This window comes from Urocitellus parryii, chromosome 9 (genome assembly GCF_045843805.1).
Source record: "Urocitellus parryii isolate mUroPar1 chromosome 9, mUroPar1.hap1, whole genome shotgun sequence".
Classification (NCBI taxonomy): domain Eukaryota; kingdom Metazoa; phylum Chordata; class Mammalia; order Rodentia; family Sciuridae; genus Urocitellus; species Urocitellus parryii.
In genome coordinates, this window is record NC_135539.1 from 110,486,894 (window position 1) to 110,547,841 (window position 60,948).

At 43.0% G+C, this 60,948-nt stretch overlaps 1 protein-coding gene and 1 long non-coding RNA gene across 3 annotated transcripts; one reads left to right on the top strand and one right to left on the bottom strand.

Moving 5' to 3' along the window:
• Positions 1-20,857: 20,857 nt before the first annotated feature.
• Positions 20,858-43,576, top strand: Cd34 (CD34 molecule). Of its 2 annotated transcripts, none has more exons than XM_026387412.2 (8): positions 20,858-21,286; positions 30,531-30,707; positions 31,305-31,552; positions 32,914-32,994; positions 40,673-40,823; positions 41,040-41,092; positions 41,414-41,578; positions 42,119-42,268. In XM_026387412.2, the coding sequence occupies exons 1-8, from the start codon at positions 21,208-21,210 to the stop codon at positions 42,131-42,133; spliced, it is 969 nt and encodes a 322-aa protein (XP_026243197.2). In that variant the 5' UTR covers positions 20,858-21,207; the 3' UTR covers positions 42,134-42,268. The 2 variants fall into 2 exon arrangements, with proteins under 2 accessions (XP_026243197.2, XP_026243196.2); XM_026387411.2 differs by lacking the exon at positions 42,119-42,268 and adding an exon at positions 42,275-43,576 and having other exon boundaries at positions 20,859-21,286.
• A 3,444-nt stretch (positions 43,577-47,020) lies between these two features.
• Positions 47,021-57,765, bottom strand: LOC113181850 (uncharacterized). The gene is made up of 5 exons (XR_003300637.1): positions 57,617-57,765; positions 56,881-57,010; positions 50,719-50,882; positions 49,932-50,047; positions 47,021-47,166 (listed from the first exon to the last, which is right to left on the bottom strand). It is a non-coding gene; the product is annotated as an uncharacterized LOC113181850 (long non-coding RNA).
• Between the last annotated feature and the right edge of the window lie 3,183 nt (positions 57,766-60,948).

The window sequence follows — 60,948 nt, forward strand, 5'->3', positions numbered from 1 at the left end:
TTAATGACTTACTTATTAGGATTACAATCACTTGCACATAACAGAAACCCCTCAATTATCAAAAGGGACCATCATTTCTCCCTCATGCAGAGAACATTCAAAGATAAACAGCAGCAGTGATATGGTGGCTCTATGGTATCATCAGTAACTCTGGCTTCTCTCTGCTTTGTCCTCAGTGCTAAGCTTCAACTTCACAGTCCAATGTGAACATTATAATTCAGCCATTGCATTGCCACAGAAATCTCTGCCATCCCAGATGCTCCATTGCAATGTGACCTTTTCCTTCTCCCACGAGAATGGTTATTTCTTCATCCCCTTGAATATGGAAAGATCCTATTACTGCTTTGACCAACAGAATATGGCAGGAATATCACTATGCCATTTATAGGCAGCCACACTTCCTACCTTTTTACAGCCAGTCTCAATGTAAGTGTGCTGAGACCACCATGTTCTGAGAAGCCCCCACTATACAAAAAGACCCTGAGAGAAGGGAGACCATAAGAAGAGAAGCCAAGAGCACAGATGCCATATCAATAAAAATGCCATCTTGGAAGTGGATGTTCAGCCTAAGATACCCCAGTGACACTGTGGATCAGATGAAACACCTGGTCAAATCCTTCCTGAATTCCTGACCTTTGAAATTGTGAGCAAGGTAAAAATGTTTGCTTTGAGTCACTAAGTTTGTGTTTTCTTTCACAGCAATACATCACCTAAACACTTCCCTTTCAAGGAATCTTCCCAGACATCATATACAAGACGTGGCTTCAATTTTTTTGCACAAATTTTTGTAGTCATGTGGCTACAGCTAACTCTAAGGGGGTCTGGGGACTAAAGTCTTTTCCCTGGGCTACACTATTCTCAATTAAAGATTGGGTTCTATTACCGAGAAGGAGGGAAAGAACACACCAGAGGATTGAAAATAGTAATATCTGACAAAAATTATATCTAAACCAGTGATTCTTAAAATGGACCAACAGCATCACCAGGGATCAGCATCACCAGGGATGATTTTTATTTGAGAAATAAAAATTCTCAAATCCCACCCCAAATTACAGAATCAGAAATGCTTGGGATGGAGCCCAGCAATCTATGATTGCTCTGGGTAATTCTGACATACCCTGAAGTTTGTGAACCAAACAAACTTAGTTTAGTTTTGGTCTAAACTTAGAGAAAATTATTCTTCCTGGACAAATGTCAGGAGTATTTCCTTTAAAATCAGGAACCAGAGCAAAAAAAGACTTCCTGTTCTGGCCAGTGCAGCAAGAAAAGAAAAAGAAGAAATGTGAAGGAGATAAAACTTATTTTCACAATTGATATGACTGTTTATATCAAAAAGTAATCTAAGCTCAATGTTGCTAAATGTAAAAACAATGTACAAATATTGATTTATTACTTACACAATACAACAAATTATTTAAATATCATTGGTAACAATAAGAATTAGTTACTCAGGAATGAACCCAAAAGTATGATTTTGTATGGAAAGTTATTAAAATTTATTGAGGCATAAAAAAGAATTCATTTTTGATGTTCATGGAAAGATAGACAATATTATAAAACTCTCAAGTATCCTCAATTAGATCTTTATATTTACCATTATTATAATAAAAATATTCAGAGTGCTTTTTCTGAGTACAGATTCCAAACTTTATTTGGAAGTCTTAAAATTCAATAATAGTCAAGTTTTTTTTTTTTTAAGGAAAAAGTAGAAAAGTATTGCCCCTACATCTATATACCAAAATCTACGTGGAAATTACAGTAATTAAAATAAATATTGGCACATAATAGAAACTTAATTGAAGGGGATAGACTAGAACACTCAGAAATATGTTCATATAAATGGAAAATCTAGGATTGAAATGATAAATATTGATATGGAAAAGACAACTAAATTAGAGCTGGCTCAGTTAGCATAGTGTAAAATAATAATACAGAATCCCATCTGGACAATATCAATATTAATTCCAAATGGAAAATGTGAAAAAGCAAAACTTAGGTCTTTGGTAAAATTATAGTAAGATTTCTTTAAGACTATTACATAGGGAAGATCGTTCTGTAGAGGGAGTATAGGGGATTGAACCCAGAGGTGTTTAACCATTGAGCCACTTCCCCAGGCACCCCACCCCCCACCAACACACATTTTTTTAAAATCTTGATACAGGGTCTCACTAAGTTGCTCAGGGCCTCACTAAGTTACCTGAACTTCCAATTCTCCTGCCTCAGCCTCTGGAGTCTCTGAGATTATGGTCATGCACCAGGCACCCAGCAGAACTTTTTTATGCAAGATAAAAAGGCACAAATCATAAAGGAAAAGATTTATGATAAATTTAACTACATTACAATTTAAAACTTCTATATAACAAAAAAATCTTTTTAAAAAAAGACAAGTGACAGGATGGAAGAAGATTATAACATATTATAAAAAAAATCTGAAGATTTAAAAATCTCAAAAATTCAATGATTCTATACATGGGATGTATTTTTATAATAAAAATAAAGAAATAAAATTAAATATATAGGTTAAGTCCTTTGGGTATAGACCAAGGAGAGCGATAGCTGGGTCAAATAGTGGTTCCATTCTCAATTTTCTAAGAGATCTCCATACTGCTTTCCATATTGGCTGCACCAATTTGCAGTCCCACCAACAGTGTATGAGTGAACCTTTTTCCCCACATCCTTTCCAGCACTTACTGTTGTTTGTATGCGTAATAGCTGCCATTCTGACTGAAGTGAGATGGAATCTTAGAGTGGTTTTGATTTGCATTTCTCTAATTGCTAGTGATAATCAACATTTTTTCATGTATTTGTTGATTGATTGTACATCATCTTTTGAGAAGTGTCTCTTCAGGTTCTTGGCCCATTTATTGATTGGATTATTTGTTTTTTGGTTTTTTTTTTTTTTTTTTGGTGTTTAGCTTTTTGAGTTCTTTGTATACCCTAGAGATTAGTGCTCTATCTGATGTGTGAAGAGTAAAGATTTACTTCCAAGATGTAGGCTCTCTATTCACCTCACACATTGTTTCTTTTTGCTGAGAAGAAACTATTTAGTTTGAGTCCATCCCATTTATTAATTCTTGATTTTAATTTTGGCACCATAGGAGTCTTATTAAGGAAGTTGGGGCCTAATCCCACATGATGAAGATTAGGGCCTACATTTTCTTCTATTAGGCACAGGGTCTCTGGTTATATTCTTAAGTCCTTAATCCATTTTGAGTTGAGTTTTGTGCCTGGTGAGAGAGAGGGATTTAATTTTATTTTGTTGCCTATGGATTTCCAGTCTATACCCAAAAGACTTAAAAACAGCATACTGTAGGGACACAGCCACATCAATGTTTATAGCAGCACAATTTACAATAGCTAAACTGTGGCACCAACCTAGATGCCCTTCAATAGATGAATGGATAAAAAAGAAATGTGGCATATATACACAATGAATTATTATTCAGCAATAAAAGAGAATAAAATCATGACATTTGCAGGTAAATGGATGGAGTTAGAGAAGATAATGCTAAGTGAAGTAAGCTAATCCCCAAAAAACAAATGCTGAATGTTTTCTTTGATATAAGGAGGCTGATTCATAGTGGGATAGGGAGCGGGAGCATGGGAGGAATAGATGAACTCTAGATAGGACAGAGGGGTTAGGGGGGAAGGGAGGGGACATGAGGTTAGAAATGATAGTGGAATGTGATAATCATTATTATCCATATTATCCAAAGTACAGGTATGAAGGCACAAGTTGATGTGAATATACTATGTAGACAACCAGAGATATGAAAAACTGTGTTCTTTATGTGTAATAAGAATTGTAATGCATTCTACTGCCATACTTAAATAAAAAAGGTTATATATATATATATATATATATATATATATATATATATATATATATGATAAGATAAGCTGCAACTCAAGGAGGAATCAGTAAATAGGAAAATAGAAATGAAGAAATTTCTAAAATGCAGCTCAGATATTCAAATATCTATTCAAGAGAAATATATATTGTTAAGAAAACTGAGAGATTACACTGAGAAATTTTGATAAGCATTTACTCAGAGATCCATAAAGAAAGAACAGAGCATATAAAGCAGAGGAAATATTTAAGAGATAGGAGCTGAAACTTTTCCATAATCAATAAATAGAAATATCACACTGAGGAACAAATTTGTCAATTTAGCTCTACCAAAGTTGAGCATTTTCATCTCTCACCAACCTGGCAATTATATCCCTCAGTATGTATTCACCATAAATAGTTTATTACACATGTATACAAGGAAACAAGCTCAGAAATGTTCATGTGTCAGTGTTTATAATTGGAAAAAACTAAAAATATCAATAGAGGATAAATTACAATATGTCTATCCACATAACATAATACCATACATCACTAAAATTAATCAACTATAGTTGCCTATGTCAACACACATAAATCTCACAAAACTATTGAGGAATAAAACCAAATCACACAATGCAACTTGCAATGCCATTTATGTAGTTCCATTTATTTAAAATATGCAAATATGTAAAACAATGTCTGTCACTTAAAGATATGTACAAATGGGGCTGGGGTTGTGGCTCAGTGGTATGGCACTTGTCTGGCATATGTGAGGCACTGGATTCTATCCTCAGCACCACATAATAATGAATAAATAAAAATAGAGGTATTTTATACATCTACAACAAAAATATTTTTTAAAAAGATATGTACAAATGTATAATAAGTATAAAAAATGCTCAGGAATAATAAGCACCAAGGGAAGTGATTACATTTGGAGGAAGAGGGAAAGGGAAGAATAAAGATCAGAAACGGGGAACACAGGAGTCTTGTATTGGCAACCTTGTGTTTTTAAAGTGAGCACAGGGTTCATAAGTTCCTTACATTGCTCTTTATAGCCTTTTTTATGCCCGAGATATTACATTTTTAAGCAGCTAAAAGACCTTTGATATATAAATAAGAATGTCCAAGAATTGAGGCCATTTTAACTAAAATGTTATGATAATTGTTTCTGGAGACATTTAAAGACTCATCAATTACAGTTAAGCCATCTGTCATTCTTTTTTGGGCGGCGGGGCGTTGGCGGGATAACAAGAATTGAACTCAGGAGCACTCAACCACTGAGCCACATCCCCAGCCCTATTTTTGTATTTTATTTAGATACGGGGTTGCTTAGTTGCTTAGTGCCTTGCTTTTGCTGAGGCTGGCTTTGAACTTGTGATCCTCCTGCTTCAGTCTCCCCAACCCACTGGGATTACAGCCTTGCACCACCTGTTATTCTTGACTCAATCTTTATTTCTCTCCTGGAATATAATGAATTTCCTCTAGACTAGTGATTTTACAGATCTCAAGTGACATGAATTTTCTTTTTCTCTTCACTTTCATCTTCTCCTCAGCTTATAAACAAACTCAAGTCTCTGCTATTCTTAATTTATAAATAAGGAACTTCTGCCCTTCACTTCTCGTGTAACCTACATTTCCTATCCCTTCCACTTATTTTGCAAACCACAATAATCTGGCTCCTGTCTACCTTACACAAAGAGCACATCCTAAAGTATCCACAATCCCACTGAAAGTCCAATTTGAAGAAATTTTTTCAGCTTCATGGACATCTGCTATGCCTGACATTGTTGATCACTCCCTTCTTGAAGCAATTCCATCTCTTGGTTTTTGTGATAACTCTTCATGTTCTTTCCATACCTTTCTATTCCTCTTCTGAATTCTTCATAGCCTCCGAGTTGTCATTTTTGTAATGAATTAGTTATAATACATGTGGTGTGTTTCCAAAGCCTATTTTACCCCATGTGTCAGTTTATCTGTCCTGGCTTCAAAACCCACCACCTTAATTACTGTATCTCTACAACAGATTTTGATATATAAAAACATAAGGTCTCCAACTTTGTTTCTTTTCAAGATTGTTTTGGCTGTTATTTGCCTTCAAATTTAAATACAACTATTGCTGTTTGTTTGTTTATTTATTATTTATTTATTATTCAGTACTGGGGATTGAACCCAGGGGTGCTGAACCACTGGGCTACAACCCCAGCCCTTTTTTATATTTTATTTAGAGACAGGGTCTCTCTGAGTTACTTAGAGCCTTGCTAAGTTGCTAAGGCTGGCTTTGAATTCTCTATCTTCCTGCCTTAGCCTCCCTAGCCACTGGGATTATAGGCGTATGCCACCATACCAGGTGATATTGCTGTTTTAAAAGTCTTTTTTTTTCTACAGATGTGCCCCCAAAATTCTTGGAAATTTTTGAGATTCTAAAATGTGAGACTATCTAGTTATTCTTACTCATTTTAAAATTTAGTGTGTAGGTCTTTCAAAAATCTTTCTGTCTGCCCGGTCTAAGTTGCTTCAGTTCCCTTCGTGCATGTTCTTATAATTACTTGTGCACATTTTCCTCAAAAGACCATTTTGGAAATAATAGTAAAAACAACTATTGCTTATGTCCTATAATCATTTTATTTAAAGTCCCCCACAGTCTCTCTGCAGTAGGTATTATCATACCATTCACTTCATTAGAAAACTGAAATATAGAAAAATAAACTTATTTGCCTGAGATCACAAAACTAGTAAATTTTAAAACTGAAAATCAAAATCAGGTTTGTTCAATTCCAAAGCCTGATTTTTTTTCCCCACCATTTACTCTTTCTCTTCTAATGATGTCATAATTAATCACAGAACTTCAAGATCTGATGTTTACTTTAAAAACAATAGATAATTAATTCTCTAATAAATAATACGTAATATTTGTAAAGTTTTAAGATAAACAAACTTTAATTTTGAAACCTCAGATCTATATATTCTCATGCCAAAAAAGAATTGCTTATGAAAGAATTATTTATTCCTGAATGACACATCTCTCCAGAAATTTATTGGCATAAAATAGGAAACATTTCATTCTATTCATGATTTGGGGGGGGGGGTCAGGCCATAGCATGAAGGGCTTGTATTGGCTTCCCCCTGTTGGGTTTCACCTGGGTAAACTGAGTAGCTGGGATGAATTGAGCAACTGGGAGGTGAAATCATGTGGAGGCCCTTTCGTCTCTATGCCTGCATCCTGAGCTGAGATGACTGACAGCGGAGCTGTCAACCAGGGCATCTAAATGGGACCTCTCCATAAGGCATGTGGCAGCTGGGTTCCCAAAGAAGGAGCACATCAGGAGATCAAGCATTCCAAGGGAAAACAGGAAGAATCACAGGGCCTTTTCAGATCTAGTCTCAGAAATTACATAGCAGCACTGTTACAGTGTCACACTTGAGTGGTTGAAGCAGTCACAAGCTGTCTCAGGTTGAAGACAAAGGGACCTCGAGTCTGCCTCTTAGGGGTGTCAACTAATTAGGGGCCATGTTTTTGAATCATCAAAGCTTACAGAAATATCTAAAGATATTCGTCATGTTCTTCCTGTTGGTACTTTACTGTTGGTACTTCCTGAGTCTGGGAGTGATGCCCTTCCGGAGCGTTGGGACAGTTCAGCAGGAGTCCCCCACTCTTCTGGCCAGGGGTTTCAAGGGTGGTAAATTTGCCATTGAACTGTAGGACATTAGAAGCCCTTTCTAAATCTTTCATTCTCCTCTTCTGGTATTATCCCAATGTCATGGACAGTAGAAAGGACTGGCCCCATGTGGTACCCAAAAGCTCTGACAGGGAGTATTTCCCCGACTTAAGAAATTTTCTTTTAAATTATGTTAATAAGTAATACACGGGGAGACGTTTAAATGAAGATACATGAACATGTTCATATTACATCTGGATCGTAAGAGGGTACATTTATTGAGCACTTAAGTTATCATTTGTCAGCTCTGTGCTCAGCACTTATTTGATCTTTCAACATTAGATTGTCCTTGCCGCCCAAAGTGTGGTCCTCAGAGGAGCAGCATAAGCATTGACTGGGAACTTTTTAAAAATATAGAACCTGAGCCCTAGACCAGATCTACTGAATCAAAATGTGTATTTCAACAAAATGCCTGGGTGATTCATTCATATGAATGAATTTAGATGAAGTAGATGCTATGGGCGATCTACCTTTTATAGATTAAGAGATCCTGAAGCATTAAGAAACTTGCTGAGGAGTATGCAATTTGTGAGTTACAAGAGCTTGAATTCAAATGCAGGCCTGAGTAACTCCAAAGCCTATGATCCTCACAAATGTTCCATAGTGCTGCTCAGTAAATTTCACCACATTAGCAAATGTGTTGCTATCTGGACAAATGTCATGTACTAACAGGAAGCTTAGGAGAGTCTTCAGCTCTGAAAAAGAGGCTCTGGAACAAGTTTTTCCATCAAAGCATCATTGTTTCATTGCTTCACAAATTACTTAGCACTCCGTCTCCTCGGCTAGACTGTGAGTTCCTGAAGAGGTGGGAATATGGTCTTGTTTGTTTTTACAGCCCCAGAAATTGACATGGATTCTGACACATAGCATAGTACCAGCTCCTTCCATGCTTCTTAATGCATGTACACCTGACCTGCTTGTTCAAATGAGTTGCAGAAATTGTTCATGGTTAACTGGGGTGGTGAAATTATTTTGCCATTGAATGGGTGCAGGGGTTCTCTATGGGGCTTGCTACAGGCCCAGGATTTCAACTGCAGAGAAGCAGGGACCAGCACTGCTGCTGTGAGCTCAGCTTATCTCTCCATCCAGGCGGCCCCCCACCCAGGCTCAGCAATGGAACTTCCTGTGACAGGTCTCCTTTCTTTCTCAGCTGTGCCACTCCTCTGAGTTCTATAATTAACTTCTTTCCAGTCAATTTCTGTAGAAGGGACAGGACCCATGAAAAACAAGGAAGCTTGTTCATACTCCCCAGATTTCTGTGGTGCCTCAATTTCTATTTTTTTTCCATCTATTGCATTTCATATGTTCTTATTGACTTATCTGTGGAAACCAGAACACGGACGCCCAGCATGGGTCATGGTTAAAGCAACCAGAAGTCTTAGTTTCTCCTGGAATAGACCCCATTTGTGCTTGCTGTTCTGGCACGGCTATTAACAAAGCTTGCTTTCACTATCAAAAGTGGCCCTGTTTGGATGATAAATTATATAGTCTATGGATTGTCCTGAAGTCATCTCAGGAGCCAGAATGGAGCCACTACCTCATGCAGGGATCTGCTTTCTGGACCACCAAACTGTCTACACTGCACCAAACTGTCTACACTGGGTTGTTTCTCCAGGAGTTCTCCAGGTTGGCTGCTCCCAAGCTGGCTGTGCAGTTGGGTATCTATGCAGATGCCCAGGCCTTGTCTTGGTCTGGCTCAGAACTAGGAGCTTCTTTCCCTTCAGGCTCATAGTGTGACGTTCCCTCCTCTAACCTTAGCTTACCTGAAGCTTCCCTGGCACCTTTCTCTGTCCCAGACACACATCCTCTCAACCCTTGGCATTGAGAGTTCAGGTTCAAGGCCTCCAGCTTCCCACCCTTCCGAAGATGGCCTGGATACCACCCTTCCCTGTACACCACTATTATTAGGTGGTAGCGTCAGAAACCAGAACTGAAATCCCTGGCGGCCCTTTGATCCCCAGAGCGGAGGAGAGAATCGCCGGAAGGGACGGCCCAGCCTGAGGTTAGACAGTCCGGTTCGCTTTCCTCTGGGCTCCGGAGGACTGAAGGCCAGCAGGAAAGAGCTGGGCTATTCTTAGCCAAGGTGTGGGAGCCTGGCAGGAGCTGCAGGCGCTGCCCCAAGGGTCAGAGACAGGAATTGGCCACCCACTCTGGCTGCTTCCCCTCTCCCCCTGGGCTGTTTCTCATATAAGGAAATGACCACCCCACTCCCCCAGCCAGCAGCCGTTTGTGGCTTGGACATGTCCCTCTCAGTCCCCTCAGTGACAGCATGGCTCTGTCTTCCTCTTCTACATCAGGTTGTGGGTATAGTGAGAGGCAGAAGGGGTCTTAGCAACCATCTTGGTTCCTTCAGAGAGCCCTGTGTCATCAAACACATGCCAGCACTGAGCCCTGCAGAGGGGAAATGATTTACCCAGGTGCCCACGGATGTTCAGAGCCTCATTCAGGGCTCCACAAATGCCAGATTAGGGAACAGGTTGTACAGCTGTAAAGGTTGGGCTTGGGTTTCCAAATGCCAGTTAGAGAACAAGGGCTGTGTGTGTGACATTTCCATAGGTCCTCAGTAAGGTGAATGAGCATTCAGGCCTCCATGGAAAGGACTTTCTTCTTGCTCTACATTTTTCTTCTCTTGAGGCATAAAAAAGACCTGGCTTTTATGCAAGAGACACAATAGTATATGCCAGTTCCCTCAGTTCTTAACAATAATAGCAAATTTTACTAATGTGTGAATAAAATATATGTATGGCAAACCATAGAGTAGAGAATACTCAAAAGTAAATGGGGGCTAGGGATACAGCTCAGTTGGTAGAGTGCTTGCCTCGCATGTACAAGGCCTTGGGTTCAATCCCCCCCCCCAGAAAAAAAAGACAGAAAGAAAGAAAATGAAGTTTATTCATTGTTTCAACGACTATTGAGATTGCCTGTTTTTACCTACACTGCTCCAGAGCACAAAATCTACCTGGTTTCTACCTCCATGTTGATGTTTACAATCAATAGAGAAGGGTTGTGGCTCAGCTTAGAGCACTCGCCTAGCGCATGTGAGGCCCTGGGTTCGATCCACATAAAAAAATAAATAAATGAAATAAAGGTATAAAAAATTGTATGTACTGATAAGGCCCTGGAAGGAGTTTTTGAAAGGGAGATCTGGGGAAAATGGCAAGGAATGGTGGGAGTGTGTTCTCCACGGGTGGTCAGGGAAGGCAAAAAGATCATGAGGAGCCAGTTTTCAGAAAGTGGGCAGGGAGGAGAAGTTAGGCCAAGGGAAAGCTTGGATAAAGAATTAGGGCTGGAAAAGAACTTGGCAAGTTTTAGGAACTGGAAGCAGCCAGTGTGATGAAGAGACTATGAGATGATATTAGAGGCAAGTTGGAGTTGAGCCCCTTTAGGTCTTAGGGGTCGTGGTGCAGACTTTGGATTTTATTGTAGAGGAAACAGAAGTTATTGAAGGGTTTTCAGCAGGGGAATGAAATGGCCTGGTTTTAATTTTAAATACATTTATCTGCCTGTTTCGTGAAGAATGAGTAGGAGAAACTCAAGAATGGTCCTAGGGAGACCAGATTAGAAGTCAGTGGTATTCCAGGTGAGAAATACAGTAGCAGTGGAGAGACAGAGGAGTGCTGGGTTCAAGACCTCCCTAGAGAAGGTTCTGTTCTACTTGCCAAGTGTACACACACACACACACACACACACACACACACACTGAGGCCATCTGGCAATGTAGCAGTCATGCATTTGGATGCAGAGTTTTGGAACAGAGAATTGAGAACATTCTGGGACCTTCCCAATCCTTCTCCAGTTTTTACCATATCTTCAGATAGTCACTGTGCTTATTCTCCTAGGTCCATATATATCCTCAGAGAAACATCCCAGGCCCTGTCCCTATTGTCCCCCAATTCTGCCGAAGCCCCCCAGTTTGGATATGGCCATCTCTGGGGAAAACACACATCTGGGAAGCAGCTGTCTGGATACTCTCACAAAATCATCTCCTTCTAATCCAGTTGAAGCTGGAAAGGAGAAGAGGCATAGGGGACTAAGGAAAAACACAAAATCTGCCCAAGATGGGATCTGGGTAGAGTGTCAGGGACACCACCCCCAATTTTTGGAGACAGGCCTCCAGGGTAACCATTAAGATTTCAACTGGTCCCCGTGTCGTCTTCTGATCCCTGCAAGACCAGATGTGTCCCACAGCTGTGCACCATCTGCTACCCTCCACACCAGAGGAAGCTACATTCTGGAGCTTAAAGATGTGAGGGGGAAGAGGGTGAGTCTTCACTGGCTCTGGAGAGCTAATTGTGGGAATGAGGAGTCCAGACTTCCCACGAAGTGGGCAAATAGCCTGGCAGTCATCTGCACAATGACTCCCCCAAAACTGTCCTGGCATGGGAAAATTTTCAAAGAAAACTTCATATCCTGGAGTTTCCAAATTCCTTCCCTTTTCAATGTTTCATAGACTATAGCTTACACACTTCATCTTTCCAATTTGCTCTGCTCCCTGTCCCTCCTCCTATCTCCCCACCCCAAACACTTGCACCCCAAATTCCCAACCTGGGTCATCATGAGTCTGACAACATCGAGTTAAGCTGACATCTAATAGTCCCCAGAGGAGGAGAGCACACCCCTATCCAACAGATGATGTTATCGGCCCCCTCCCTGAGCTAGGCAGCTTGGTGCAGCCCAGACATATGGATCTTTTTAGAGACTTATGCAATTTGGCAACCCTGTTTCACACCCTCCAGCCCTGCTGCTGTGACACAGCTCTGCTTGGAGTATACCCAGAGAGGGAGTGAGTGCATCCATCGGGGCTCTTTTATTCTTGTTCTTTCCTTGTCATTTCTCCTGGCATCTCCCTACTCAATCTGGAAAACAAACAAACAAAAAAAGTGTTCTTCTCCTGGCCCAGTCTTTGACTGAAAACAGGAAAAGGTGGGGTGGGGTGAGGTGGGGGAGAATCAAATAAGAAAAGAAAATGAGAAAAAGAAAAAAAAATCACAGAACTACACTGTGAATATTCTGGTCAGTTTTCCAAGACAAAGACTGGCAATTCCTCGCCAGCAACATGCCCTGTCTTGCTTCTCCTCATCTCCACCTCCTCTTTTGACTTAGGCCTCTCCTGGATCTGGCCAGAGCCTGAGCAGCCTTCGCTGTAAATCTGCATCCCACACCACTTAAACTGTCCTGAGCCTTTGATGGGTGAACCCAGCCTTGCTCTGTGTGTCCAGGAATGATTGATAATGCTTCTGCAGAGGCAGAAAGATGTTTCTGAACTTTGCACACCATTCCCCGCCCCAACCCCCCATCAAGACACCCAGGAAACCGGCATGTCTTGGGGGAAAAGAGAACTTTCCTGCTGCCCCTGAAAGAAAAGAAAAACTTCTCTGTTCAGAGATGAGCTGTCAGACTGCCACGGAAAGCACTTTGGCACTCAGAGGTCTCACTCCCAGTTTGAGTCCTATGGCAACCCCCAATTAAGGAGTCTATAAAATTTGAGGGCGGAGCCATTTTTGGATGAAGATGATAAACTAGAAGGGGTCCAAAACTTCCTAGGAATCTGTCTGTCTTTAGCCTTTCCCCCATGTTGTGCCTCTGAGTGGTCTGTTCCAGCCAGTAGCCCCAACACAGACAAGAAGTGCTTGCAGAGCCAGGACTGGACCAAACACCTTATTTCATTTTGGATGGTTACATGTTAGAGAAGACCTCCCTATAAAGCTCCAGAGAATAGTTTGAGACAGATGTTTCCTTTCCAGCCACATTTTCCTGCCCCAAGTTAAAAATAGCCATCCTCTTTTCTTTTGGCGTCCATAAAATGTATGTCATTAAAGTTCTCCATTTGGTTTACAGAGACAAAGGCCACTAGGTGCCTGGTGTTTATAGCCTGTTGGGCTATGAACTGGAAACAGCATTGGGTGCAAGAAGGATTCCAGGACGCTCTGGGCAGGGAAATCTCCTCCCTACATCTACTGTGGACAGTACCAGAAGAATGGATGTCCACATGAAGAAGGATATTTTGCCAAGGAGTTCCATTTCTTTTTTTCCTGAATAAAAATAAAAATAAATTCAAAAAATTGGAATTTTTTTGAATCAGTTCTACCTCACCCCCAGGGTAGCCTGAACCCCCTTTGATATTCTGGTTTTAGTGGAAACATAATGATCTTTGGTAGTACTCATAAACAATGCTGGGTTAGGCCTGCACCATCAGGAAGATTTGCTGAAAACCTGGAAAAGATGGCAGGGGAGCCAACAGAGTCAATACCAGAAGCACAGATGCTCTCATATTCGCACACAGTGGATTTCAGTCCCTTTCACTGGAGTTGCTCCCCAGGGTGTATAGCTCTTCATACAGGTCACCCTCCTCACTGGCATTGTCACCCTTTAACCAAGTTGCTTTCGGCTGTCCCATGACTGCTCCTACAGACTACCCAGGATTTGACAAATCCAAAGAAAAGAACTACAATAATTATTAACTGCCACACCTTTTTCCTTTCCAAAATGAAAATAACTTTATTATTTTTGTTTGTAAAAGTAACACATGCTTATTGAAAAATAAATAAACAAACAAATTTATGCATGGCATATAAGAGGGAGGAAGAAAGTGAAAATGACCCATAATTCAACCAACCAGAACAATTATTATAGATAATAAATATATAACATATATCATCACCTATACTTACTCTTTACTTCTCCTGCAACAAAATAGCATTGCACTGGCACATGCTTCCATTCCACTTATGCTTCAGATCCTCAGCTCTGACTAGTTGCAGCAATCGCAGAAAAACTGGCTTATGTGCAAGTTAAGCTGAAAGGCCATATCTTTCTCACTCACAAGCTTATCCCTTAGTAGGCAAAACTGGTGTGGCAGCCCTGGGACTATGCTTGGAGGAGAAGGGGGACATGAGGCATTGCACTCATGGCCTCTTTTCTGAACATCATGTTTCTGTTTTTAATGATGTCTCCAGGGCCTATGAAAGATGCCAATTGATTATCTTGGGCGCCTACACTAGTTGATTAGCCCAAGTTCACGCCCTTCTAAGGAACAGTCCCACCCACTCAAGTGCAAGAGAGGGATGTTTTCACAACATAGGAATAATTTCCAACTCACTCAAAGTTTTATATATATATATATATATATATGTGTGTGTGTGTGTGTGTGTGTGTGTGTATACATATATATATATATATATAGTTTTTTATATATAGTTATCTATATATAGTTATATATAACTGTATAGAATTATATATAACTACATACATAGTTATATATGCTATGTATGTTTTATATATAGTACATGTAGTTATATATGTCCTATATATAGTTATATATGTTATAAATATATAGTTATATATCAGCATATTCACATGTAATTAAAACAAATAATTTTTAAAATCTTGCAACTTAAATGTTTGTAAAAGTTAAGACACAGTGATTCACAAACAAGTAATAATATGGATGAAAATGGGAACATACTCAGGATTAAACACATAGTTAGAAGAAAATAGAAATTTTATCAGCCACAATTTAAAGAATTTGATAAATACATAGTTTCCTAGGAAAATAACAAAATTTACCCAAGAAGAAAAAAAAATAATCTGATAATTCTTATGAAATTACAGAAATGGAAGCACTATTGTAAAATAGTTCCACACTAACTATCAGGCCCAAAAGATTCTAACAAATCTTTAAAAGGAAGCCATCCACCTTATAAAGACTTTTTCTGCTGGGCACAGTGGGCATGCCTGTAATCCCAGCAGCTTGGGAAGCTGAAGCAGGGAAATTGCAAGTTCAAAGCCAGCCCAAGCAACTTGACAAGGCCCTAAGCAACTTAGCAAAACCCTTTCTTAAAATTTAAAAATTATAAAAAATGGCCTTGGGATGTGGTGGTGTTTAACCACTGTGGGTTCAATTCCTGGTACAAAAACAAAAGAAAACCTTTTCCTAAGAATAGAAAAAAGTGGGGAAATATGCTCAAACTTATTTTATAAAAAGTTCATTGCTCCAATACCAGAACCAGACAGTAACAAAAAGATTTTTAAAAATTACATGCTTGTGCCCATTTCTAAGTGTGAGAGAAAAAAATTATAAGAAGATGATTGCATTAGCAAATTAAATTCTGTTGTATAAAAATTAATAGACCATGATGAAGATAGGTTTAATCCAAAATATTCAAACTGATTTAATGTTAGAAAACCTATAAATGTAATTCACAGTACTACCTTTAAAAGAGAGAAACTTTGTCATTTTAATAGTTATATAGAAAGCATTTTTAAAAGTCAGCATAAGTTCATTATTAGAGAAAATATTTAGCAAATTAGTAATAGAAAGGAATTTCCTTAGCACATAAAAAGCATGTATTAAAGAATAAGCAAATGTGGAAATATTAAACACACTGGAAATTTACCCTTCAAAATCTGGACTGAGGCAAGGATGTGTAGAATCACCACATATTTCATCCCTAGATGTTCTTGCCAGTACATTAACTTGAGCAAATCAAATCAGAGGCAGAAGATTGGAAAGAAAACATAACATTATCACTACTTGCACTGATATGATCATTTACATAGAAAACCAAAAAGAATCTAGAAATAATTAGAAATAATAGGAGAATTTAACAAACAAGTTTAATACAAGATTAATATAAAACAATGAATTGCATTTTCATACATCAGGAACAAAAATAAATTAAAAAGGAGAAACTATTTACAGTAGCCTTAGAGGACATCAATTACCTAGGAATAAATCTAACAAAAGATAAACTAAAACCCACTACAGGGAACATCATAAACTGCCATAAAGATTCAAACAATGGTGATATACAACATGACTGCTGAATAAAACATTTAGTTTTCTCCAAATTAATCAGTGGGGCAATTTTGGTCAAAATCCAAAAGCCTGTTTTGGAAAGGAATCTGATAAACAGTGATCAAAGTATTGCTATGTATGTGGGGAGATCAAGAGCCAAGACTAGCCAAGAACAGGGTACTTCTAAAGAAAATTAAGGAGGGAAATAATTGTCCTACAGATATCAGGACTTAATGAAAGTCACAGTAAAGGAGATAGCAAAGGCATTGGGATGTATGCTGACCAATAGACAGAGAGCCCAGAACCAGACCCACAATTATGTCAAATGCCAACACATGACCAGAATGTCAGGTCAGATCATCTGTGAGGGAAGAGACCACTTGGTAAATGGAGCTAGGAAAACCGTTATCTGTATGAAAAGTAAATGAAACTGGATTTTTTCCCAGTTACCTACCCTGCGTTTCTAAGACCCAGTCTCACACTTCTATATTCCTCTGTATAATGTTGAGGTACAATGCAGAATTGTTCTATTAGGTGAGGTATTCAATTCCACTACAAAGGACAAGGACAGCAAGTGAGATGGGTAGAGCTCCTCAGATGTATTAACTACAGGGGGTAAGCAAACAAGTAACCTGTGAGAGGTAGGCAGAATTCAGAAGATGTACTAAAAATATTAGTTACTTCTAAGGCATCTAAAAATAGAGTAAACGAAACAAACTGGAGTGTTAATTGCAGATAGAGAGGGATAGAAAAAAAAAGTAATAACTCACAAGGTATAGATCATGCCACCTATGAGCTGAAAGCCATTACTAAATTGCCTACCTATTAGTGACACCATTCTGGGGCCTATATGCTCTGTTGCAGAAATGCTGACACAAAAGATGGCTGTCCAGAACATCGATGGAGTGTACAAAGACCAGAGGTCAGGCCTGTCTGCTCTTGCACCTCACAATGAAGCAAATAGGTATGAGTCCCAGAGCATCTACCATTTGCTCTCTTACTTAATCTCAATTCTGGTTCTCATAATTACCCTGGAATAAAACACAAGACTCAGTATATTCCATTCACCCTGTTTGTATACTACCCCAAGCGTGTCAACCTACCCCAACTCCTGCCCCTTGGATCGGGCTCTATGTTTTAAATAGATTCAAAAACTTTTGTGATTTGATCATCATAATTTGGTTTGAGTCTTCCTGGTCAGTGACCTCTGGAATAATCTGCCCATCATAGAGGCAGCCACTGTATCAAAGTAATTTCCCACAGGACACTGGGGCTGAGAATCAGCATGTACATTTCTTAACCTCCTTTGTCAGCTGGTTTCCAGTTTGGTTCTGCCAAAAGATGCAGGAGAATGGAAGGCAGAAAGTGAAAGAAAGGACACAGTTCTCATTGCTTCTCTCCAGCATCAGAACACCCCCCACTACCAGGCATCCCTCCCTGCCATACGGGGACCAAACCCTGAGCACTTTCAAAGACCCACAGAGAAAACATGCAACATGGGAGAAAAGTCTTGTTCCAAAATATGAAACTAGAAAAATCAGAATTAACAACTGTTTTTATTAAATGCTTACGCACAAAAGGTAAACTTCCTCGACTTTTAAACTTTAAACTCCAAACTCTTTAATAGTTCCATGTAAATGTAATAGTTTAGATTCCAAGAACAAAATGAAGAATTTATTTTAAAACTCAGGATTGTCAAAGCCATTTACTTCTGTAGTTTGAATGCATCCCTCATTTTTCATGTGTTGGAAACCCAGGATACAAATTCATATGTACTCGGTATTTGGAGGCAGGACCTTTGGGAGGCTCTTAAGAGCTCTGTCCTTATGGATGAATTAATCCATTTATGGGTTCATAGGTTGTTGAGGGAATGGTTTTGTTATGAACAGGAACTTTCTCTGGCTCACTTGCTCTGTCTTGCCATGTGATGCTCTCACTGTGTTATGATGCAACTAGAATATCCTCACCAGATGCCAGTAGAATCAGGTGCTCTTGGAACAACCAGTCTCCAGGAGCCAATTGTTCTTTACAAATGATCCAGTCTCAGGTATTTTATTATAGTAACAGAAAATAAACTGATATGTATCTTATTTTTTATATCAAAGTTGTTATATTTAACAAGGGACGAGGGCCTATTTTTAATTTAGCAAGAAGCGTGTATGTGTTTGGGATAGGATATGTTCAAGAGTAAGAGTAGTCATTACCTACAAAGATCTATAAAAGACCTGACAGAGCCTCTCTCTCAGGATATTTTTGTTGCTGTCTCCACTCTGGGTGGTATAATTGGAATCCTCTTCTAGCAACAGCTTAGGGAAGCAGAGATTCTGAGAGCCAAGCCAGAAAGACTAAAGCTTTGAAGAGACTTACCTCAACTGTCTGGCCTATGAGGAAACACAAGGCTGAAGCCGTAGAGTGGCACACCCAGAACCTGTGCTTGTGGGTGGCTGGGGCAAGGGTGTGTAAGTTGGAAAGATGAGTCCCAGTGACCTGGAAAGCATGTGGAGTGACCAGTCATCACCTAGCTTCATAGTTCTGGTGCATCTATAGCTCTGCTGGCCAGAAAGGATACTGTGCCAGTCTCAAAACAATGGAATTGCCAGCCTCCCGCTTTTATTTTCCCTTGAAGCCTGGCATCCATTTGTCCTCATTCCTTTGTACCTGGAGTGTCTTCTTTCCACACTAGGGCTTCTTGAACCAGTGTGCAAAAAAAAAAAAAAAAAAAAAAAAAAAAAAAAAAATCATAGAAAGTACTTATTAAAAGTACAGATTCTTGGCCCTTACCCTTGATTCTGATTCTGGGTAGATCATGCTTCAAGAAAATCTGCTTCACAAAATAATTCTTTCTCTTCTCTCTCTCTTTCTCGCTCTCTCTTCTCTTTTCTCTCTCTCTTCCTCTCTCTCCTCCCTCCTTCTCTCCCTCTCTCCTCCCAAGCTAGTTAAGATTCTAGAGGTAGAGAGGTAAGTTTCTCATTTGTCATGGTCCAGCTATGGAAGACAAATGGCACTTGGAAGTAACCCGAAGAAATTTCTGGGAGTAAAGTTAGAGCCAAGTGGACCACAGGGGTTTCCTTTTCTAGCAGGGAATACCATCCCACATTTCATTCACAACTTCATATTGGGTACCTGAAGCAGACCCATCTCCTGAAGCTAAGGCATTTGAAGGAAGGGGAAAATGTGGTGTTTTCCTTGTTAGTTGGGAGTCCCAAGGACCAATACCTGATTTTAAAATGCATTTTGCAGCCCTTTTGTCCCCAGCTGCAGGCCCTCGATAACAATGTGGTCAGATATGAATCACCATTTGCCCTGAAACAAAATCATACTGTACCCTTATATAGTGTTCAATCAAATATGTATATGAAACATATTAAGCTTTTATCATGAGATGAAAAGCTTCATTCACTATTTTTTAAAATGTTTCTAGGTTGTTGATGGATCTTTATTTTATTTATTTGTATGGGGTGCTGAGAATTGAACCCAGTGCCTCATGCATGCTAGGCAAGCACTCTACCACTGGGCCACAACCCCAGTCCCTTCATTCACTATTCATTTCACTATTTAAAGATACTAAGATCAGAATAAGATTTGGGGTCTTTTTAGAAAGACACCCTTCTGCTGTGTAACCCAAATAATCCTGTGGTATCTGTAGAGAAGTAAATCAGAAGGGATCCCAAGGTCCTGCTCTAACCTTCCTTTTGTCCCCGTTAGGCAAGAGATTCAGCCATCATGGAAGAGACTGGACTGAGTATTTGCAGTCCTGTGACTCATGATCTCAGAATGTGTTCCCCCAGACTATGCCTTATCTCAACCCCTGCCAGGGTCATCTGCCCAGCCATCTCTTCTCTCCTCTTCTCTCTCCCACCCCAATTTATAGCAAGGCTGACTGCCCAGATGCAAGTTTCTGCAGTTCAATTCACCAACACTCAGAACAACTTGTTGGGAACAGAAAGCTTGGGAATGAATAAGATGGTGGAGGGTGGAATCACTGGAAGTTCTTCTGAAGGTATAGCCAAGTGAAGGCCCTAGAGACTTAGACACAGGACTAAAGAACAGTGACTGGGCAGAAGGCATTCCAGGTGCTGGGGATGGGGGTCTTTTGTCTTCATGATGATGGTAACTGTTACCATCAAACTAAGTAAGCAAAATATGCATGGTCATAGGGGAAAAAAATATCTCTCAAAATAGCACAAATACTATAGATCTGGGGGAGGGGGTGAGAGAAAAAGTCTACAAGGATACATTGAACTGCCAAAATGTGTAATTATAGTAATTTACGTGTCCTGCCCTTTTTAAATTCTTCATTAACATGCAACACAGTATCTACTGTGTCTATCATTAAATGTGTCGGATTGAATATGTGGTGCATTTTACCTGATTAGCAAAATGATCACACTTGTAAACGCAGGCTGTAACAGCAGATTCCTTCCACAGATTGTTCTGGGCTTGACACTTTAAAATGAAGAAAAACACAAAGGAAAGGAGGGGGGCGGGGGTCAGAAGAAACTTGCCTCTATCCTGGCCACCAGCAAGGCTGACACAGAGGGTTAACAGTTAAGTGCAAGTGCAGCTTGAAGTCTAGAATCAGGATCAGGCCTCTTCAGAAAGCTGAACAAGACGAATGGGGCCACGCAACCCCCCACCTTTTTGGACTCACGTCCTCGGCCTTTGGGACTAACCAGGGAAGCTCACTTTAGTGGCAGCCAAGGCGAGGGGCCGGCCTTGCCAAGACTAAAGAGGGAGGAGGGGAAAAAAAGCAAGAATCCCCCACCCCCTCCGGGCGGAGGGGGCGGGAGGAGCGCGTCCCGGCCGGGCCCAGCAGTGTCTTCCACTCTGTGCATCTCTTCGGGAGCGGCGCGGGAAGGATGCTGGCCCGCAGGAGCGCGCGCGCGGGGCCCGGGATGCCGCGGGGCTGGACCGCGCTCTGCTTGCTGAGTTTGCTGCGTGAGTACCGATCGCGCGCCGCGCCGGGGCGCCTTCCCAGCGGGGAGGGTCGAGCTGCGGCTGGGCTGAGCCACAAACAGAGCTGCGCGAAGGGAAGGGACCCCTGCCCCACCCACGCACTGTCGCCCACCAATGCTCTGGAGGGACCAGCGTTTCACCTGGGACTCGGTGGCGGTGGGAGGGGAAAGACACCACGGGAATGTAAATTTACCCGAGGTGTGAGCCGGACAACACGGCTCGCTGAAATGGACTAAATAAAGCGCTTTGGAGATGCCAACGTCTCGGCGTTGCCAAAGGTGCGGAGCGCAAAGTTGGAGCGGGAGCCAGGAGAAGGGGGAGGAGGGAAGCCGGAAAGTTGTGCGGCCGTTGGTTGATTCAGAAAGCAACGTCCCTGAGCGGGTTGGTGGGAAGGGCCCCGGCGCCCACAGTCTACTAGGACCGGGGATCCACAATGGACATTAAGGAATTCAAGGGAAGCCAACAGGGGGTGAGGTGCAGGGTCCTGGGAGTCCTGGAGGAAGGCCGAGTTGGGTGAGCAGAGGCGTTTGGAATGAACAGCCCTTGAGGTTGGGGGAGGGGGGTGATCTTGCATTAAAGATTGGAAAGCAAAATTAGAATTACCCCTCCAGATACCGCTGGGATCCTACTGAGGGCTCCCTACCTCCCTCTCTTCACAATTCCTCACCCCTGCACAAACTCAAAGAAGTTATTGCTCGCCTCCAAGTTCTAAAGCTAGCAGACAGGTCAGGACACTCCTTGCTCACCCCCACACACTCTTAAGCTCTTGCTCTCACTTTGGAAAAAAATAGTAGGCACTCGCTAAACATAATTAATTGTTTTCATTGGGAAAATAACCATTCCATCTCATCTCACTTAGAGGTTTGAAACTTTGTAAGTCGCTCTCCCTTTTATTAAACAACTCTCTAGGGCTCCCAGTTCTCAACTCACTACCTGCTAAAGACCACCCACCTTGGGTGGCCCTGCAAAGTAGATCTGCTTGCTGGGCCTCTTCGCTCCCAGTCTCCTCTACTATCCCTGTTTGGGTCCACCCAGTTGGAGAGAGCTGGCTTGGCTTGGAGGAGGCCGAGTTAGGTTCTGGGGTTGAGTGTTTGGAAACCTTGGACGCGCTCTTTAGACAGGGATAAAGCTGTTGGTGAGGTTTTGAAACCCTAGAATGGGTGCTACACTGTTCCCTCATAGCAGGGGCGAGTTGACCAATGGCTCAGATTCCCATCAGATGCTGCACTTTCTTTTGGCCACACAGCTCATGCTGACCTGGGCCTGGGCTAAGGGAGGCCCACCCTTTTTTATTTCCTCAGCTGGCTAGTATCATTCTTGCCTTGGCCTGCAGAGGAGGGCTGGTGGTGGTGGGGGGGATGTAGTGCAACTGCTGCAAAACCTCGGACAGATGTGCTGGGAAGTTCAGCATCTCAGCTTTGGACTGAAGAATAGTCTACTACTTGGACTTAATGCTTTCCCCGAGACCTCTCTAGGTTTCTGTTTAGATTTTTTTTTTTTTTAATATTAGGAGTTATTTTCTGTCCTGGGTATATTGTAGGATAAATGAAATGAGTGACTATATAAGTTGAAATGCTACCAATGGGCCATTGCAAAAAAAAAAAAAAAAAAAAAAAAGAGTGCAATTATTACTGAGAAATTTAGTGTGGAGTTCTGTGATGTCTTATTACTATCCCAATGAAGAACTTGGTCTCAGGAGCTCTATGCCTGTGAGATTGGCATGAACACAGGCATAGCAGCTAACCACAAATGGGCTCTCTTTGCAGAGGGTGGGTTAGGGACCCCTGGGCAGCACAGCTTTAGCTACCAGCCCGGTGGGAAGCCTTTCAGTAATTAATTAGGGATCCTTTTTCTTTTCTTTTCTTTTTTTTTTTTTTTTCAGGCTTGGGGTCTCTTTTTCCTTCAAAGTCTATAACTCCCCTCACTCTGACAACACCCCCAGTCCTGCCGGAATAGGTCACATTCCTTTTCTTTCTTTGGGTCCTTCGTGCCTGTGGACCCCACACCCATATCCTGTCTGGGGCTACATGTAAGAGGGGAAAAAGAAAAGGGAAAAGAATTTTATCAGATATTTTCCAGAGGGGAGCGGACTCCACCCTTTGACTCTCTGCCACATGGCGATGAGAAGGAGTAGCCTTGGGGACCTCTGACTAAGTCAGTGGTCCCCAGTGCTCCCCCTTGTAGGGCCAGCCCAGTCTGCACAACCTTTGCAAATCCTGGACTTCACAGCATTCCTGTTTGGCTGATAGAGCTTGCTAGGGCCTGGGGCCCTTTTCTTATCCCTTTGGCTCCACCTCCTGGGCCTCCTTTCCTGAGTCTTTGTCTCCAAATGCTCAGGGCAAGAAGTGCCAAACTGCAGCAGATAAACCCAGGCACAGAGTCCTACAAAAACAAATAATAAGGAGGAACAAATTCCACTCTTACGGTCTCATTGCCTTATTTCCTTTAGACCCTGGGCTGAAAGGCCTGGGCTTACATTCAGGGTTGGATGGTTACCCAGCTCCACCCTCAGGCACTTGGGCCTCTCTCTCTCATGAACTTCAATTGATCTAACTAAAAGTCCTGTGGTGTGGAGAACAGGAAGCATGAAGGTATGGGAAAAGAACAAAACTCCACCCTCCAATAGAAACTTCTCATGGATGCCAGGGCAGAATTTCCATATTTTTTTGGGCTTCAGCTTCTCTAATGAGAACATTTTCTTCCCTCTAGTTAACAAATGAAAACACATTCTCTTCAATATTTTGTCTAAAGGGCCCTGATTTTTATGCTATAAGGCAAAAGATGCATGCATTTTGGGAGGGCGGAGATCAAATAGAGAGACATGACAAGATGTACCTCACTGGACCCGCATTGTGGGCCCCATCAGGGAATGAATCACTTCCCTTCAGGTGCAAGGGGAAAAGCCTTTTGGCTTAATTAGGAGGTCTGTTCCTTCCTGATTTGGAAAAAAAATAAAATGAAATAAAAACAGATACCCCTTAGGGAAGTGGCATCTCTAGATATCGGTGCTCCATTGTTAAAGAAAATGTGTTAATTGGATCTTTGGGTGAGAAAGCCAACAACCTAGACAAACCCTGGATGTGCAAGGGCAGACGGGAGACAGGCTTGCTAAGTGTGATAAACTGGGCTTTGTGTTTGGGTGGTCTCAAGAGACAAAGGCTAGAGGGCTCCAGAGCCCAGGGAGAGGAGACCTACCTGCAGCAAGAGAGGAACAGTGATGGGTGGAGGGTGGAAAAGACCTGGCTAAGAAGATTCCTTGTAGTGTGACGTCATTAGCATGGTAAGATATGATGTTTCAAGGTTATACCCTCATCTTTCCTGGGATGCCCTGTAATCTTGCTCCACACTCTCAAACCTTCAGTGAAAATCATTTTTTTGCCTACTGGTCTTGTGTAAGTGGTTCTCCGCGGAGACTAAAGGAATGGGTGCTTGGCTAGCTTATGTTGAAGTAGTGTAATAGTGAGTACAATAAGATAATGGAGCTGCAATCCAAGGGTCACAGGAGCTAAAAGAAAACCGAAAGACATGAGTGGAAGAAATGTAGGCAACCCGAGGATCCTTGGGATATTGAGGTTCCAAAGTAAATGGATGGGGTCAAGACTATAAAAGAAAAATCTCAGTACACTGGGGATGATCAGGCCACAGACTCTTACCTGGTTTATGCCTGCACCTTAGCTTTCCCTTAGGAAGACGTCAGCCCAGCCCTTTGTTCTAGTTTAGTATGTTTCCAACTCATGGTAGATCAGAGGGTTGGCAGGGACCCCTAACAAGGATGTTCCCTGAATGCTTCCAGGAAACATGAGGGGCTTACTTATCTCACAAAGTAGCTCATCTCATTAAAAAACAAAATAAAACAAAAAAACCTACATTAAGTTTTCTCCTTGTATTGCAGTGAAATTAGCTTTACTGCAACTTCTAATCACTATACTATTTTTTTTTTTTTTTGGATTGTCATAGGTTTAATCTGATTCTTCATGAAAATCCCTAAAGACCATTTTAGTCAGCCCTACTAGATTGTGGAATCCTTGAGGGATTTATTTAAATTACATTGACACTAATGCCTAATGGAGGGAAGGAATCAAACTGGCTTATATTGTGCTCTCTATAGAACTGAGCAAGACCCTTTTCACATCATTGGTGCTTCAGGGGGGAAAATGTGCATATACTGTTTAAGTGAAATGAATCTTGAAAGAAGTCATTTATTCTCCCTTCTCAGATTCTTCTTTTTCAGATCAAGGGTCAGCAAAACTTTTCCTGTATAGACCTGGATAGTAAATATTTAAGGTTTGGGGAGCTCTACAGGGTTTCTCATGCACTCTTTACTTTGTATTATTTTATGACACTTAGAAATGTAAAAGCCATGCTTGACTCACTGGCCATACAAAATCAGTCCCTGGGCCAGATTTGTTCCACCAGTGATAGTCTGCCAAGCCCTGATCTAAATGAAATAATGCTAGGTCTTCAACAGTGTGACTTGATTTCTAGAAATCTAATCCTGGTTGTCTTTATGTGGACACTCCCTAATTTAATATAGTTCCTCTTAAAACCAAGCATCAGAATGAGACTGCCGTAGTAGAAGCTGTAGGTATGAACATATCCAGCGCACCTATTCGACCCTACTGCTTCTCCTGACATCCCAGGATGATCCTCAGTGCCATGGGTAAAGCACACAAGAATAAGAATGGCCCCACCACTCAAGATATTTGTAGTCTAACTGAGGTGACAGTTAGACCTATCCTGAGGAAACAGCATATGTGATTTTGTGCCAGATGAGTGATAGAGATAAGCCTTCTGCTCTCTGGGGAGCAGAAGGAAGGGGCTTATCATAATGACAGCTGCTGGCTTTTAAACAGCTACCAGACAGGCAAGTGCTGTACACTTGGTGACCTCCTTTGTTCCTCAAAACGACCAGGAGGTAGGGTTTGTTTTTTAATCCCCATTTTATAGGAAAGGTTTGGAGAGTTAAAATAAGACCATTTATGAGGCTGTGGGCTCCAACCGGTCCTTTCTGAGGACATGTGCCTTCCACCAAGATACCCAGGAACTCCTTCAGAATGCTTCACTTGGGCTGGAAGCTAGCGAGTGGGCAGATTGGGGCTGGCTGTCAGCTGCCCAAGAAACAGCATGGTTAAAAAAAAAAAATTATGAGAGACCTATGAAAAGTAAGACCAAGTATAGAAAACCTCAGTCTCTTCAAGTATGGGAATTTACTTATAACAGCTTCCTGGAGCTCTGAGAATTTGTAAACCTCCTTTCATGACCAAAAGAATCTTCAACATACTAATTGTAGGTGGAAGTATTTTCAAATGCGTTGCGAGTTCCTCTGCTTCTTCAGAGTGCACCCCCAGATAAAAGGACTTTCAACCTTCATGACTCAGATGGATCATGAAAATAACAGTAGCTCTGTTGCAACTCAGTGACATTGTTAATGCTTATGAAGGTGTGTATCTATTTACTCTTCATAAATGATACCAGACTAGTGCGGGTTTGGTACCCATGTATGCTTTTTCATTTATTTTAGTTTCTCAGTTTTCGGCTGCTGCTGCTTCTTATTTGCTTGTAATAGTTTCTTTCTAATTGTCAGCTTTGGCTAAGATAGCAAATAACCAAGTATTTTAAAATTGCATGTCCAACAAGAAAAATGGCTTCTATATAAATACCTATAAGTTCAATGTGTGAATTTTGCTACATGAATTCTGTGACATCTATTTGACTTCTTATCCTTCTCATTTGTTAACTTCCTGACACCTTGTTTCTTCCCTGGCTCCAAGTGTGTGCGTCAAGATCCTATAGGACAACTAAGGTCAGATAGCCCTTACAGTGGTGCAGTTAATAAGGACGGGCTGAGGAGTAAACAACAGAAGGTGGCCTTTTATTCAGTCTTAAGTTGAACTACAGTTCTCTGCAGGGATGGGGTCAAGGGCTGTTCCTCTTGTCTAGAATGGACCACAGTGGAGGTTTCATCAATTGTCTCTCAGCGTCTGACAGATTCCCACTGACTGTAGGCTGCTGTTAGTCCCCTACAGAGCCGCAGGTCAGAAGCTCAGAAAAAGAAAGGCCAGTGTTTGATGGTTTCAGGCCATGGATGTGAAGGGGAAGAGAATAAAAAGAAGCCTGCAGTCAATCTTGACTCTTTGTCTGTCATTCCTTCAAGACCCGGTCTCTTTGGTGAACTTTTAAAGGGAACCCTGGAGACTGAAGCCCAGGGACTCAACTGAGTGACCTCAGTGATAGTAGCCAGGTCAGGATTGGCTCCCTGGCCATAAGGTCTCCTTGCTTTGTGCCAGTTTATACAGAGCCTGTCCCTTAGCCTTGCCTTTCTGCCCTTCCTTTGTCTATGTCTCTAATGTTTCAGAAGGTTCTCTGCTCACCCTCGGGTTCACAGCCATGAATGTGACGTTAGGGTCCCCTTCTCATTTGCAAACAGATTATATACCTTCCTCCATGCTTAACCAAACAGTGGGAGGGAGGAGGCTGCTGCAGCTGGGAGCCTGTCCCCCGCGGGTCAGTAGCTGGCCTAGGTCCAGAGTTGCTTCACTATTCTGGAACAGACACCTCTGTCTTTAGAACTAGCAGCAGGTCTCTGTTCACATCTGGAAAAGTTCAAAAGTGTTTGTCTGGGTGAAGGAGGCCCCTTGGGGGAGGGGGTTCAAAAGCATGACATCATTTCAACCAAGCCTTGCTTCCTTTGGAGAGGGAAACGGGCTGGGCCAGGCTGGACCAGATGAGATTCCCAGGAATTGACGTGTTTGAAGAGAGAAGGGAGGGTGTGGGCAAAAAGAAGGTGTCAAGGGGAGATTCCAGGGGTGCCTTGGAATGGTGCCTTGAGCATGATCTTTTATTTCAGTGTCCTAATGTCACCAACACCTGCTCCCTATAATGAATTCATGTCCTAGAGTCAGATTAGTGAGGGGGGGTCCTATCCAAAAAAGGAAGTAGCGTGAATTGACTTTCACATCTATTTTATTTTGATCAACCCACCTCCCATCTAAGCCAGATAAGAACTCACCCATCCTTGTTTCTCCAGAAGTGTGAAGAATGCATTTGGGCCCTTAGTAGTTTAAACCCAGCCTGACCACCTTACAATATGATGCAGGAGTCAGCTGAACACCAGTGTCTGTCACTACTTGCCCTACATCATCTATGATCTTGCCTCTTGGTCAACACCTTGGTAATTTATGTTCTTTATCTCTAAAATGGAGATAGTAATATTTCATCTCCTGCCTGCTTTCCTATCACCTAAGAGAAAAAAAAATGACTATACATTTGCTGTTGATATTAATCTACTTGCAGCCTGCTGGGGAGGAAGGCAGATGTGGTAGAATGAAACCCTGGTCACCACCTTTAGGGGAAGCCTCCTTGGCCTCAGGTTAATTGACTTGAAGCTAAAAGTCTGACTTCTTTCTTGATGCCGAGGGATCAAGAGGTTTCATCCTACAGTGCTGTTTACCTGTAAACCTCTGAAAAACAGACCTAGATCTTAAGCAGGAATATTTGAAGACAAACTTTAGGGTGTCTTGGGATCCTCAGAGGCATTTCCTTGAGGATGGTACTGCAAGTGTGAACTATGGATACTAAGTCGACCTCTAACATTTACAGAGCCCGAGGCCAGAGTACAACAGAGGCCCACGTTCTGTATGTCTACATTTATAACTTCACAGTTTTAAAGCAGGCCAACTAACTGGTAAATAAAATATCTTCTATCTTTGTTAACTTGACAAACATAACCTTCATGGCTACTTGGAAGGCCAGGTTTGAATTTGGGATTCTCACACTCTTGAAATTCAGTACACAATTTGACTTATCAGGAAGAGATGGACCCTCACCCCAGCCTAATTCTTTTCTCTTCTTCCCTATGACTTGGGCCCATGCTCTGGGGGATTCTTGCATGGATGCATGGATCACCCCACCTATACCCTGCAAGTGGCCAGCACTTGATTACCAGTGGGCCTTGGCCTTACACCTCCTAGTGCTGCAGTTCACCCTTAAAAAGATGGGCTGGGGAAAACTCCATGCAGATCTCAGATGTGAGAAAAGAATCATTTGAACAAGAAGTCAAAGAACTTCTGGTCCTCAAAGTGCGATCTAGAAGAGAGGGTACATGCCAGTCAGTCCTCACAGGAGACACAGAAGGTCCAAGGTCCAGGTGGAAGCCTTTTCCTTCCTGAATCTATAGATGGTACCACTTGGTATGCAGAATATATGGAAATGAGGGGCAAGGACACTTGCAAAGATCTTCAGAGAATGATAAGATTCAGGAACATTCAACTAAAGTAATTTATCACTTGTGATATCATTGATTTTCTCACGTAAGGTAGACAGAAAAGACCCTCACTGAAGAGGTAAGTAAACTGAGGTACAGACACATGTGAAATCACATAGTTAGTTCTTGGTGGAGCCAGAATATAGCCCCCCCCCCCCCCCGCCCATTACACTTAATAAGAAACCAGGCTTTGTGTTCTCTGGTCCATTAGGAATTTTTAGGGTAAAGCCTCTTAAAAAAGAAATCTTGGAGTTCTTGCTGCAACTGAGTTCCTTAATGAAAGGAAAGGAGAATGTATTAGAAGGTCACAAGGGAAAAGATGAGGGGGTTTGGGGAATGAGAAAAAGACCAAGAAGATTTTTTTTTAAAGGAGATTACATAGTGATAGTGTGATTATTCCAAGAGTTAATATGTCAGATGGAGAATGACCAAAAAAGAGAAGGATACATCAAAGAGGAAATAGAAACTTGTCTTCCCTTAGATTTTTTTTTTAATCTCTGCCATATATGTATGTGTGTATATCTCATATATCTTAGGTGTAATTTTGTATTTTAATATTTTACTGAACACTGATGAACATTACCTCATATTTTCACATTGCAGCTTGGAATTTATAGATTTTTATTTGGGAAAATTTTGTATATGATTGTGTAGTGATTGTGGTATATTAAGTGTATATGCCATTTATCCTATTAGAATTCATTTTGATGCTTGCAACTTTTTCCTCCTACAGTTAATACTACCCTAGACACTTGGGTGCATATAAATTTTTATTTCTCTGTTTGCTCTGGAAAAATCTAGTAATAGGAAATTAGTCCACTGTCCAGGAGGATTTACTGCTGTTTCATTGCCAGGGGCAGGAGGGATATTCCACAAAGTTTCTGCTTGAAGCCAAGAAATTGTGTCAGGAGATGTCATGATGCTCCAGAGAGGTTCTGACTTTTCCTCCTTGTTTCCGTATAGCCTCTGGGTTCACAAATATGACTACTGTTACCCCAGAATCAACCTCCATGAGTATGTCTTCTGAAAATGTTCCAACAAATGTATCCAACCCGGAAAACATAACACAAACCATCTCTGGAAATAACAGTTTCCATCCTGGCGTTCAGAACAGCAGTGAGACCACATCAGTCATCCCAGGTAAAGAATTTGTCCAAGTTCCTCAAGCAATGCTGCTGGTACTTTTATAAAGCAGATAGAATGTTTGCAGACCATGTCCTCTGCCACAGATAGAATCAAACTAACCCTTGCATTAGTACTTTGGGCATCTTGCTTAGGGTACTCTGATGTAGGTTCTAGATAATTCTTCCAATGATGACATCTTTCTCAGGTCAATGAACTGGCAGCTGCTCCTGAGGAGTGATGCTCCCTGTAGTGCTCCTTTCATGCTGAGTTCAGCTGGTAATAAAGATCAGATGAGGACTGCATAGAGCATAGATCATGGTCTCTTTGAAGGGCTCTAGGTTCATCTTGGGCAACTTCGGCTTCTCTAAGGCAGCATGTAATTCACTTTCAGAATCTGGAGGGCACCTCAAACACATGCTAGATTATAGCTATGGTTCCAACAATGGCTTGGAATGAGTTTGGTCGAGGTAAGGAGATAAAGTAACAGTGCCTCCCCAAGCTCCTGTTTCTATGTAAAAAATCCCTGTCCATGTCATGAGCTGAGGTTGTGTGTGTTCATTTGTATATATGTGCCTGTGCACACATGCACATTTGAGTTTTGGTGTATTCCAGAGACTCCGGACAGCTGGACATCTACTTCTAGGGTCACCCAAGTCCCCGAAACCACAAACTCTTCTGTCCAGTCACAGACCTCTGTAGCCACCACAGTGTTCACCACCCCAGAAAATGTGTCGACTTCAGAGATGACCTTGAAGCCACCTGTAAATGTTTCAGATTACTCACCCAATAGCACCAGCTCTGTGATAACATCACCCACGGAACCCTATACACCATCTTCTCCTACCCCAAGCATCATCAAGGTGGGTAAATTGGGCCCAAAGGCAGATTGCCCTCTCACTTCATATGCACGCAAGCTCTCTTTCCCTCTTTTCATACCAGCTGATGATGAGATTTGGATCATATGGGAATCAGCACAGAAATATGCACTTTGAATATTGTTGGGAGGCGTCAGAAATGGGGGAAAGAGCACACTCAGGTGGCAAGAGTGAGCTTTGCTTTGGGTATTACATTTTTTTCTAGTAGAAAGCAAAGGAGATTCTCAGAGATCCATCCAGTCTTCTATGGTTCCTTCTATACCTATAGGTGTGGCTTTGACTTGGGCACCATTTCCCTTTGGGAATATTTGGAATCCATGTCCCATTTAAGGGAGCTGCTTCTCTCACTATATTTAGGGCAAATAGCATTTTGTCTGCGTGAGAGAGTTTGGTGGTTGTGCCAGGCATAGAGAGGCAGTGAGGGTGCCATTGGCAGTGGAAGGAACTAAGTGCACTTGGGATGGTTAGCTCAGCCTGCCCTTCTGAGCCTTGAGACATGTGGCTGTCAACAGTTTTTAGCATGAAGAGTAGAAAATCTGAATGCATGCAGCCTTAGGACAGGCATGAGAGGCCCACCTAGTTTCTGTTTCTAAAGAGCCAGCATAAGAATCTGGACAGTCCTAAGGGCCAAGAGGAGAATGGGTATGTCTCCAGGATCTGTCTGGCCATCCCACTGTCTGTTTGTCTATATGGGCTTCCTGCAAGTGTGCAGTTGACTAGAAGAAAAATAGCCCAACTGGCAAAAGATTCCCTCTCCCATTTCTGTATCATTGGAGCCAGTGTTTACCAAATTGTAAATAGTGACTTGCCTGTAAGCCCAAGCCAGTAACCCAGTAATGAATGATTTGATTATCCAACAGGAATAATGTGTAAAATGGAAGAATACAGAATCAATACAGGCCGAGTATCCCTTATCTGAAGTGCTTGGGACCAGAAGTGTTTTGGGTTTGGGATTTTTTTTTTTTTTTAATATTTACACGTAAAATGAGATATGCTGGGGGGTTGGAGACTGGACCCAGGTCAAAACACAAAATGCGTCTGTTACATATATACACATATACGTATATTCATAGCCTGAATGCAATTTTATACAATATTTTTCAATAACTTTGTTCATAAGACAAACTTTGTGATGTGACATCTTTGCTTACTGCATCATGTTGGTACTCAAAAAGTTCGATTTGGGAGCTTTTCAGATTTGGGATTTTTGTCATTGACAAATTTTAAATTTCCTGTTTCCTAAAACCTTTTAAGGGAGTACCTCATAGAAATCCAACTGGAAAGGAGGTAGGAAAGAAATGAAAGACAAAGATACTCACTTGTATTTTGTTTTTGTTTTAATACAGGGAGAAATCAAATGCTCAGGAATTAGAGAAGTGAGATTGACTCAGGGCATCTGTCTGGAGCTAAATGAGACCTCTAGCTGTGTAAGTCAACCCTGACCTGCTATCTCCTCCCCTCCTCCACACACCCTCTGAACATCCTTAAACCATCTTGGATTGGGCCAGATTTTGGTAGGGGTCTGAGGAGTTCAGCAGGGAAAGGCTGCTTCTAACGTTGAGTGTTGTATTTTTTGGGAGTAAGAGGCCCCATCTGGTGGGCAAAAAAGGCAAAGCCAATTGGAATAAAATTTTGTTATTTTATGTCATATTGAAGTATGCTTTTATGTTAAGAAAATCCTTTTTATTATCCAGATATAAATTAGTCAACTAATTCTAGTGGTATAATCCATGCAGAATTTATTTTGTTGTAATGCTATATAACTGTTTTTCCTAACGTTATTTATTGAATGATCACCTCATTCAATAAAGCTTATATTTAATTTACATGGTAGCTTACAGGTTTTTATATGTGAGGGCACATTCTTTTTATCTTTTTATTTTGTTTACTTTTATCTTTTTAGTTTGTTTATGCTTTTGTCCGTTTTAAAATTTAAGGGTTTTTGTTTATTTGTACTTTTAATATGCGGCTAATAAGGTCTTTCCTCATTATACTATAAAAAATATATAGTAGTTTCCAGCTCTTCTTTTAGAACATCTTTGAAGACATCTGTCAGCATCCAAAAAAATTCCCACCACCATTTTAATTGGAACCATTCTAAAATCCTTCATATTTCCCCCCTAGTATTCTTTGGCATTTCTAAGCCTTGTGTGTTGTTGTTAAATTTATTTATTTATTTATTTTTAATTTAGATTTTTTTCTTCCTTGCAAGTTTTTTGTTTGGTTGATTTTTTTTTGTTTGTTTCTTTTTGTTTTGTTTTTTGGTCCAGTGCTAGGGATTAAACTCAGGGCCTCATGCGATTTAGGCAACTTTACCACTGAACTATACCTCTAGTCGGTTTCTCTGTAGGTTTGATGGATTTCTTAAGCTTGTTAATAACACGATATCCTATTCCAGTTGATTATTGTTGGGATGTTAGAAAGTTAATGGAGTTTTGAATAATTACCTTGGGTTTAACCATTTTCTTGAACTTGCTTATTAATTCCAGTAGTTTTTTATTTGTTTTTTTTTTTTAGTTTTTGAGGAAAGCAATCCTGTTCTCTGTCACTATATATTGTTTCTCTCTTCTTCTCAGTAGTTAGGGCTCTTGTTTCAGTTTCATGTCTTACTGCATTGGTTAAGAATATATATGGCCTCCTGCCTGGTTTCAGAAAAATCCTATTTCATGAGAATAACAAGGTTCAAGATGAAGGATGGAGGTGAAAGGAAGAGTGTTATTTACTTATAAAAAGCATTTTCTTACAAATTGGGAATTAACGAAAACACACAGGTGACGTGTGGCATGAGCAGATTGCAGCTTATGGAGGGTATAAGTTACTTATTTTGGTCATTCCAACGACTGCATCTTACTTGCAACCATCAGTTGGGTCTCTCTCTCTGACTTACACATCTTTTTAAATTTCACCTAAAAGAATTTTTAAGCCAGGGCGTTTTAAGAACAGAAATCGTGAAAACACAAGTTCACAGAATAGAATAACTTAATGCAATTTGAAAAACACACCCAGAGTGTTTCTGCTGCTGATTTCCAACCCTACTCATTGAGGGGAAAAAATTGTCAACTCTTTTGTTAACTATAACAAAGGAAAATGATCATTTTTTTTCCCCATCATTTTGGTTGAGCATTTATTTTTCTGTGTATCACATCAATCTGTGCCGGAATGCTAATTCTTTGTGGCCAGGATTTAGAGCTGACTGCAGAGCTTTCAAAGTGTCTGTTGCTTTTCAAAGTGTAAACTAGGGTCATTTTAACTAGGGTCATTGTAAAAGACAAGGGCCACTCTAGAAATAACTCCCATTACTCTGCTCTGGTCTCTTTTTCACTGTGGTCTTTGCTGTCTGATATACTTTATGTCACAACTCTATATGTTCCTTTGGGATTTGGGGAGGACCTGTGAAGTAGAGGTTTGGAAAGAGAACAGCTCCCTCAGTGTTCCATGCTAAAGGATTCTGCACTGCTCACAATGAATCATCCCTGTGGCAGCCAGTACATGGGTAGTTCCGTTTTCCCTGGTGTTTCTACTCCTGTCTATTACCTTTCTTCCTGAAGGGGCCTCCTCCCCAGCCCCCAAGCAGCAGTGCCTCCTACTCCCCAGGATCAATTTTCCTCAGCCTGCAGTTCTTGTTCCAGAATTTGTAGCCCTACCCGGAGCCTAATGAGGAGCATGACAGGTTCAATTTTCCTTGTTTGGTTTTCCCTATCATGTAATGTTGGTATCTACCTAATACCAGTACTCACCTGCACCTGGGTTTCATGCTCATAACAGAACAATGCATTCATGGTTCTCAGCTACCCAAACCCTAACTCTGCCCTACTGCATGGTGGGTACCAAATAGACTATTTAGGCCTGTCTTCTGTACCTACACTCTGTAGACACATACATCTCTATTACTCTCCCTTTGCTCCCCATCCTTAGCTCCAGGCAGCCAAGGAGAGGGAAGGTGACACTGCAGTGTCCTCAAACACCTTTTTCTACATCTCAGAACGTTCATTAGCGGAGCGTGTCTCCCCAGGTCTGATTTTGCATTCTCTCTGCTGCAGTGCCAGCTTAATTTAGCTTTGGTGGTTGTGGTTCCCCCACATTGTTTCTAAAATGTGAGATTACTTTATTGTCTTATTCTATACCTGTTGGTTGAATGGAATTCGCCAAAATATTTTTTTTAAATGTTTATTTTTTAGTTTTAGGTGGACACAATATTTTTATTTTACTTTTTTAATTGTTTTTTTAAAAGAGAGAGTGAAATTTTTAAATATTTATTTTTCAGTTTTTGGTGGACACAACATCTTTATTTTATTTTTATGTGGTGCTGAGGATCGAACACAGAGCCTCACGCATGCCAGGCGAGCGCGCTACCACTTGAGCCACATCCCGAGCCCCACCAAAATATTTTTAACTGTGGTAAAATACACATAATCTAAAATGTACCCTCAGAACCCTTTTTAAGTGTATAGTTCAGTAAGGTACATTCACATTTTTGTACGAGTCTCCAGGACTCTTTGCATCCTTCAAAACTGGAACCCTTAACCTGCAGAAGAACTCCACACTCCTCCAGGCCCTGCACACCTCCATTCCCTCTGTGTCTGTGAGCTTGGCTACTCCTCTACCTACTTCACAAAAAGTAGAATTGTGTGGTATTTGTCATTTTGCAATTGGCTTATTTCACTTAGCATAACGTTCTCCAGGTTCACCCATACATAGCATGCATCACAAATGCCTTCTTTGATAAAGTTGGATAATATTCCATTGTGTGTATATATTTCATTTTATTGATCCTTTCATCCACTTGTAGATATTTGGATTTTTTTCCACCTTTTAGCTATGGTGAATAATGCATCTATAAATGTGAGTGTGCAAATTATTTCTTTGAAACCCTGATTTCAGTTTTGGAGTATGTATTTAGAAGTGAAATTGCTGGATTACATGGTAATTCTGTTTTTGAGGAACCACATACCGTTTTTCATAATGGCTGTATCGTTTTACATCACCACTAATAGTGCTCAGGGTTCCCAATTTCAACACTTGAAATTTTCTGATTTTTTTTTTATAAAAACTATCTTATTTGGTGTGAAGTAGTAGCTCATTATCATTTCAATTTTCATTTCCCTGATAATTAGTGATGGTGAGAATCTTTTCATGTACAGATTGGCTGTTTGTGTGTATCTTCTTTGGAGAAATAATAATTCAAGTCCTTTGCCCACAAATTTGTTTTTTTACTACTACTTTTTTTTTTTCTTTTGTGGTGCTGGAGATTGAACCCAGGGACTTGTGCATGCAAGGCAAGCACTCTACCAACTGAGCTCTATCCCCAGCCCCACTGCTACCTTTCTCTAGTGCTACATCTGTTTATGTGCAGGGCTTGTTTCTACTCAACTAGCTCACATTACTCTTATTCTGTCATATTGACTTCATCTGGGCTGGGCTGCCTCCAGCCCCCAGATCACATCTCCAGCCCCCGCCTTCTTTGCCCTCTGCCCAAACACTAAAGGTCAGTTTCCATGCACAAAACATAAGCTCGAGATGAAAAACTTATGAAGACAGTGTGTCTCTTGGAAAGAACCTGAGCTCTAAAGACAATCTAGTTTCTCGCCCTTGGTTACTGTCCCTTTGTTGTTTGACTTCTAACAGGTCCTTGAATTACTCCAGTCCTTGTGTCAAAATATAATTTTTACCTGCACTGTCAGATGCACACTGCAAAGTAAAAAATAACATTATTTTTGAAAGGGCTGGTTGAGGGCGATTGATCCTAAAATTTCAGCATTGGGAAATAAATGACTTCAAGGTCTTTAGAAAAATGCCTGTCCCTCCCCTCACTCCCATTTCAGTGCCTGAGGTTCTTCTTACACATGTTTGGAGACTTTGCAAAGTTTGAATATGCTGCTCTGGAAAGGTTAGATGGTTTTATTATTTCTCCAAAGTCACATGTATGAGCAGATATAATTAGGGGCTCATAAATCTGATTCTCATGAATAAAATGGTGAGGTTGTGGCTTCCTCCTGCCCACTCTCCCATGATGTTTGCCCGTGCAGTGTCTCTTGGGGGAGGATGTTTATTCTGAGCATCCGGAGAAGCATTGTGCTTTGTTCAGGACCCACCTGCTCCTCTCTGGGCCCAAACACAATTCACTGAGGCCCTTGGATTCCAGAGTGGGAGGCTGGCTGCTGTTATTCCCTTGAATTTAGTCCAAGAAGTTAAGCAAGGGGGGGACCCCATGTGGAAGCCAACCAGTGGATTGTTAAGTTGAACAACAATTCCTTGAGTTCTGTTGTTTGCTTACTTTTATGATTAGTGCAGTCCAGGTTCAAAATTATGTATGGTACACCCTTGCCCCCGCCCTACTCACACACTCAGAAGTCTTATAGTCTAATTAGAGAGAAACGATAGACAGAATATGGTAAAATATGGACTCTGTGTGATATAGTATATAAGGTCTTGCTATTAATATAGTAACAGCTGCCATTTATCTAGTGCCCACTAGGTTCCCAGTGTATTGGACATTGTTCATACAATGTCTCTTTAGTCACCCAAACAACCCAGTTTACAGCTGAGGAACTTGACACTCAGACTAGATGCATAACTTGTGAAGATTCTAGTCAACGGCAGAAAAAGAGTTGATGCCCTGCACTTCCACTGTGATTCCCAGTTCCCTGGTATCTTTCCCCACCAGGCTCACCTGCAGGCATTCTACCCCTTCTTCAAGTCTATTTTGCTAATAACTCCAAGCCAGACATGACCTTGCCATCCTTTGTATGTCCTTAGCACTTTGATTGTACCTTTGTCATGATACTTGCTATATAAATAGTCTCTGTGTGCCTCCGTTTCTTATCCACGAAATGAAGAGAATAAATATGCCCATCTTCTAGGCTTGTGGGAGGCCTAAATGTAAATGAAGAACCCTTAGGACTGTGCCCTAGACATAGTAAGCATCATTTATTTTAATTGCTAATGCAAACAAAGACCCTACTACAGGAAGAGGAAGGAGTTTGTGTGGAATTCATAGATAATCCCATCCTCAAACCCCACACAACACATACACACATATATATAAGAGAGCAGTTTTCATAGTTTATTTTTTTTGGGGGGGGGTGCAGGTATTGAGGATTGAACCCAGGGGTGCTTAACCACTGAGCCACATCCCCAGTCCTTTTTAATATTTTACTTAGTGACAGAATCTCACTGAGTTGCTTAGGGCCTTGCTAACTTGCTGAGGCTGGCTTTGAACTCACAATCCTCCTGCCTCAGCCTCCCAAGCTGCTGGGATTACAGGCATGTGCTACCGCACCCGGCCACAGTTTCTTATCTTCAGGTCTTGATAAATGCCAGAGCAGCTGTAGAGGTGCAGCTTCTGAGCACTGAGAAGTAGGGGAAGGTGCCATTCTCTCTGGCTACTTTAGATCCTAGGGGAGCCTTGCCCCTCCGTCTCCCTCAGGAAGCAGACATTTCTCAGCCAGAGACACTTCAGAAACCTGCTGGGGAACTTCCTACCCTCTGTCCAGAAGCCATGATGGGTGAGGGAAGAGAACCAGGTGTACCCAATTCTCTTCCGATAGGAGACTGCTGGTCATATCCAATGTGGGGTCCACACTGCCTAATGCAAAATGTTTTAAAGAGCGAGACTTTTCCAGAAGGAGAGCCTCTACCCAAAGACTTACTGGGAAACCTGCAGAACTGATCTTTTAATGGAGGGAAGAAGCAGCAGGGGCCTGAGGATGCACTTCTCTGTAACCTAGTCTTGGCCGGTGATTCAGGCTACCCTTGGGCTCGTGTCTTGTGACCCGGATTGACCAGCCCTGCTCTCCTCGCCTTGTCCATCATGCCCAGTTATTTTCCCTTACCTCCCTCAAATTCCAGTGGGAGGCGAAGGCCAATCTTGACCTTGCCTCGTGCAGAAGCAAAGGAACCTGGGTTTTCCTGACTTAGATCTTAGCAGTAGGAAAATACCCAGGCTCCTTTCCAACTGGGAGGACCTCTGGCCTTGCCACGAGCAGCAGCCCTGCCCGCAAACAGGAAGCTTTCTCCTCCACAGAGGCTCAGGTCTGATGACTGTCACACGCCCCAGCAGTTTTCCCCTAACAGGAAAGTTGTCAGAGCCATCAGGCATTTCCGCCTCTGCCATCTGCCATCCGGACAGAGGAGAAAGTCTTAGTTTCGGTTGTGCAGGGGAGGTCACTCTGATGGGAGGCCGCTGAAATAAGTCCCAGGAGGTGGGAGATCAGGGTTTTGAAGGTCAAAACCAATGCTTCCAATTCCTACCTTTCCTGGGACTCATTTGTTGAAGTTCATCTTCTGAGTCTGAGTTCCCGAGTCTTAGGAACCAGTCAGCAACCTTGGAGAGGGATACCTGGACTTCATTAAGATTTTCATGCTTTTGATGGAAAAGGGGTTGAAACACCAGGTAAAAACATCATTTCCGTTTGAGCAGTGCCCTTTAGGACATGCCTCTGCACAGGGAGAGGGAGGGTCCCTCATAAGTTTGTCCTCCACTCACCTTCATTGGCTTTTCTGCCATCATTTGAGTCTAATGTAACCTGCAAACAAGGATTTTCTCTTAGATATTTTTGCATCATTGTTCATCATTTCTGTTAGTGATTTCTTTTTCCTTCTTCCTTCCTTTCTCTCTCTCTCTCTCTCTCTCTCTCTCTCTCTCTCTCTCATTATTCTCTCTCTCTTTCTTTTTGATACCAGGGATTGAACCCAGGGGCACTTAACCACTGAGCCACATCCCCAGCCCTTTTATATATTTTATTTTGAGACAGAGTCTCATTAAATTACTTGGGGCCTCACCAATTTGTTGAACTTGTGATCCTTCTGCATATGCACAAATGGGCAATCTTTAAATAAGATAACGTTTCCGGAGTCTGTTCTCTGATGTCTTAGATACTGATAAGTATATGTTTTGGTACAGAGAAATTAAGGTGTTTTTTTTTTTTTTTTTTTTTTTACTGTTTTGTTAGTAACTATTTTTTCAATTGGAATTTAAGAAAGAAAGGTTCTTCTTATGGAGGGGGTAATTTATAATTTCTGTCAGAATTCTTACCTGAGACTATAAGTACAGTTCAGAGGTACCGGGAAGTTCGTCTCCTACTTTCTGTTGTTCTGTTTTCTTAGGAGGACTTTAAGAAGGATAGAGGAGAGGACCTGATTCAAATACTGTGTGGGAAAGAGGATGTTGATTCTGGGACTGGCATGTGCTCCTTGCTTCTCGCCCAGTCTGAAGTTAAACCTCAGTGCCTACTGCTGGTCTTGGCCAATGGAACAGGTAAGGATGCACCTTTTCTCAGGGAGTAGGGCTGAGATTAGACAGGCCTGAGGTTAAAAGATCCTGGGTTGAGATTCCACATCTGAGCTCCAGAGACCATAGGTGCTGAGATGGACCAACCTGGCCATCAGAGCATCTTCTAGAACAGCATGGGAGGATATAGCTGCATAAGTTTGTCTAGCTTTTAGATTTAGCAATCCTTGTTTCTAATTCTAGAAGTTCCCAGCAAATTCCTGCTTATGGAGAAACACCGGTCTAAGCTGGGAAAGGTAAGTTCTTTGAGATGATGGGTCTCCGAGGGAACACTGGGTCAAGGAGTAGTAATTATCTTCTCCAGAAGTTTCCCTTCCTGCCCCTCCATTCTTCTCTGACAGCCTTCACATTCTTCTGATTGAACCAAAAATTTTACAGTGCAGCTCAATTCAGAGATTTTAGTCTTAAGCCCTGTCTCAGAAATCCCCAAGGTCACTATCCTCTTGTGTCTATTCATTGTTGAGTTGCACTCGGGGATATAAAGTAAAGTGGCCTTCCTCTCCTAGAAATCCTTTTCTACAAGTGACAGGCTGCCTTTTCTGTGTCTTCTCCTCAAGCTGGGGATCCAAGGTTTCACGAAACAAGATCTTGGGAACCACCAGAGTTATTCCAGAAAGACCCTGATTGCACTAGTCACCTCAGGAATCCTGCTGGCCGTCTTGGGCACCACTGGCTATTTCCTGATGAACCGTCGCAGTTGGAGCCCCACAGGAGAAAGGCTGGTCAGTTCTGGGGTCCAGGGTAAAGGAAATGAGGAAGATAGTGGTCTTCTGGGGAGGTGGGGTATCATGGGTATCATGGAGGGAGAGGAGAACTACCAGAGAAGACACTTCACCTGGGTGCTCCCGTATGGGGATACACATGCATGCATGCATATACTGTATCCGTTGAAAAATCAGAACAACATAAAGCAAGATGGTGGGTGAAGTAATGGGGCCAGCCCGCTTATTCACTCTCAGAGCAGATGACTCATGTCATTGTGTTTCCTGGGCTAGTTCAGTTGAGTACAACCAGAACCGACCACTAAGTCAACCATACTTATTTATAAGCATATTGAAGGCCCAGTAGATGCCGTCTTGCTTCTACTTTTGAAGTGTTCTAGACAAGGGGAGGACAAGACTGAGGCGTGCCTCTTGGCCTTGGGAGGTCACCTACTCTGGGGAGTTTATTCCACCCTTAGGACGGCCAGTTTTCTTGGGGGAGTTGGCTACTGGGCTCTGGTGGCGCGGTGTGGTGCCTCTCCTCTGTCCTTTTTCCTCCAGGAGCTGGAACCCTGACTGCTCTACGGGAAGAAAGGAGCCTGCACGTGCAGCTGCGTCTCCTCTCCCTCCCTTCCCCTCCTCCCTCTGGTCTCCCTCCTCACAGTGTCTCACACCCCTGCTGACCAGATAATGCTACTTTATTTATACACTGTCTAGGGCGAAGACCCTTATTACACGGAGAACGGTGGAGGCCAGGGCTATAGCTCAGGACCTGGGTCCTCCTCTGAGGCTCAGGGAAAGGCCAGTGTGAATCGAGGGGCTCAGGAGAACGGGACCGGCCAGGCCTCCTCCAGAAACGGCCATTCAGCAAGACAACACGTGGTGGCTGATACCGAACTGTGACTTGGCTGGGTGGGGCAAGACTGGGCAGTGTCCAGGAAAAAGTGGCCCCTCTCTGCCTCTTGATCACATACTGCCTCCGTGCTGGAGGCAACATCTCTCATGTCCTACCCTTCCCTACTGTGTGCACCTCAGAGGCCGTTCCTGGGGCCCTCCACTTTCCAGGTGCCCTTTACACATTCAGCTCTCTGAGCCTAGACTCTGGTCTTTTCTTGGTAAAGGTGTGGTGGGGAAAAGCCAAGGTCCAGAGGAGCAGCCAGGGTGGTTGATGGCCTTGCAGCATCCACACAGGGACCCCCTCCTTCTCTCTTGCTCTCTTCCCCCTTCCAGAAGCCCCTAGGGGAAAGGATGGGCTTCTCTAAGCTAGATCTTCCTCCCAGGAGGCTTTTACTGTTTCTTCCTTGTATTTCTTTCTCCAAACTACCCCTTGAACCTGCTCCCTTGCAATGATATAACCAGAAAAAAACACGTTGTCTTAAACCTTATCCCTTATCCTTCCTCCAAGACACTGTGGGTTTAGCCACCAGCTCCATACTTGCTCTCCCAAGTTCCTCCAAGCTTCATGTGTCTCCCTCTGTCCACATACAGAAGCTGGCACATTTTCTGGCTTCCATGTTGTAGAACAAACAGCTCCGTCCTGGTTTCTCAGGGGTCACACAGAGACTCCTTGGATCAAAGTGAGCAGGAGACCAGATCCAGATCTCTGAGCAGAACCTCTTGACCTGTGCTCTTCGGCAGAATTCTCTTTGTGCTGAGGCTAGATCACGGTCTCCTCTTATCTGCACAACTTCTGTTCCCCTCCTCTGACTCCTGGGTTGAGCAGTGACCTCAGCCCCAGCAGACTTCTGTTTCTGCCTCCCCCACCTGAACCCCTTCATTGCTCTGCATCTCCAGATAGTCAGAGCTCCATGACTTCTCCCAAAGATCACAAGCTTCCTCATCTGGGGGAGACCCAAGTCCTTTTCTGTTGTTGTTTTTCTAGAGGGGTGAGCAGGGATCCTGGTTTCAATAACGGTTGGAAAGAGAACTTTCCAGAAATGAGGATTGGGTGGATTTTTTTTTTCCCTGAATAAAAAGTTGTGTGTTTAAATACTATAATTAAAGTAATACCAAACTATCTGTTCTGTGGTGCTATCCCAGCTAGATGTTCTGAATGACAGAGTAGTCCCATCAGACCCTGCAGGACCATGCAGCAATGTGGTGGGGAGAGGCCAGCCTGGGAAGAGGTTGACCATCTCAGGGGACACAGGTACCAATTAGGATGCTGAGGATCTGTGGTCCAGTTTGCCAACTCTTCTCTATGGGGGGATGCAGGGAGGCTGGATATTTCCAGTAGTAGAGAGAATTGCAGGCTCTAATGGAGCAGGGACCTTCAGGAAGGAGGGTGATGTGCCTGGGACTTTGGAACACCCTTCTGAAAAGAGGAACACACTGGTGCTGCATGCAAAATATGCAAAGCAAAGGAAAGGGATGATGTCCTAGGCAGCCTCTGTTACCAGACCATCTAGTGCCCCAGCTCAGAGCAGAAATAGCAAAGGACGATGTGGAGACTCTTCTAGAAATCTGGCAGCCAACTCCAGGAGGGGAGCGGGTTTCCACCCTCAGGATTTCAGCTGCTATCTGTAAGCACTCACCTCTTTCCAACTTCCAGATGCCCCCACCCCCAGACCACAGGAAATGGGGGGGAGGCAGTGCTGCTGGACACTCCCAGTAGCCTCAGGAAACACCTCCAAGTGTGTCAACAGTGGCAGAGGTGGCTGGGCCCTAACAAAGGTTGATTCTTCCATTCTTATCTTGACGAAGCCAGACCTTTCCCTCTAGCCCTCCCCCTCCCCCTCCCCCATTTGTCTCTGGCTTTCCTCCAACTTCTCTAACCAGAGGTTCTTCCACAGAACCCAGGAGAGGTGAAGGGAGGGGGCTAGAACCCTCCTGGGACTGGAGGAAAGCAAGATGGTCATCAGAAAGAAAAATCCAGTTGGCTTCCAACTAGTAGCACATTTTGTTATGAGTGACCATTTGAGAGTGTGACCCAGTTAGAGGAAAAAAAGCAATTGGGTCTTGGAGCCATTCTCCCTGAGTGTATGAACCTGTAAGCTTTGGAAGGAAGGACTATGTTCCCAGGGTGGGGTAGGGGGTGGGAGGGATAGAGTTCTCCACCACAGCTGGGAAGCTTTGCTTCCTCAGAAAATCAAACTTTCCCACCTTCGACTTGCACATCCTGGTGCAGCAATGGCTCCACCTGCTGGCCCTGCTGAGCTCCTACTGCTCGGCCTCAATTCCAGTGGCTCCATGTTGAGTTTCTCTCTGCCACTGCCCCACCCTGAAGAGTCTAGTACAATTTATGTCATACACAAAACTCATATAACCACAGAAAGGCACTGATGGAGAGGACCTTAAGGATACATTCAACCCAACTTCCTTATGATATAGTTAAACACAAACTAAGGCTCAGAGAAAGGACACAACTTGCCCAGTCAGCTAGAATTCACAACTCCTGAATGGGAAACTTTTACCTTCATCATGTCACCCTGTTCCTCTGCAGAGTCCTCTGGGTTCCTCTAGTTGGATGTCATGAAGTCAGTAAAGGAATGTCAGGGTAGGTCTGGGGCTTTCCTTTTGGAGCATTTCACCAATATGCGGTATGTGAGGCCTGGCCCCCCAGCAGGTCCTGGGCCTAGCAATTAAAATCCCAGGAGATTGTGAGCTTCAGCTCCTTCTGCTGTGCCCTGGGGCTCTCTGCCATATTACATTGTTCATTACAGACTCGTGTCTGCCAGATTTTCATCTAAATGGATAAATAAGAGTATACTCAGCCTTGATGAATAGGTCATCCCCATTCCATTCCTTCTAAGTAGATCAAGTCCATACTTCCTTTTCACACAAACCCGGGAAAGGGTGAGCAGTTTTGTGCAACCGGATGTTTCTTCCATCCAAGGAATTTCCAGCCACTGTTAAGTCATTCACCAACTTTTATTAAACACTTGTTATTTGTCATTCACTGTTCTAGAGTCTGGAGATATAGCAGATGTTTGTGGAGCTTACAATTCTAGCAAGGAGATAAGCAACAATCTTATCTCAGGAAACATATAGGTATGTTTTCAGGGCATATGAAGAGCTATAAAAATATAAAATACAGAAGTTCCCCTTTATATGTTCTAAGATGTCTAAAACCACAGATAGTACTAAACCCTACATATGAATAGTGTGATCGTGCAATAATTGACCTGATAACCGAGATAGCTACCACATGACTAGCAGGCGGGTAGCTCATACAGTATGAATACTCTGGACAAAGGGAATATTCATGGGCTGGGCAGGACAGAGTGGGATGGAGAGAGATTTTTTAGCATGCTATTCAGAATAAAATATTAAATTTTCCATTTAATATTTTCTGATTGTGGTTAACCACAGGTAAGTGAATCTGGAAAGGAAAACTAAAGGGGATGAGTGTAGATTGGGAGTAAGGGTTGATGTTTTATATGTGGTAGTTATTTTTAAGAAGGTGGCAGTTGAGAGCATAGGTTTGTTTGAAAGAAGACGTGGATCTGGTTATAGGTCAAGCTGGAGAGCTCCTCCCATGCAGAGCAAATAGCAAGTGCAAAGTTCCATGAAGCAGACTTGTCAAGGGCAAAAAACTGTGAGGGAAGGCAAGATGGCCATTGAGGCTGCATTGGTGAGAGGGGAGAATGACAGGAGGCCAGATCATATTAGGCCTTTTAGTGGAAATCACCATTTTGAGCAGAAAAGTAATTTGATCTGATTCCTGTTTTTAAAAGATCCTGCTGGTTGCTGAGTTAAGAATAGAGGTAGAGGACAAGAGAGGAGAAGGAAGGAGACCAAGTAGACTCTAGTGACAGTGTCAGGGGAAATGCTCATGGCCAGGAGCAGATGATCATGAAGTAGAATTCAAAAGATGTTTTGAGCCAGGCACAGTGGAGCATGCCTGTAATCCTAGTGGTTTGGGAGGCTGAGGCTGAGGCAGGTCACGAATTCAAAGCCAGCCTCAGCAAAAGTGAGGCCCTAAGCAACTCAGTGAGACCCTGTCTCTAAATAAAATACAAAATAGGGCTGGGGATGTGGCTCAGTGGTTGAGTGACCCTGAGTTCAATTCCCGGTAGCCCCGCTCAAAAAAAGATGTTTTGAAGTTAGAGCTAATAGCACTTGCTCAGTGCATTTATTCCTTCAAATAATACAACAATAATTGATAGGAGCTAACCTTCATTGAGTACCCAGGAAAATTGAGACACAGCATCAATGTTAAAATAGTGTATTTTACTTAATATTCATAGAACTTCAACAAAGTAGATACTATTCTTTTAGAAAAAAAAAACCAGAAACTCAAAGAGTAACAAGGAACCATGTGAGATGCTCAGCCAACAGAGGCTGAGGTGAAGAAGATATGCATTTATGTGTACCCACAGATTTTAAAACATTGCAAAGAATACTGTAAGTATATAGTGTGTGTGTGTGTGTGTGTGTATTCAAACAAATAATAACAAAATAAATACAAGGAATAAAATAAGAAATGATATCACAGAAGTCAACATGAAGTGGGCAGGACTCCTTCCAGCTGGGGAGATCTGGGTAGGTCTGTGAAGGTGGGTATGATTTTGTTGGTAGTGATGAGTTGAGGACGTCCGGAGCCAAAAGAAGAGCACATACAAGATGTGGAGTCAAGAAAGTAAAATTTCAAACAACAGTCTTTTCCCCTGTATAGCAGAGAAAGAGGATGTGTTAAGGGAAAGTGAGTCCCAGAAAAATCCGTGTGTCACTGATTGTGTAGGATGGATAAAGCTGGACCAGAGTTTAATTTTATTCAGTAGAAAAGGAGGAACCACTGAAGAGTTTCCATTTATTCATTAATCTATTCACTTATTCAACAAACATTTCTGTGGGCTTATTATAAGCCAGGTACTATGTCAGGTAACTTAGGTAAGACACAGGCCCTCCTGTTGAGTCTTCATGTTGGGTGGGTGTGATAGAGACAGAGGACAGAACAGTTTGCATGGAGCGAAAGTGCTATGGTGTGCAAGCTCTGAGTGGGAGGGCCATGGAAGCCATGGAAGGCCACGGAAGGCTTCCCAGAAGAGGAGACATCTGGGCTGATTGAGGAACAAGTAACAGATAAAAAGGAGAAGAGAGAAATGGGTGTCCATGGAGAGGAAGAAGCTGTGGCCCAGGCACAAAGTAAAGATAATCATTCCAGAAGTGTGAATTCTTCTTTTAAGGCCGGAGCATATGATTTTCTTTAGATGTCCTATGTCTTTGTCAAGACATTATAATAGTTCTTTTGTTTCAAGAATGTTACAATTGCTCACTGAAAGCTTTTTATGACTGCTTATAAATCCTTGACAGGCTGGGCACAGTGATATATACCCATAATCCCAGCAACTTGGGGGCTAAGGCAGGATGATTGCAGGTTCAAGACCAACCTCAGCAATTTAGTGAGGCCCTAAGCAACTTAGTAAGACCCTATCTTAAAAAATAAAAAGGAATGGGTATGTGGCTCAGTGGTTAAGTGCCTTTGGGTTTAATCCCAGGTAATGCCCCCACCCCACCCCCCCAAAAGAAAGTAAAAACCATGATAGATGATTTCAACATCTTTATCATCTGCTCTTAGTGTCTATTAATTGTCTTTCCTTATTCAAGTTACAACTTCCCTGGTTCTTGATATACCAGTGGTTTTTAATTGTATCTGGATATTTTGGGTATGAAGTTATAAAACTCTGGTAGTCTATCTTCTGTTTTAGTAGTCAATCTTCTGTTTATATTGTATTAGTGGGTCCAAGTTCCCTACCTGTGGGGCATAGAGGCCTCATTATTGCTGGGCCAGGGTGACATTTGGGCTCTCCCCTAGATAACTGATGACACCACTCCGATGCCATATCATTTCCTGAGTCTGGAACTTCATAATCATTCTGCCTTCTTCTGTCTACCTATCTGTCTTTTTATGTTCATTTTACATATTGTGTGCAGAGTTTTTAAATAAATTTAGCAAAGAGGAACAGGGAGAAGTGGATCTACTCGATCTTGTCTGGAACTGGAAGTTCAAGCCAAAAATATGAGGGAAGAGAAGAAATCTCAAGCCATGTAACTGGAGAGTTAGGCAGCTATTTTCAAAGCTCTCTTAGATCATTAAAAATTGAGAATTTCAAAGAGCTTTTGACTCTGAGGGTTATATCCATCAATGATGACTGTGTCAGGAATTAAAACAGTTGAGGGTATGGCTCAGTGGTACAACATGTGTTTAACACACACAGGGCTATGGGTTTGGTCCCCAGCAACAACAACAATAATAACAACAACAAAAAAAAAGGGGGGGGGAGAAAAAAGAAGAAATAAAACCAGAAAAAATGAAATTATTTGTTAATTTATTTGAAAATAATTATTATTCCATTACCTAACATGTAACAAAATGAAAAAATAATTATATTTTACAAAAAAAAAAAACGATTGAGCAAAAGAGTGGCACTATATTACACTTTGTTAAATCTCTAATATCTAGCTTAATAGAAGATTGCCAATTCTCTTATGTGCCTCTGTATTAGATCTGTTGTGATACTACATGTCCTGTAGCCTCTGGAACTCCACTCTGCACTTGTGAGAGAATGAAAGTGAAAAAGGAAAATAACATCTTAGCATTAATAGGAAAATAGTTTTGATTTCAGTGACCCTTTAGATGTGTTTAAGGAATCCCCAGGGGACATTGGATCATACTTTAAAAACTCCTACTCTCAATCTGCACAATTTCAGAACCAACTAGCCTCATGCGGCTACTGAGCACTTGAAATGTGGCTAGTGTGAATGAGGAACAGAACTTCCAATTTTACTTCATTTTAATTAATTCAACTTTTAAAATGAACCATATACCTTGTGTGTGTGTGAAACATAACCTTCAGTTTTAGTCAGAAAAATATATTTTGTTTTAACCCTTAAAATTTAGCATCTGAATTGAGATGGGCTTTATGTGTTAAGTACATGCCAGATTTTAAGGATTTCAAGAGAAAAAAAAAAGAATGTCAAATATCTAATGAGTACTTTTTTAAATATTAAGTTTGTGTTGCTATGATAACATCTTGTGTATACTAGATTAAATAAAATGTATTTTAAGATCAATTTTATGGCTGGGGTTGTAGCTCAGTGGTGAAGCGCTTGCCTCACACATTTGATGCACTGGGTTTGATCCTCAGCACCACATAAAAATAAATAAATGGTCCATATACAACGAAAAAAATCTTTTTAAAAAGAGTAGTTTCACCTTTTTACTATTTAAAACGTGGCTACTAGCAAACCTGAAATGACAATAAAGAAGCTGGGATGTGGTTCAGTGGTAGAGTGCTCACCTAGCATGCATGAGGCGCTGGGTTCGATCCTCAGCACCATGTAAAAAAATAAATCAAAAAAATAAAGGTATTGTGTCCATCTACAACTTTAAAAAATTCTAAACACACAAACAAACAAATAAATAGCTCACAGTGTAATTCTATTGGGTAGCGCTGCTCTAGATGAATCCAGACCATGTTGGCTGGCTTTGTGTGCCACCTGAGGTGTGTTCTTCACTGTGAAGGTAACGTAGAGCCACTGGAAAGTCTGAAGTAGGAAGGAGACATAATCAGATTTACACTTTGGAAAGCTCTTTGGTTGGAATGTGGATCATGGACAGAAGAGGGGCCCAGCAAAGAGACGACTATACTCTGGAAGTTAAGTGCAACATGTGGCTGAAGAAAACTGGCTGGATGGGAGATGTCTTGATGATACAGTCAACTGGATTTGGTTCTTAGGCATGATAATGGTTTTTACGGCTATATGGGAGAATGGCCTTATTTTAGTTTTGTGTGCAAAAATCTTTAGGAATGAAATTTTATAATGTCTGCACTTAGTTTCCCATGGTCCAGCATACCACATAGAAGCCTATATATCCACATACACATGTGACATACCTGTGAGAGAATGAGAGTGGAAAGGCAAATTGCATCTTAGTATTATTGTGAAAAAAATACATATGTATATAAAGAGAGATGGGGAGGGCCAAGAACGCAAATGTGATGTAAAATATTAGCAATTTTAGATCTAGGAGAAAATGATCCAGTAAATGGGGGACTCATTGTTTCCTCTTGCAACATTTCTGTAGGTTTGAAAATTTTCAAAGAAAGAAGATGGAGGGAAATTAAAAAAATAAAAATCTTAAGAGGTCTGGTAGTCACTGTTTCGACATAACAGAGAGGGGGAATGGCAGCCAAGAGTGTTTTCTGGTTTCCTACCTGGCAATGGAGCAGAGGCTCTCTCTTTGGGAAGATAAGACAGGCTTTCTCTTGCTTTGGAGTGTTGGCTGCATCTTTAAAACCTCCACTTCAAGCTGTTTGCTCAGGATGTCTAAAAGGGTTGGCCAGGTAGCAGAGGCTCTCACAGAGAGCTCAGTAACTAGCTGTGGAATGAATGAAAGAATGGCTAGCTTGGATTCATCAGTTCTCTTGCGCAGGACTTACCTGAGGCAGGAATGATGGGTCAGGCAGACCCAGATGAAAGTGTATCCCAGCTGGGAAGCTGGTTGGGGAACCAAGGTTGTAAGGGAGGCAAGAACACTACTGGAAGTGGATTAAAGTTGCAGAAACAGAATTTATGAGAACTCTTCCCAGAAAGAGTGGGAAAACATTCCTTAATAAGTCACTGGTGGAGAGATCAGAGGGATTTTTGCCACACATAAGCAAAGTGACTTGGGCTTTCTCATTCCCTAAAATAGAAATCATGATACTTATTGGAAGGGTTTCTCCCCATAATAAAGTGTGATAATGGGAAAATTATAACTTTGGTTATTATTTGCTGTTCAGTCTGCTGTAATCTGGTTTCTGTCCTCCTCCACTCTACTTATCTTCCCCTAAAGTGAACCCCTCCCCAAGGTCAAATACAGCGCAGTAAAATTCAGCAACTGCAGCACCCACAAATGAAGCAATCAGAGCAATCATCCAGCAGTGATTAATAGCGACAACTCCTCTTGGGTCTCAGATGTGAAGCTATACATAGGTAGTTATTCCTAGCTCTTACTTGGTTTTAATGTCTTTGGCCTTCAATCAATCAATTCACCTTCCTCTGACCTGCAAGACCTCCCCCAACAAAAAGATTTCCTGAGTAAGAATCGCCTGTGAATGGAACCACTTCAAGATCCGCTTGAGCTGCACTAAGTGGCCACATGGTGTCGTGGTCAATCTCTCTGGCTTTGGAATCAGGTCTGCATTTGGAATTCAACTCTGACATTAGCTGTGGGACTTTGAGCAAGTAACTTAAAAAAAAAAAATGTTTTTTTCATCCTCAGTTTCCTCCGCTGGAAAAAAAATGGGTATTATAATAAATACATCATACCATTTCTACAAGTCTAACAGGAAGAAAAACAAATGTTGTTATGAAAAAAACAACTGCCATATGTCTTCATTCTAGGGTGGGGCAGGATTTATCACAGATGGTGCTTTGCTTATGGGTCAAGGAAAATACTTCTTGTTAACATTTTTAGTTTTAAAAAGTTACTGAGCTTCTATTCTCTTGGTTCCTTCTCTGACCGAGATTGAGAATATCCTTGAATGGAAGCATTTATTCAAAAAAGAGAAATTTCTTTGCATAACAAAGTAACAGAAATATGGGGTTTTCAGAGGAGACAAAGACTGGGAGAAGATTCTTAGGGAAAGGGAAATGTGGTTGCAGGAAGGGCTCAGAGTAGAACAGTCCAGAAGGAGGGTGCTGAGCACATCAGTGATTTCTTGTGCCATCTGCTATCCTGTGATGGCCCCACCTTTCAATAAGTCTTCTAGGTAAAATGGCCCTGTGTCCCAAGGAGCCTTTAGGGAAAGAAGAAAAGAAGGGCTTAGCCTGCCATGTGTGAAAGTGAGGGGATGAGGGGACAGCATTGTCAGGAGGCAGGTAAAAAAGCTTGCATGCAGCCGGAGCAGGAATCCATAAGGAAAAATGATCATGAAACTGCCAATTCATTCCCCGGAGTCCTTGGAATCTTGGGAGGACATAGAGTTCCCACAACATTGTGTATGAGAGCTCAGGCTATTAAAAAAAAACAATAATAACAACTGTGATTTAAGAAGGATGATAAAAAATCAGTTTCCATAAGGATTAAACGAGAGAATGTATATAGAGCAATTAGTTCAGAGGCTAGCTCATGATAAGCACTTAACTAAAGGTAGCTTTTATTATGATGATTTATTGTTCAATTTCTCTTTTCTCCACCTTTTTGAACTTCAAGGGCTTACAACCCACTTGAGAATCATGAACTAGTCATTCATGTATTCCACAAACATTTATCACATTCCTTCTATGTAACAGGTATGTGTAATAATTTCAGGCAGCAGTAATTAGCATAGCTGATGTTACTGAGGGCTTAGTACGTGCTGAGTCCTGTGCTAAGTGCCCCAAATGGTTTATCCTCACCACATTCCTGGGGAGGAACAATTATATTTCCACCTGACAAATGAGAAGACTAAAGCACAGTGAGTTTGAAAAGACTTGCCCCAGATCACAAGCCAGTAAGACAGATGAGTTTTGAACCTGTGCAGCTGGATTTGAGGGCAGGCTTTTAAGTCCCACACTAGGCTGTTTTTTTTTTTTTTTTTTTTAATGCCATTGATAATGCCTGTGAGTTGTGGCATACAGAGGGGCAGGAACCATGGGGGAGTAATTCTAGAAGGGTGGGTGGGATTTCTTGTCTCCTTTTCCCCACCTCCCATTCCCTTTTCACTTCTGAGCTGTCAGGATAGGTGGCTGATAGATCCTAACACATCTGTCCACCGCTGCTCAGTGGCTCCTTTGAATTCTCCCGTTCTGCCTGTGCCTACTATTAGCAAGGGGCAGGACGAGGAGGAAGCGAAGGGAAAGGTCTGACTGGAACAGTCAATAGATAATTAGAAGCTGACTATTTTACCATAATGCAGCACAACGGCAATAAATAAATCAATCACTTGGGGGATGGGGAATGACTTTCCTATAATCAGCTATTAAAGGCTTGTATCACTAATTAGTCTATTAATTAGAATGGTTCTCTCCCTTCCACATGTTATCAGCCTGCCAAAGCAGAGAAAACCCAGCCCCCAGGGCAGGAGATAAGGGAAATAAGACAGACCCTAAGCAGCAGATTCCAACAGCTGGGCTTATGTGTGTGTGTTTAAAAGCACAGCTCTTAGTGCCTGGGGCGAATCCACCTGCTAGTAGGAAAGGAACATTTATCAAAAACCAAAGGGCTGTTGTCTTTAACGGAAAGAGGGGGAAAACGATTTAATCTTTAAAGAGAAAAGTCACCATAACCACACACACAGGGATCTTGTGAAGGGCAGTTCCACCGGGTGTCCCCTGGGGCTCTGGACAGATCGAGAAACAAACACGCAAAGGCAGCGCTATGGGAAGATCCAGCAGCAAAGGGACTCAACACCTGATGCCCGTATGTGTACATCCTAGGGAACACACACATCAAACTCCTACTACGTGCCTGGCACCACTTCCGTTCTTCAAATTTGTAAAAATGCCTCGTCTGATGATATCACTGATATTTTCAGGATGCCCTTGAGTTATTTCTGGAGCTTCTGAAAAGGGGCTTCATCTAAGCCCCCACAGTCATGTTTTTGGCTCTCTGTGGTCCACGCCCCCTGTTCACCAAGATCTCAGGGAAACCTCTCATGACCTTGGCTCGACATGGGCCCAGAAAGTCAAACGTCATTCTTGAACAGTTCCAACAACCTCTGACCTCCAAAGCTGTCTCCACATTCCTGGGAGCAAGCACTTCAGCCTTCATTCTTTTTTCTTTACTTCCCCAGCTCCTCTTCTCCTCTTTGACACTGCCTGGTCACCAAATAACCCATTCCCATGGCTTGAAATACAGCAGCCATCGGGCCTGGGTGTTGCAGTAGGCGTTTCCACTAGCAACAACCTGCCAACAGCCATCAGTCATCCTTTTCAAGTCTCACAATAGACACATGATAGGCTATTAACCCCATTTTGCAGAATGGGCACATCAAGGCCCAGAGTGGTTGATTTGGCTACACTTCTGCAGGTGCTGACAGAGCACTTAATATGAACTCAGTAGATATTTGCTGATGGACAGAATTGGACATGTGGAGGAAACAGATATCCAGCTTCTGGGAACCTTGGAGCCTGCAGAAGTCCAATTACATGGGACAGAGGGGCTGTTGACTGAGCTCACCCCCCTAGGGTGTGATTAGGGGCAGAAGTGGGGAGTAGAGGGTCATCTCCAAGGTCATTCTCCCTAGCCCATTCCTTTCTGTCCTGTTTCCATCACCAACCCACCTCACACACTGAAAAACTCTTTAGAAGAAGGCTGAGCAGTGACATTTGTGAGCACATGATCCTCAGGATGTTGACATATATGTGTCCCAACACTGCTTCCTATTTTAAGGATGGGAGGGAAGAGAAAGGGTGATGTGGTGGAGAGAGCCTATGCTGGAACCCAGTGTCAAGCCTCTTCCGTTCTTGGTAACTATCTAGATGACCTTAGGCAAACTGCCTTCTACTGTCTACCTTTAGTTTCCTCATATGCAAAATGGGAAATGTCAGCTGCCTACTCAAAATGTTACTGTGAGGATCAAGTGAAGTAATACAACAATACTGACTAACATATAGATATGGAGGACATTAAAGTTGCAAAGTACTGCAATGTATCTCTTCAGCCAGCTTCAAAGCAACCCTGAGTACTATTATCCCCATTTTTTAGTTAAGGAAATGGAAGACTCAGAAAGATGGAAATTAATTTGTTAAAAGTGAGTGATGCTATTCTTAAAAAGCAGTAGACCTGGCCCCACCGCATCTTGCAACACCACTGTATTGCTCCAGAGTCTTTTATCTGGAATGTGTATCATGTTCAAAGTTTTCATTAATTTAATAAAAATTTGTGTGTTCCCACCTGACACCAAGTATGATACTAAGCATTGAAGACACTATTGCAGAAGTATTATGGTATGAGGGAAAGCAGACATCATTTTAGATGTGGCTAATGTTATTATTATTTGTTACTGGGGATTGAACCCAGAGGTGCTTAACCACTGAGCCTTATCCCCAGCTCTTTTTATTTTTCCTTTTGAGATAGGGTCTCATTAAGTTGCTTAGGGTCTTGCTAAATCGCTGAGGCTGGCTTTGATCTTGAGGTCCTCCTGTTTCAGCCTCCTGAGCTGCTTAGGTGACTTAAACGACAGACACATACTTCTCACAGTTCTGGATGCTGGGGAATTCAAGATGGAGGGACTGGCAGGTTTGTTTCTGGAGAAGGTCTGCTCCTGGTTTGTAAATGGCCAACTGTCTTCTTGTTTCCTCACATGGCAGAAGGCAGAGAGAGAGAGAGCAAGTGCTCGTGTCTCTTCTACAAGGGCTCTAATCCCATTCCTGAGGGCTCTGCCTTCATGACCTAATTACCTCACCTTCTAATACCCTCACTTTGGGTTTAGGATTACAAGTATGCTTTTTTTAAAAAAAATTTTTTTTAGTACTGGGGTTTGAACCCAGGGGTGCTCAACCACTGAGATACATCCCTAGCCCTTTTTATTTTATTTTAAAATTTTGAGACTGGGTCTCACTAAGTTGCTGAAAGACTTGCTGAGTCGCTGAGGTTGGCTTTGAACTTATGATCTTCCTGCCTCAGCCTCCTGAGCTGCTGAGATTATAGGCATGTGACATTATGCCTGACACAAATATGCATTTTAAGGGCACAAAAATATTCAGTCCATAGCAAATGTGCAGACTGGCTCTGAGCATGTTGAGGCAGGCAGGCTAGGTAGGATGGAGACAAATGCCGAAATCCAGGTGAGAAATGATAGTCCACTGAGAATTCAGAGGTGGGCAATCTTTGAAATTTAGTATGTGCAAGGAGGGAGGGAAGTAAGATGGGACAATCAAGGATGACATCCTGGTTGCTTCTGTCATGTGCCACTGTGCTTCTGGCATGGCAAGTGGGCTTTGATACCCCTTATTTGGAGTAATGGATACTAGTGGCAGAATAGCCACTATTTGGCAGATGCATTCTCATGAACTTGTATCCCACCTTCATCCAGGAAACCCTAAATTGTGGCCTTGCCCAGAGGAGAAGGAATACATAAAAAGATCTTGCCAATTTGAGAATTCTGTTTTTCAGACATGGAGATGTAAGTGAAGTAGTTACATGTTGGTTATTGGTGGAGCATCCATCAGGGGAGGAGGAGGGGCACAGGTTCCCCTGAAACAAAAGCATTCCTCTCCCTGGACCTCCTGTTCCCCTCAACCCAACTTCTCTTTAATTATTTATGAACAGTTTGTCAAGGGCATACCATTTAAGATACCTTTGTTGCAGAGGAGGAAATTGATCTTAAAAGAGTTTACTACTAACCACACAGATAACCACAGGTGCATGTATATCTACTAGAGACAAAAGACATAAAGAACATACTTACTCCCAGAAAACAGAGGTCACAGATGGCACTTGAAGAGGCTTTTGTACTGGCCTGAAAGCACAGGTGGAATTTCTTCAGGCAGAAATGTGGGCTTGGGGTCTGCTGGAGATATTTCAGGAGGAGGAAACAGCTGGAGGAAAAGTGGAAGCAGATTCAGAGAATCAACAGCTAGGTCTCTTATCTGTGGATACCTGCGGAGAGGAAATTTTTAACCTGGGGGGCATAGAGCTTTGAGAAGTTTCAGAATTCCCTGAAATTCTATGCAAAATTGTGTTTCCTATACATGTGAATACAAAAGAACAGAGGATTCACAGCTCTTCTATTCTCAAAAGGGTCTAGATCCAAGAAAAGATTGAAAATCAGTCCTCTAAAATCTCCTGAATTAGAATTTACAGGTAGGCTGGTGCATCTGTGTTGTTTTTTAAATAAGCTCTGCAAATGACCCAGTGCACACCTCAGATCTCATCTCTATGATCTCTATGCAGGCTTACGGAGGCCCTGCAATGCCAGCTCTCGTCATTTTACCCCCATTTTAAAAGAGGGGTCACTGGGAGAGTATTTTGAGGACGAAATGTCAGAGCAATGGGGAAACCAGTGTGACATGCAAAGACTCTGGAGTCTCCTTCAGGGATAGAGTGAGTGGGAGTTGTCCTGTCCCAAGCCTGGTGACTGTCAGAAGGCCTTTCAGGCCCCTCTCCCCACCCCACCCCCAACCCCCGCCCAGCTGCAAACCTACTGGCAAATTCTGGGAATTTCCAAATCCTTCGGCAAGGCTGCGGCAGAATTTTCCCGGACTCGAGCGTGCGGTGCTGGACGCGGCCGCTGGGTGGCGCCGCGAAGGACGCCGGGAGTGGGAAGCGCGGCCGCGCGGGCGGGCTGAGCTCACACGCCCGGGAAGCGGCGGCGACTGCCGCCGGGCCGGCGTCCGCAGCTGCTGCGCATCTCCCGCGCGCCGCGGTTCGCTTGCCGGGCAGCGAGCGGTGTTGCGCAGTCCCCCCGGAGGGTGGCGGCCGCAGAGGTAAGAGCCGGGCTTTGGCCGGGTGGGAGTGGGCAGCACGGGCGGGGCCTGCAGCGCGGTCCCGGAGCGTCCTGGGACCCGGTGGGCTCCCAGGAAGCGATGCCCAGGGTCCCGCCCGTGCCCCACCCCCGCTGCAGCTCGGTCTCCCGGCGCAGCTCCCCTCTCCAGGGTGTGGGAGTGGATCGCGGCCTGGAGCAGCCCGGGCGGGCCCCGCACTCTGGGGTCAGGGCTATCTGGGCGGTGGGTGAGCAGCCCCCGGCCCGCACGTGAGCCCCAGCCCCCTCCCACCTTGGGTTCCTGGGCTCCGCAGTGGGCGTGGTGCCCCTTTGCTGCAGAGGGGGCGCCCGGAGTTGAGGAAGGCTGTGGGGGAGGGAGAGCGCAGAGACAGGTGGTTGAGGGGGCGAGGGATGGTGCGCCAGGGCTCGTGATATTAATACGTGTTTCTTTTTCCCCCTTCTTCAGGGGGCTCGGTGGTGCGTGTGGCGGAGGCGGCGGGAAGGCCAGAGGCATAGTTTGGGAGAGGGCAGGTGCCACCGGAGGAGATGCCACTGGGCTCTGTCTCTGTTCAGTTCCACCCCCCCCTTACCTCCACCCCACCCCACCCCACCCCATGTTAATAAAGTGGGTGTGGTGGTGATGATGGAGGAGTTTGATGAAGATCTGGCCCCAAACTGCCCTGAACTGCCCCAGGCCGCCGCCTGGCCCCGCGTGCAAGTCCCGGAGGGAGCCGCGGACTCTGAGCTCACTGCAGAGGGGGAGGGGGAATACCGGCCTTGGAAGAAGCGCAGGCAACTGAGGCAGCGACCTAGACCGGGGCTGACCTAGACAGGGGCTGCCCGCCGGTCGGGTCGGGGACTGAGGACAATTCCCCAGGTTTACTGCTGCTTCATAGGTGGGAGGTTGCCAGGATATGGTGGAAGGTGGGAGGTGGGGGCTGTAGAAAAAAAGGGCAATTTCTTTAGTACCCCCCTCCTTCCAGCTTTGTTTGCAGCCCTATATCAAAATTTGGGATTTAGCCTTTGCCAAATGTGCTTTAATTTTTTTTTCCCTTTCCCTTTCGTTTTGTTTTGTTTTTTAGAGAAACAGCAAATGACAGAGCAGAGGGACGGCTGACCCAGCCAATCCTGGAGCTGCTGCAGTCCTTGTTCCCCAAACAAGCACATTCTGGTAGGAGAACAGAAGAGGGGGCTCTGGTCCTCACCCCTTCCCTACCTAAGACCCCCTTGTTGCCCCCCTGCCAGAAGGGTGGCCAGGCTGTCTCAGGCCAGACAGAGGCTGCCAGGGCCAGGGTGGTGATGGTGCTGCGGCCCCTCCCTACTGCCCATCGTGGGAAGAAGAATGCAGAGCCAGGCAAGTCTCTCTCTCTGTCCTCTGGGGTGGAAGGAGCAGGTATAGACAGGGCTGGGGCAGCTAGGGCCTGGCATTGCTTTGGCATTGGTGGCAAGAGGGCTGTTCTTCCAGCCCCTTGCGTTTGTTTCCACCCCTGGCCTGTCCCTGGCACTTGATAACTGCGTCTGTGTGCTTATTGGTGCCACCATGTTATATAACGCTTATATAATCTCCCAGGGCGAGCACTCTGTCTCTGTTCTCAGGTCACGCAGACACCGTGTCCATGTAGGAGGCAGGATCTGGAGAGCTTGTGGGTGGACCTACTCCCCCCATCCCCAGCTTGGCTTCTTCTTCTGATCCCAGGCATGGGAGGGGGACTGGGAGAACGGGGCCCATTCCACACAAGCTGTCTGGGCCTGAGAAAGAAGGGTTGGCTGGGCAGTCTTCACCACCACTTTGCCCATTTATTTCCCCTTGCCCAGGGGAACATCTGGCAGAGTGGACGCCATTCTTGTTCTTTGAGGCCAATCCTTGGTTCTTGGGGCCCCTGGCATGGCAGGTGGGTGTGGTGAGATGACCCCCAGAATGCCGCAGTAGAAAAGTACATGGTACTTAGCCTTAGATAAAAAGAGGGAAAAATTACTTCTGCCTTTGAGGTTTTGAGCAAGAGACCAGAAGGATGTTGATGGCATCATAAGAAATTTGGAATAGGCTTAGGGGGTAGGGGATGGTCAGGGAAGGGTGTACAGGGAAGTGGATCAGACAGCAAAGATAAACATGGTGTTCTTTTACTGTACTCTCCACTGGGCTGTCCCTGGTTACCAGGGCAACAGAAGCAGTGATGAAAATCATGCCTTTCGTTCAGTGGAAAAATCTGGCTCCTCCTCCCGCCTCTTCGTTCTCTAATCATTTGCGACCATTGGGAGGGTGTTGCCTCCAGGGATCAGAGACCCCCCAGCATATCCTTGTTATACTCCCCTTTCCCCATTTTGTTTTTTAAATCATCTACCCCCTTTTTACATCCCCCACCCCCAGCTCAGTAACTGGCAGTTGCATAGAAGTTGGAGTGCGTAGTGGGGGCAGGGCATGGACGTCATTGCAGGGAAGGGTGAGCAGAGCGTGGGCAGAGATGTGGATGCAGGAATGATGGGCACATGAAGAGGATCAGGGATTGATCAGCTTGATGGAGCCAAGATCTTGTTTCTGGGATGGTAAGAGATGAGGGTGGGAAGGGTGAGTGAGATGTTAGAGGGCCTTCAGAGCTTGTGAATCTTGGGAAATAGGAAGGCCCTGAGGTTTTTTGAGTGCTCCATGGTGAAAGCTAGGAACCGTTCATTAAGCATTTATTATATCCTCCCCTCACACCCATGTTGGATGAGGTTTTTGGAGCTGGGACACAAAAGGTAGGTAACACTCGACCGTGACCTTGAAGGGATCATAGTGGATGTGAGGTGGATGAGTAAATGAGGGAAGATCTGGTGTTGTGGAATCCAGGGCCCCCAGGCAGGAGACTGGCAACATACCAGATTGGAGGTCATGGGTTAGGGTGGAGCCTGTGGGAATGGGGAGGAAGAGGTAGTACAGAAAGCCACTTTGGCTTGGAGACAGGACATGGGGAAGACAAGGTACTGAATTTTTGAGCCTCAGTGATTGAAGAAAAAGAAAAATTAGCATTCAGACTTTCACGGGGGAATCCTATTTTATTTGCTTTTGGACATGTG

Excerpts from the sequence above, each read along its gene's own strand:
- Cd34 (XM_026387411.2), top strand. The coding sequence starts at position 21,208 with ATGCTGGCCCGCAGGAGCGCGCGCGCGGGGCCCGGGATGCCGCGGGGC. Across the intron at positions 31,553-32,913 it reads CTACCCCAAGCATCATCAAG|GGAGAAATCAAATGCTCAGG; the intron begins GTGGGTAAATTG and ends GTTTTAATACAG. Across the intron at positions 41,093-41,413 it reads ACCGGTCTAAGCTGGGAAAG|CTGGGGATCCAAGGTTTCAC; the intron begins GTAAGTTCTTTG and ends CTTCTCCTCAAG.